At 37.1% G+C, this 72,089-nt stretch overlaps 1 protein-coding gene across 6 annotated transcripts; it reads right to left on the reverse strand.

The window, feature by feature from the left end:
- Window positions 1-4,168: 4,168 nt before the first annotated feature.
- Window positions 4,169-58,432, reverse strand: SLC15A5 (solute carrier family 15 member 5). 6 transcript variants are annotated; one of them, XM_026037117.1, is made up of 10 exons: window positions 58,330-58,432; window positions 56,360-56,868; window positions 54,471-54,693; window positions 48,166-48,335; window positions 44,532-44,752; window positions 41,971-42,157; window positions 37,048-37,236; window positions 32,766-32,897; window positions 25,618-25,726; window positions 24,337-24,735 (listed from the first exon to the last, which is right to left on the reverse strand). In XM_026037117.1, exons 2-10 carry the CDS (start codon window positions 56,727-56,729, stop codon window positions 24,591-24,593), a joined length of 1,746 nt encoding a protein of 581 aa, XP_025892902.1. In that variant the 5' UTR covers window positions 56,730-56,868; window positions 58,330-58,432; the 3' UTR covers window positions 24,337-24,590. The 6 variants fall into 6 exon arrangements, with proteins under 6 accessions (XP_025892904.1, XP_025892902.1, XP_025892900.1 ...); XM_026037115.1 differs by having other exon boundaries at window positions 56,360-56,983; XM_026037116.1 differs by lacking the exon at window positions 58,330-58,432 and adding an exon at window positions 58,245-58,264 and having other exon boundaries at window positions 56,360-56,983.
- Between the last annotated feature and the right edge of the window lie 13,657 nt (window positions 58,433-72,089).

The following is a 72,089-nucleotide window of genomic DNA, read 5'->3' on the forward strand; positions in this document are numbered from 1 at the left end:
AATGTTCGCTTGCCAGGAAAGCATTTGCTCTGGTATGGCTAATCTGTCTCTGTTAGGCCAACCCACGCTACTAGACATTTTTTGTTGGCAGCAGGAACACCTAATGCTGCGTTTATCAGCACTGCTCCCCATACGGCCCTTGGCCGTCAGAGATATGATGCTCCTATGGCCAATCTCTCACCCTTATCCTCCCTCTGCTGCAACCTTCTGAGAGGATATGGGCCTGACTGACCCTCCAATACGGAGAGAAAGACTTGGAGAAGCTTGAGAAGTTCTCCCAAGCAAAGGACAGCCCTTGAAAGGGAGAGGCTGCTCCACACAGACATCACTCGTGCCATGCACGAGGCATCTGAGCAGCAGGCTGAAGTGGCCACCAGGCTGGCTGCAGGGTCATGCCGGTTCCCTGCACTGCCGGAATACAAGAGCGAGTGCGCTCTGCCTCCCTACTCTGCCCTCCCTGCAGAGACCGGCTGCTGCTCCTCGGACACATGGGGCTGATCTACGGGCCGAAACCCTCTGCTCCACCAAGGAGACCACCAGCACCATGATCACTTCCGTCTGCTGGGCCAGGCAGCTCCCTGCTACTTCAGGGTGGTGGGGCTCAATCCCACACTGCTGTGATCACAGCAGTTCCTTGCTCTCCTGCACCTCCTCCCTGCAGAGAGCACTGTCACCACCTCGGTCTCCACTGGTGCTCATCCTTCAAGCCTGCTACTCCCCCAGCAGCAGCAGCTTGGTCCTCACAGAGCTGCTGCAGGTCCTAGGAGCTCTCCGACATTAAGGACATTCTTACACCACCAAGGCCAGGGCAGTCGCGGAGCAGCGTGGACGCTGACAGCACGTGCAGAAACCTGAGGATGCTGCGTGCAGGTGTCTGGCAGCACTCGGTGCTCCCAAAGGTGTGAGCGTATTTGGAACCAGAGGAATGAATAACGCTTAGAAACCAATTAGCAGGAGCGTCTTGCTTTCTCTAATCTGGTTTTGACACTTATCTGAAGTCTTTCTCCATCCTTACTTGGTGTTATGCAAGTGACAGCCCTCTCACAGTACCTTCCTCTCTCTCCTCTCCCCTGTCCTCTGGGCAAATCCCACCCCCGTATTTACAAAGAGCAAACTAGAGGACTTCCTTGTAGCTGCTCAGGTGCAATTGGACATAGTTTCACCTTTTTATTCACCTTTACATTTAGAGAAAAAGAGGAGCCTGAATAAAGGAAATCCTGCAGTCTTAGGATGCGGTATTCCTATGGATTGGTTGAAACTGAAAAATTCAAGGTTTCAACACAAGTGTTTTTCACTTGTGGAATTATCTTTCCAACTAAAACAATTAAGTATCTGCTGCTCCGACCTAAATCCTGTTACCCAGTACTACAAGTAATGAAGTTAAGAAGGCTCAGAGGTCCTGTGGTTGGTGCTTTCCATTTTCAGATAGCACTATTCAGAAACTTAGGAACACTTTTAAGCTAATTAAAAAAAAAAAAAAAAGAAAAACAAAATGTAATTTCAGATTTAACAGTACCTGATAAGTAAAGACATATCTCTGAGAGAGAGGCGTTGAACCTTTGGATGCTATCTAGCTTAACTTAACACAAGACCTATTCCCAGACACAAGAAATTATTCATTATACTATATGACACAAAGAGGTTTTTCTGTTTTTGACAAAGCAGTGAATTGCGGCAACTGAAAGCCATCATGCAAGAACATTCCAGTTTTGATATTTATCTGGATGAAAAGTCTAAATTGCAGCAAGCAAACAAGGAACTGAAACTACATTTCTAAATAAGTATCCAATGTGCATAAACGTAAGACCATACTGGATGCACTTTTGAGCTTTCCTGAAAACATTTCCTAAATTGCTGGCAGATGTCTTGGCATGGAGTGGAAAAAATATCTGAAATCTAAAATTTGCACAGAAGAATAAACCTCATCTCACCCAGGATAGAAACATAATAAATTCAGGGCTTTGACCTTTCCATGTTTGGTTTATTTTGTACCACTGGACACCCATCACATCCTCATTCATCAGTTACCTTGGGCAAGATAAACATCCTGGCCCCTGCAGGGCAGCCCAGTGTTCATCAGATAGCACAGGAATTGGGATTTGTAAGCAGGCTGTATTCATCCTGCTTCAGTTAACCAGTAACTAAGAAAATGGTAGTTTTTTTGTAACAGCTCCCTCAAAGGCAAATACTGCTGAGGTCTAGGTACATTCTCCCTGAACCAACACGCTGTACACAGACAGATCCTAACAGCCTTGAAGTGAAACCTGGGGAGCTGTGAGGAAACAGGCAGACAGTTCAGCAGGCAAAAATCTCCCTTCCTAGTTGCACTCTCCTCTGCATGTATGCTTGTGTTGGGAAAGAATTATTTTCTAGATTAAACAAAGTAGAAATCATAGAAATATATCCTTTTATAATAAATAATATCCTGTACATTTGCACATAGAAGAATTCTAACCAGTTATTGTGATTTATATTTGTGCCTTCATCAATCAAAGCAGCTTTCATTGACAGGCAAATGTGCCAAGGAGCCAGGGATGACATCACATCAAAAAGTCTCAAAGTCTTTAATAATAAAGGCTGGAAAAACATTACATAAATCTTTAAATGTCCTTAAATATAATATCCTGTACTTTAGCTGCTGTGGCCTCGTTGTGAGCAGCTCTTTAGGGAGCTTTTTGCTTTTCCCTACTCTATTCTTCATATGTATGCTGATACCTTTTAAGATACTACTTAAAAGGCCCTTACACACTAAGTGTATATTATAAAAAGGCAATGGTGACCCAGTGGCTATTTTGATATCTAAATGAGTAGTCTCAGATGAGCATCTTGTTAACACTCACTATAAAATATATTATCTTTGCTTGGTGAATATAAAACGAACGGAGATTTGTGGTGTTCACAGTTACTGCTTACTCGGTAATGCTATGTGTCTTGTCACAAACAGAAAACCTCCACTTTTTACACATATTTCCAGCTTAGCAAAGGATTAAAGAGCAGATATCCATTTTCAGCTACACAAAAGTTAAAAAATGAGAAGGACAACACTAATAGTATTTCACAAGAGAACAGGGCAAAAGTCCCAGAGAAGATTTTATTCATTAGCCTTTGATGGCCTTGGCTTTCTCCTCAGTTGGCTCTGAGAAAAAGATTCATATTGTGGTCCAGCAAACCCATATGCTTTACCAGGAAGAACTATTACTTTCCTTGTAGCTATGCAGACGCAAAGAGACAGTAAAAACCTTAAAGTGCAGCAAAAGTTGCAAGAAATGATTTCCCAGGCCGTGTCAGGACATAGCAGTTGGATGGCACAACACACAGGAAAGTAAGTGACTGGAGAATGGGAAAAAAAAGAAATTTGCATCAAGGAACTAGTTGCAAAATGCTGCTAGGATGCAATGTGCTGCTGTACTGCTGTATACCCTCCTACCTTAGTGCTAGAGAGAGAATGAAGGTGATTATGCAAAGCAACAAGCGATAAAATATCCACTTCTTTCAGCAATAATTAGTGAAATCTCCGCAGTCACAAATGACAGGAGCATCGGGACAGAGCTGGTGAGCAGAACTTCAGGCATGAGAGCTGGCTCCTCAGATGTAAAACGTGGCAATGAAAATCAAGCGCCTGACTCGCAGACAACACCAGCCTCCTGCGTGTGTGTTTACTGGACTGTGTTTGCTTACAGCAGCTCACTGGTGCTACTGAGGGTGGAAACAGTATCCACAGGCAGCTCCTTTTGGAGCTGCTTAAATGTCTACAATCCCCACTTATTTTATTGATTCTTTCTCAGCGATTGAGGGCAACTATACTGCTACTCACTGACCCCCAGGGATATTCATGAGACAATAGCCACTGAATTATCTTCATTATAGCAAACAAAGCAAGGGCTGAAACGATGCAAAGTCCTTGGGAATTTGACAGTGGTTCCAGAAAAAAAAAAAAAAAAAAAAAAAAGTGAGGATGAATTTAGTTTTGCTTTCAGTATATTGTTATTCCACAACATCCAAGCTTGCTGGAACCGGACTGCTGAGGCCCCCCACAGATGCACAGGCGGGCAGAAGACAGGAGATGGTAAGAGATGATCAGAGGGTAATCGTAGAAACAGCTTCTTAAAGGATCTTTTCATTTCACCAGGTGATGGACCCACTATGCTAATTGAAACAATATCTGCATCTACTCCTTCGATTTCAAACCGCTGAAGCTCCCTTTTGACACAGGCATGATAAAAATAAAAGTCTTCTTCAAAAGAGTGATAGTGACCTTATTCAGGCATGTTCATTTCCATGGAAGGTAAATATGGCAGACAAAGTAGTGATGTTAGCAGTTGTTCCTGTGAAGTAAGACAGGAGGGAGAGGGAGAAAAAAAAAATCATCACACAATTTGTCTTTCCACCAGGCTGATTTCCTTTAGCAGCCTGAATAAGCAATTGGCTACTAGCCAGCTGGGGTGGATTTGTCCCATGTTTGCAAGATCAGTCAGTGAGCAAAGCTGTTTTCAGTTAATAAATATTTGATTTACAAGGTACAGTAAGTAATAAAAAAGGAAGGGAGTTTAGCTGCTGGGAGATTTGTTTAGCGCTTTAGTGGGGATAACTAACAACCAGCTTGGGTTGTTTTTCTCCTTCGCATGGCCAGTGGGCAACCAACTTTATCAGTCTTGCTGCATTACACCTTGTAGTGAGCAGAACTAACACACTGAGCAAAACAGAAGTGGACTGGGACATACACTGTGCCTTGACAGAAACACAGCTGAAGGGAACACTCTTAGATTCTCCTTTCTTCTTCTCTGTGAGTAACCTGTGATAAATATTGCATTTCTCGGTATCATTGGGAAAATCAAAACTGTTTGATCCTTTCCATATGATAGAGGTAGCTCTATATGGGGGGGGGGGAAGGATGTAAAGTAGCAGATACAGAACAGCCAGCAGCATTTTATCAAAGGAGCAAAGATCCCAGAAGACACCAATCTGCTAAATACGTGGTCCCAGGTATTTTGGTTAGAGCTGGAAAACAAAAATTGGGCATGCAAAAAAGTAAAATAAAGGCATGCTGAAAAAAATAGGAAGAAGAAAGCAGCTATAATGTAAAAAGTAGCAATTTTTACATGTTTAATTTATTCCTGGAGTGCTAAGCCCTTAGGTGGGGAATGGCAGCAATGTGGGCAAGCCAGAGGCCAGTATCAGCAGACAGAGGTGCTGTCCTGCAAGGAGCCAAGGGCAGAGTAGTATGGGCCAGAGGAGCAGACACCCCTGCTCTCAGGCCTTGGTGGGCACCAGGCATCCCGTCCAACCGTGACAGGATCACCAAGTCTTTCAGATCTTTGGTTCCCCCCTTTCTGTAAAAAGAAAGGCAAACCTATCCACTGTTCAGACGCATCACAGCTGCCTAATTCCATTTCTATGAAGCAGTTTGGAGTTCTCTCATGTAGCAGGCACGATGAAAGCGCAGAATATTATTGTTAATGTTGTGGCTGTTCATCGCAGATCAAAGCCTCCAACAGAAGAGTAATAGCCTGTTTCTAGAGGCTCTGAACAGCAGTCAGGATGTTCATACAACTTCACCAAAAATACCTTGCATACACAGAGCTATTCATTTCTAGGATGTGTTGTCAGTAGTTGCTTCCCAGTAACTACAAGTAGGACAGAACTAGAACAAAGTGTTTTCTTTGTCAAGTATGAATTAATGTATCTGAGCTCTAACTTTTCAATCTACACAGCTTTAGATTATCTTATGCTGCTTTACATTTTTCTCAAAAGAAAAGCCCAAGAATTTGATTAGTGAGAGGGACAAACTACAGGTTTTACAAAGCAGGCTGTGATCCCCTACCCACTCTCCAGCACATGGAGAGGATTCATATCACAAGACCTGGAGAGTGCGGCAGGCAACAACCCTAGATACAACCCAACTGCACCTTGCCTGCAATCTCTGTGCATTTACAGAGCAGCTGAAGACACACATGGCAGAACTGCAGCCTCTTACAAGCTGCCCTACAGGCCTGCTCTGAAGGACCATATCAAGGTTCATTCTTTGCTTGGTCTCCCATGGGAATTAGCAGCCAGGTGTGGGAGGAGCCACTTTTACAACTCTGAGGGTTTAATAGGCCCTTCTGCAGTCACCAAGGAGCCTCATTTCACAAGGAAGCCACTTGCAATGGCACTCGCTTTTCAGCTCCAATACTGATGCTGTACCAAAGGTTGAAGAAAAATAAACTCGGGGGAAAGGGAAACACGGTGGGATACACTTTGGATTCCTTTAAAAATTTTTAGAGAAAAAGGCACAGCATTCCATAGCCTCAGAGTTTAGGATGTTTACCTGAGTAACTAGAGTTCAAGTCCATGTATTGCCCAAATCAAAGTGGATGTGCCACCATCAGGCTACATTTTTCCACTTGTCATGGACTGACTAGATTGGTGACTTGGGCACTTGTATAGGGATGGAGGAATGGATCCATGCTCATAGTTCTACATGCACAGAAATTCTGCCTTTTAATTCTATTCCAGACTTAGAGAAAAACTCTATGCCAGAAGTTTCATCAAAGCGTATGCTTCTTCACTAGAACTTTAATGAACCAATGTTTCCTGAACAGAAAGTTTTTGCCAAAAAAGCTGTACAGCTCTACTATTCCGTTACATCCTCAATCTGCAAAAAAAATAAATTTTATCTTCTTTATATGAAGGACATTAAGATCTATTGTGAACAATTCACAAAGAGTTATTAAAAAGTGATGCTTTCACAAACTGATCTGACAGCTGCCACACTAGCATTGGACAAGAGGTTTGAAATGGGACAGATAGAGCAGTAATTTTGGCAAGAATGGTCCTGCTCCATATTAAGACACCCATTCATTCCCACAGACTGGAGTCCAATGGTGTTACTAAGTGCCCGGACAAAAGTGGGAGGACAACATTTCAGATTGACTTCAATTTTAGTAGCAATTGACATACTTGTTAAAATAAAATGCAAGAATTGGGCAAAAAATGTGTATTGTAATAACAGCAACATTACAAAACTGCTCAGCTCTGTCCTTCAGAAACAGGCTTTGTCTCTGTTTGTTTTTCTGTCGAGGAGGTAAATGTCCCAGAGGATCTCCCTTTGGGAACCTCTGTCTCAGCATGAAATGAGTAACACGATTTATGTAGACGCTGCCAGTTTCTTTCCCTTCTCAGACAGCAAATGGCTTTATCTAGTCAGGTAATGTCACAATAAAGTAGTACAGTAGAAATTTCATCACTGAATGGTCTAAAAGAGACAGATCACCCAATCTATATTTCCACGGGCTTTTTAAAGTGTACTCTGCTCAAAAGACAGCAAGCAGTAACAAGGAAGAAAAAATTGAGGCTACAGACATCACAGATCTCAAGCAAAAGGTTTCACTAGGGACCGATAATGGTTTTACCAAAATTGGATAAACAGAGAGGAACAATGGGACATGTTTAACAAATTTAAGTGAATGGATCCTATTATACTGGCTTTTGGAGGGCTTTTCAAAACAACTCTTGATCTATCACCTGTTTAACTAGGAAGCAACTGGGGGAAGGGGATAGTCTCTAGCATAGCTCACAACCCACTTTAACACCCTTTGAGAGGATGCTCTCACCTTCACATCACATCCGGCATCCTCTTCCCAACTGACCCCCATTCCCTGGCTTAGTTTGGGACTGTGTCTAGCTCTGAATGTATGGATTTCTTAATAAATAATTTTTTAAGAAAATACTAAGCCTTAAAATCAGTCAACATATTAATTATGTAATGCTACTGTCACCTTAGCGTCCAGAATTATCAGCCATGATTTCAATGTAGCAAGTTTTTCAGTCTACAAAAAGCACAGATTGCTCTGTTAAAACACAGAGAAACAACAACAAAAAACATCGCAGATTACTCAATTTTAGCCACTTTTGCTATAACAAGGTAAGACCATTTAATGTCTCAAAAAAAAAAAGAGCCATACCTCCTTGCAAATCGTATTGATAGCATTATACCATATCGTCAGTGCCAGACAGGGATGTGAACACAGACATTGGTGACAGGGATTAGTAAACAGAGAGAAAGGTGTGTCACCACCTCCAGAGATTTTTAGTGATATTCAAAAGGAGAGTGTTTACAAGCTCTCTTCCCACAAAAGTAAAAGCAGTTCTAAAACAAAACTATGCAATTCACTACTGTCTCAACTGATTTAGCATCTGTTGTTGCTGATGGTATCTCTGCTTCTCAACACTCATGAATAAATTCCTTCATCTTAAAACTTATAAACATAAAAGTTTGTGAAAGAACCTATATGATACCTTTTATTTTTTTTAAGGAGATTGAATAAAATATTTATGTCCCTCTGTGTCCCAAATACCAATTACTTCCTTCACAAAAAAGTAACCAATGTGATTAAAATTTTACCTTACTACAAAATAATATATGATTAACTCATACATTATCAATTGTTCTTGGCAGATATATGCTCTATCCATCTATTCCTTTTAAGCCATACTTGTCATCAACAGATCCTTTCAGTTACCAGTGAATCTCTTTTTCCTAGATCATAGTCTAAATCACTTGGGCTTCAGAATTAAATTGTAGAGGAATTTAGACATACAGAGATTCTGATGATTTTCAGCATAACTTGCAAAATCCCACTTTAACAAAGTTTTTAAGTCTAAGCAAGTACTCAAATGACTATTTCTTTCTTTATCATGACAGTATTCCCCTCAAAAAAATGATACAGTAAAAAACACTTTATTGTAGTGAAATTTTCAGATTTCTCTCTGGAATACAAAACCTGAAATCCAATAGAAATCTTCATTTTTAGCATTATGTTTTGTGTGCGAGATATGAAGAACTTAAAATTTTAATTAGAATTAAGCAATAATTTCCCAAAGTTTATAAAAAGACATTCTACTGAATAGCCTTACAATAATATGACCATGAAAACCAGTGACATTAATAAAATGGATGATAAATCCCCCCAGTATCTTAAAAATAAAATAAATCCATCCATAAAATCAATGCTCGAAGTATTGATTCGAAAACAGGAACAGCAACACAGAGCTTTTTTATTTTTATTAAACTACACTCTTCAAAGCCTTTTAAGAGTCTCCTGAATCTATCTAAACTGCACCTTTCATGGGGTGTTAATATTCAGTCCACAGAAATTGAGAAAGACTGAGTGAAAAAATACATTAAATATATACTGAAATTTTATTTATATGTGATCCTATATCCAGCTATGCAAAAACTGATATTCTACACTAGAAAATAAATTTTGATGCTTTTCATTATTAAAAGAAAAATCATTATACCACACCCAACCATCAGTTGACCACAAATAAAATGACATAAAGATGCCTTATGTAGAGTTTCCTCAAATGTGCATATAGTCATACTTGGAAAACTAACATTGATACCTGTGAGGACATGGGTTCTAGCACTTTAGCAACAGACATTGTAAGTCCTACATGTATTGTGCTCAGAAAAGTTCCTAGTTAGCAAAAGGAAAGATTCTCTTCAGATACTAAGTGCCATCACAATATGAATAAGTAGGAAAGTTTCAATCTTTCTTCAATCTTTCGGATTTATTGTGTGTCATTAGTAAGGAATCAGATCAATTTAATAGGAAACACACAGTTCTTATTCAGAGGGAACCTGAAAGCAGGAGAAAGGAAGTTGTGGATCAGAAGTGGCCCAAGACAGAAGAGTAAAGCTCCTTCTTACATATTTTTGCAAGACTGATCACATGCTTCTTGTATTGACTTTTGTGAGACCTCAAGGTTGTCCCCAATTCTTTATTTCTAGTGCTTTACAGCCTTTGCTAATATAGATAGAAGGATTTTCTCACCTGGATGGGACTTTGGCAAGTAATATCATCATTAGACTCAAGGATTTCCAGCAGGAATACAGGAAAATACATAGTAGAAAACTATATCTGAATTTGTATTTTTTAAAAGTTATTTTCATTCTCATTGCAAAAATTAATATGCAGAAATGAGTATGGAGATATGTAGAAAAATTCATCTGCACTATTAAGAACTCTGGTGGCTGAAACCCAAAAAACAAAGCCAATTTTATAATCAAAAGCAATTAAATTGATTGCTAAAAGATAAATACTGCATCTTTTTTCAATGGGGTTACTGTTCTTGAATAAGCAAACTGGTTGTTTTTTTCTGTTCATGAATTTAAAAGTATGTACCATATATCTCAAACATTCAGAGGAAAGCAAACACTTGTTAACAAGGTCTTTTTAAAAGACTCACACATTTAAATAGCTCATATACTAGTAACTAGAGAAGAAATAGTAGAGTGATTTCTTAAGTAAGAATATTGATGATTACTATCTGTTACAGATAGGAAAAATTACCTCTGCAATTCTAAATGACCTAAAGTTTTTCTTCAAACTATCATCTTCAGGAATGAATATCTTCCTCTGAAATCTGTAGGTTGATTTAAGACTTGAACAAAAGTTACTGTGGAAAAAAAATAATTATTTCTCTGCATATAGTTAATGGAAACAGTTTGTTTCTCAAGTACAACAAGAAAAAATATGCAATAGAAGCTGATTTATTTGCTTTGTATCTGTTGTGTGAACTATATAGATTAAGATTGATCCTTTCCTCTTAGGGGAAGAAAAAAAAAATGAAATAAGAAAAAATATCACCCTCCTGGTCTAGGAATTCCCATCAAAAGTAAGTAGGTATTTTAGTTTATAGACAAGCCTTGAAAATGCATGATTTTGGAGAAAAAATGCGTAGTATAGTTAAATCTGCAACAAAGAGCAGTTTTGGAATTAAAGTCAGCTGACAGTCTGGGGCTGCAATTTTAATTTGTTGATCCCTGGACTTAAGTATTTTGCAGCAGCAGTGTCTTGAATGACTGCATGCCACACTTGACTATGGTTTGGTCATCAAGAACTAAATGTAGATCTTAGCTTTCAAAAACCATATACATTTAAAAGACAATGTAGGAAATGTAATAACAGTCATAAATTCCTTCATGACACATTTAGTGCTAGAGTTTTATGGCTGAAAAACCATACTGGTCACTCCACACACTTAGTCATGCAAGCTGGGCACAATTGAAATCCTCGCTAAACACTTTGCCAAGTCAGGCAGCAAAATGAAACCAGGTAATATCCTGAGCAGGAGTACACTCAGTCACGATTTTCAGTTTAGAAGTAATTGAGATTATGTAGCAACAGTTGAGATGAAACTCAAACCACATGAAATGATGTTATCAAAATGCATCAACTGACTAATGGTTTGAATTGGTAGGAATATGTGATACTCCTCTCCATTTCTCAGTATTTTTAAAATTTATTGTTGTTTCAAAAGGCACCAACAATTCTAGGGGGTCAGAGAAGCTTCATCTGTTGTACTTGAACAGCACATGCAGAAATGAACCTCAAACATAATCAGGATCTGTGAACATAGAGAAAAAGTGAGTTTTCTTAGCAAGCTGCCCGTTTCTTCAAATCAGTTTTGTGCTGGATAGGCCAAGGTTTGACTAAAAATAACACAAAATTATAAAAAATATGTTTATAGTAGGAAAATCTTCTCCCTTGCATTCTTTCTTTTTTTTTTTTTTTAATTTCTCTCAAGACATCAAACTATGTCTTTAGAAGGATATTAAATACATATTTTGGAAAGCCGTAAATATGGAATGGAACAGTTATGTGAAAAGTAGTAAAGGCTACAGTGGTTACTAGTAGAAAGGTGCTATGTGCAGAATTACACCAGAATTACAACCATTTCCAAATTTTGTCCATGAATCCCTGGCTTGTAGTTTGTTGCAAAATGGCCTCCGAGTACTCAAAACGATTTCACCCAGATTTTCAGAGTGTGCTTTTGCCCCATACAGATCACTCCTCTTCAAGGGCAACCAAAAGGACAACTTCAACACACAGTCCCAGCCAGTAACTTCTCTGCTTCTTTAGACAACTTACTGCAGAAATCTGGGGGGACATAGGTACCACGAGCACATCCCCTATACCATTCAGTCCTTCCTCGAGATCTCCCATGGAAGATAAAATTGCTTTGATTGTATTTATTATAACCAGCTACACCCCTTTATAACATGCAGCCCCCTTGCTACGTTTCTATTTCAGCAGAGACTAGGTTAAGTTCCTGGAAAAATTCTTAAGACATTTACACTGCTGGATAATTAAAAAAAAATGTTTAATATCCCTACTTGATATGACTCAGCAGTCAAATATTTTCATTCAGAGACAGTTGGCATTAAAATTCAAATAGACTCAGGTATCATTAGCTATTTATGAGGGAAAGATTCTACAATTAAATATTCTTGATTTGTTAACAATTCAAGTTACAATGGGGCTTTTATTTCCTTTTAATTGTAAGCAAACAATATTATTAGTACTTGAGGCAGACAAAATAGCAGTGTTATCATGATTCATCTACCTTTATTACAAAAAAGCGGGGAAGAAAGAAACACACAAAAAGCCCCCCAACCTCAGTCTCTTCCTCCACCCCTCAAAATATCCTTTCTAATCCGATAAAAGCATCTGTCTTTGATTTCAAGTGGAGTACCTGCTGTGCAGGATGCAATGCCAATCCAATTTGCGTGCAACAAAACCAAATGGGTTGAAATGAACTCTGCATTTTAAAGATGTTTTTGTTTAATCATTACTGTCACTCCTCTTTAATGAATGCATTAATCAAGCAAAACTTCAAGCAAAAACGGAAAGGCTCATCTCAAGAAATGAAAAAAACAAACAAAAAAAACCCTCCTATCTTCACAATATCCGCTACTGTCAAACACTGTTACACTTTCCTTTGGCAGAACTTCAAATGCATATTACTGTAGGTTGTTTGGAAATGCTAAGTGTAAGCAGCAGCTCCCCTAAAGAAAGAAGGGGAGGAGGAAACAGGTGAGCTGGTTTGTAGTCTTAGTTCTTCCACTGAACTGGTTTATAACCTGGTACACAGAGCCCTGAATTTTCACAAGCAGCCCCTCAGATACCCTAGAACTTTATTTTAATTTGAAGGAACAAGGGAAACAGTCCACATCACTTTGCTAGCTATGTGTAAAACCTGCATACATAAAAATTATTCAGTGTTTAGAAACTGGCTTATTTCAGAGATGGATAAGAATCAGCAAGAACAATCAGGTGATTTCTATAGGGGAAAAAAAAAGCACATACATGGCTGACTTAAAGTGAACATTGTTTTTAGAAATTGTAGGTATGTATGTGCTCGTTATTTACATAAGTTCAGTTACTTCCATTATTTATCTTACTGTGTTTATCCAGCTTTTTGAACCAAGCATTGAAGATGAATTTGCATGGGAGAAAGAAAAAAGAAGGGGAGAACACCACAATTTTTTCAATCTTGCTTTTCCATCTTCTTCAGCCTGCAGGCAGAATTTAGGATTTGATGAGGCTTAACCATCATGATACACTGGCACAAGACAAATAGATACAAATACACTGCAGATATTTCAGTACAGCTCATTCACATGACAAACGTATTTTATATAAATGCTTTTCCTTTATGAGCTTTTTCCGTATTTATCACCTTTCATCCATTTTATGTTTAAACTCGCTATTTAAATAATCTTATTTCAGTTGTGCATTATATCTCTTCCACTTATTTAAGATATTAGTACTGTTCCCTGCCACCAAGATGCAACATACATACAAGCCTGTTGAGAGATGCACTAGAACTTCCCTTCTAAAATGTTCCTTACAGAATTAGATGCCTTCCAGAAAAAATTATCCAGAACCACTCTTAAAGGGTCATAAATTTGAAAATAAGCTTTATATATTTTAAAGACATTCTTTTTTTAATTTTTAAAATAAAATTTATGATTAGACCAGAAGTCTATGCACAAATTCCTTCTATTGATCCTATTAAACTTATCTCAATGTGGACACAAAAAAAACTCAGAGGAACAATCAGATTTTTCATCAATTAATTTGCAGTTTCTCAATGAAAAGTACCACATTCCTCCTTTTCAAATACAGTAAATGGAATATAGCAATATTACTGAAAATGATCACATACTAATCTTTTGTTTTTCCAAAAGACAGGGGGGAAAGGCAGATTTTCCTGGGTTCTCTTGATCCCAACGTGGTCAGATTTCTTTTTCGTATTTCTGAACAACAACAAAAAGAAGCAAAGTTGGCAATACTAATGCAGAGAAGCTAGACATTTTACTGTGCTGTTGCTACTAACTAGAATATTGATCAGTGGCATTTCTGGAATTGCAGTAAGTGGGTAGACTCATCCTCACAACCATACAGCCACCAACATAGCCACTAACCAGAACTGTGCAGGTAACTTCTTCCATCCTAGGAAGCAAGTGTCTAAAATTCCTTGATGTTCTTAGTCTATATTATGACAACTACCTAACAGCTGAAAAACTATTTATCTAATCCATTGAGAGTTATTCCAGAAGACCCCACTCAGTCAGTAAACTGAAAGTTTAGATCCCATAGTGAGCAGTGCCTGGGTCTGATTAACACCAGAATCAGAGAAAAGGCAATGAGACAACTCCTCTCAGTCTCACTAAGGACTCCAGATGAACAAATGTATGTCTTGCACAATATAATTTGAAAGCGTTGTATAAAAAGTTTCAATTATGATTATTATACAGCGTTTCCCTCAAAATGTTCCTTATTACTCTTAACAGTGGCATATAGTTATGGAATTATGCATTTAAAATGATGGCCAATAATTTCCTCACTCTTTCTTCCACGTTCTCCTTTTGAAATGTAACTAAAAAAAAATCCCATTTTCTTCTGAAAAAGACCTAGTTTCCTGATTTCAGCTGTTGATAGGTATGAAACAACATGACATTGGGGAGGAGGCGGGGAAGAAAAGGAAACGAGAGAGAAGTCATCCCAATCTTCTGCCAGGCACTTTACGACATAATGAGCTATGATGAAAAACAAGTCAAACGCTGAGAAAACAAGAGAGCTTGGAAATGTGATCTTACTGACGGCATTTGGAGTAATTAATTATAACCCATGTGACCACTGGATGTCCCCACTGTTCCTCAAATGCAGCAGAGGCATCTAACTAGCAGTTGCATAAACAGCACATTTGACAGAGATCAGTGAGCGTGCAAGGACGGGGTAGTGATGATTCCCACAGAAATATGTAATCAAAGCCTCACTGAACGCAAGCACGCTCACCTGTATGCATGGAAACAAATTGGAGAGTAGTTCACAAATATTGAAAAAAAAGCACTCTTTGAAAACAGTTTCTATCAAGTTCCTAGTTTCTAGTCAATGTTTAATAATGCAACAGTGAGCAAGGTGACAGCTCCTCTCAGGGAGCCCGGGAAGCAGAAGTGCTTTTGATGAGATGTGCAGGAAGCAAGAGTTGGGGAGCAGAACACAATGGAGCACATGGAAAAACTCTCGTGCCATATAAGATGAGGGGAAAGGGGAGAAAGAATAAGGATGGCAACGAAGGACTGCTGAGTGTCAATCAAAAGGATGCAAAAGAGCTGTACTAACAACTGAAATGCCATGGAGTGCTCTTCAAAGCAGAGGTTTGAAGGCATACGTGAGGTGAAAGCTGGGTGAGACAAAGAAGAAAACAAGAGAGGAGGGGGAAGGACTACTTCACATATCCTTTTTCGAGGTTGGGTGAGCTGAGAGGTTTAAGTTCATGAGAAGGTATAGGAAATTGAGGTGTTAGCATCAACTCATCTTTATTTATTGTTTTGCCATGTGATAAGAGGTCAGTTGCAATTCCTCCTCAGAAAATACAGCAAGTGCCTTTTGCTTTACTGAAACGAGAAGAAACAAGACCATATTATTTGTCATGGAAAGAATTTCCTACTAATGGAGTCAAAATCAAATTTCAAGTCAACTAGGAGGTTTTTTTTTTTTTTTTTTTTTTTTTTTTTTTTTTTTTTCCAGACTTAGGAAAACTCAAGCTTTCATTGCCCATGACATATTTAACACTTAAACTGAGAGGCTTCACCTTGGAAAGCTCTGGATACCCTCTACACCCTCTCATCCCTTATTAGCACAGCTCAGTACCATTAATTGTTAAACTACCAACCCACAGGAAAGGCAATAGTTGCACCCGCAAAATAACAGGATTAAGTGTTTTGTCCCTCCTTCCTCTTCAACCTCTTTGGCCTTCCTCCTATTCTGGAAGCCTGATCAATGAAAGTCTAAGCCACAGCTGACTTCGTCAACCACAAAACAGGACATAACAACCTGCAAGAGGGCAAGTACTAGCAGAGATATAGTGAACGTAAACAGAATACAAATATCTAAACTGAACATTCAACCATAACATGCTAAACTGCCAATTAGTAACAATTAGTTATAGAAGTTATTCAGATACCTTGAACCGAGGATAACTCCCAAAGCCTAAATGCCTGGAAGCACTTACCAGAAAGATATTATGCTCTATATTCTTCCCTTACATACTTGAAGGAGGATCACTGATCTGACCACAGCATGGCTATTCTTTCGTTCAGATTTCACATGATCACAAAATAGAGCTGCACTGAAAAGACAGATTTTAAGGGGAAAAGCCCTGGGGGGAGAAAAATGCATGAATATATTTGAATAATAAATTAATTTGAGAATTCCATGGCTTTAATTTAATTTAATTAGGTACTCCGAATGATCTTTTCAAGCTTGTTCTACTTTGTTTGAAGCAATGTGTATATGTACATATATGTACACACACACATATACATACAAGCGCATCAGAAATCCTAGATAGCTTTTAGTTCCTCCCCTAGATTTCTTCTGTTCTTTTAAAATCAACAACTGACCCTAGTGCATATGTTTGTATGAAGAATACAACAGCTAAAGTGATTTGCTATTTAATTGTAATAAAAATAATAAAAATCAATACCTGTTACACTGACTTCTCATAGCTAGTGTTATTTTTTTTTAGACATGTTATCAGACAGAGAGAATTCAGTGTGTGTACTTCAGTGTTCCAAAAATAAGAGTTACTATCATGACTCCTCATTCAAAGATCTGAGATTGCTTAAAAATGTCAGGGATGCTTTATGACAGCTGTTCAAATTCTGAACAGTTTCTTTACAGCTTTTGGCTCTCAAGGAGGGTAAGCAAAATTTCTAATCCCAAGACTTGATTACTTTCCCAGTTTTAAATGGAGACTATGTACTCTCAGACTGTTTGTTAGAAAGACATTTCTCTGGTTCCTCTTGTGCTTGCAAGATGTTACCTTTCTGCTTAACTCCAAACTTAAGTCAAGGAAGACTGCTCTGAAAAAAGAACTCTCCAAAAAACAATTGAAGTCCATTAGGTCAGAGATTTTGAGTCCTAAAGTTCAAGCTGTCTTCAAGCCTCTTTGTCCAAGAGCCCAGAGAACCAAGAATTTAGCTATTATCTTTAAGGTTGTGAAATTAAACAGATCCTTCATACTCTACCTGACTGCTCCCAATTTAATCTTATTTTAGTCTAAAAATTTAATTTTTAAAACCCACCCAAAACTACATATTTTCTCAACCAAGACACAACTAAACCCTGTTAGTGTTTACAGAAAATTACCAGAAGCACATTGCAAAATATATGAGAGAATAAGGGAGGGGAAAAAAAAAAAAAAAAAAAGGTAGTTGTTAAAAGGCAACTGATTACAAAAGTATTCAGGTGTCCACAGAAGTAAAAATGTCTTGGATTCTTAGATCAAGTTAATTCATATCTTATTTCATATCTTATTTCTATGGCACTTGTTTCACATTTACAGTGAGCTTGACATACAATTTGGTCTAGAGTTGCTAGTTAGCTCTGATCAAGGCAGTTTTAGCTAGACTTATGTGATAAAAAAAAAAGTCCTGAAATCACTCTGTAATCCAGCCTGAAACATTTGCAATGCTTTGATAGAGTCCTTTAAGGATGATAAACTAGAACAAGACTACAGCGTTAATCCTGTATTGCACTAAAGAGTCTCACAAATTCAGTTTTAATTTTTATAAACAGATTGCTTCTTGGGTTGTTATTATTAGTGTGAGCTGGACAGCTTGAATTAGAGAGTAATTTATTCCCTGTGCATTTCTAATTACAGAAAAGAGGTTCACTCATTGACACACTTGTCCGTCTTGTTCTTTCCTGTCTTTCAGGCATGGCTGATTGCAGTTAAATAGACAGACCAGCACAAACTGCATAAGAAACACAACTCTGTCAAAAAAGGACTGAAGTGTTACCATTAATTATTCTGGACCATGTGCTCATTTACAACAGATCTAACATGAGAAATATTCTCAGAGGTGTCAAACAGCCTCAGTTTCATAGGTGCATGGGGGTAGCACTGACTAAATGTTTGAGTGACTGGTAGGATGTGACCTGCCAGAGACCCTAGAAGCTTGGGGATTTCATGTGCAATTTCTGTTTCAGCATTCAATAGATAATTTAAATTGGGCCACTCTGAGCATTTCTGAAGCATCTACATGCCTGAGCCTGTGTTGGAACCACGTGAGGATCTCAAAAAAACAGAAAAAAAAAAAAAAAAAAAAAAANGAATGAGAGAGAGAGAGAGAGAGAGAGAGAGAGAGAGAGAGAGAGAGAGAGAGAGAAGTGCACCTGCCCAACTATTTGAGAGTGACTGTTTCTTGCAAACACTTAATGGAAATGAAAATGTTGTTTTCTAAAGAACATCAAAAGGTAGGTGTATCCATCGCTGAAAACACAGGAATATGTCTTGAAAATGCTATTGGGAATGAAGAAAAAGAGCCAAAACAAAACCACCATGATTTAGATATAGTTAACTAACTCTACAGCATCATTTGTTGTTTCAAATAACAGGGCACAAAATAGTTAATTTAAACCATTAACCAAAGAATAAATTTTGCAAAGGCAAGGATCAGTTGACAGATAATTTAGATTGGAGCTGACAAAAGCACTGAAATTGCTGAATAGGTTATACCCAAGAAAAATTTCATCAGGCACAATAAGACTCTGTGTTCAACTTTAAGATATGAGAAATAGATTCTTTAGAATTTCCATAACTTCCATTTTTATTCTTTTTAACATCTGTATATTGTAACAGAGGAGACCTTAATAAGATCTGCTCTCACATAGATCATAAGCATGAATCTCCTATTTCACATGAGGAGAGGAATAGAAAACACTTCTACAATTAAATAACATCATTTAAAAATAGGTATTATTGCCCCATCTTCCCTATATAACAGTTTTGCTACATCCTGTTGTGGAAACCACCATCTTATTTTTGTTACGCCTACATTACATGCACACTTAGATCTCTGCAATGAAATTCCTCCTTAAATACATTCCCTTGGTCCTTTCTCACAGAACACAACCACAGACCTCTTGTCATTTAAGGTTTTATGTAATATTCCCACCATTACATTTCAGTTTACAAACAGTCTAAGTCTAAAGAGCATTGGCACTAAATCGCAAATCTTGACAAACAATGACAGGCTTAAGGGGTTATCATCTGCCAGGAAGATATTGAAAATAAAAAAGAGTTTTAAATCTCTCACATTTCTACAGTTGTCACAGGACATATTTTATATTTAAAAAGCAACAATTCAAGACAGTAGGAAGTCTCCATGAATCTGTATAAAGAATTTCAGCATTGGAGGCAATGCCGAATTGCTTACAGTACCATTCCCTTCCAGTCTTTACTATTCAAAATTTGCTTTGAATTGAAGATTTTGTTTAGTATCAAAGATTTCCTCTTCCTACTAGCTAGATAAACTGATGATATCTTTGTATTTTTGACTCATCAACCATCCGAACAGCAAAGCTTTTTACTGATACTTGACTACTATCCCCAACCCCATCAAGATTTTTGCTTCTGAAGTTCAGATGACATAACAACAATGAAAACATTCAGGATTTTGTTTCAAAAAGATGCTTTTTACCAGGATACAAAGCCAATATAATCAAAAGTCGACTGCTTTGGGGCTTTATTTGTCTGTTTAAGTGTTTCAGGTTTTGAAATATTTCCTCTCCTGATTTGATCAAAGAAAAAAAAAAGAAAAAGAAAGAAAAAAAATATATTTTTTTCATGAAACAGACGTGTGTCAAGACATGCACACATTCACCTTCAAACTCTATCCAGTCAGGATACTGTGCTGAAAAGAGTACAAGAGACTTTCTTCTAAACCTTGACTTAGTTTTTCTACATTAAGTTACTCCAGATGTTTTAAAGAGAACATATAAACATTAGGTCATCACATCATACAGGAAAAGAGCCTAACCGTATGGCTAATATCTAAAATATTTTCTAGAGATGAGCCTTTAAAACACTTTAAAGTGTTTTAGAAAATTAGAATTAACATATTTTGACTCTATACAAAATCTTGGGTCTTTGAAGGGAGGAGAGTACACTCCTATTAATCTCTCGGTTAAGTAACTATCTTTTTGTTTTAAGCTAAAAAGTATGCAAAAGATACAGTCATATGTTATCTAATGAAGCTTTCTGTTATTTTCTGAGGGCATGCATACTCCAAAAAAACATGCATATTGTATCTACAGTTTGACAGCCATCATGTGCATTATCCAGTATTCTGCAGGGATGAAGTGTCTTCAGAACATAGAAAAATATATAAGATGAATTCTTTTTAGACTGACAGCAAATGCGCATAGGAACTGATTAACCAAGTTTAAAAAGTCAACTGGCACCAGTGTTAGCAGCCTGCATAAGGTTCAAATGTCAACCTCCTCTGACTCAAAGAAACTTTTATTCAGATGGAGAGAGACTGAATCTAAAAAAAAAACAAAAAAAATAGAAATAAAATATTACTTCTATCACAAGATTTCCTAGAGAAGAAGTTCTTTTCTTCTATTATTCTATTAAAAACATAGGCATGGTGTGTAGGATTTTTTTTTTTTTTTTTTTTAAGAAAGATTAAATAAAAACATTCTTTCAAATCTTCCTGTGGAGGATTATATTTGCCCTTGCTAAGTAAGTATATGTTTGAGCAAGTAGACACCAAGCTGAAATGTGAAAGCTTTAGTTCTGTTCCTCACTTCTGCTCTAGTTCTCTACAAAGACTTTCTTCTATGTAATCTTTCCAACTCAGATCCTGCAGAAGACGACCGAAACTGAAGAGCTGAACGTGACTGATTTTAATATGAAATGGGTCACCTACCTCATTCTCCTTCAATAGAGCAAAGCAAGTGATTCTGGAAAATACAGAAAAACTGTCAACATAGCAGCAATAGTTGAAACAGTAGTTTAATGGGAGCAATAACAACTCTGACAAAAAGAAGGAAAAAGAAAGGCAAGACAGAATCAGAGAGTTCTTTTTAATGCTATAAAATTATTGTTAAGTATTTTAATCTGACACATTCACAGTCCTTTATTTAAAAAGGAGTTTTGATAGCTTTTCTTCATTTCACAGGCATGGAAATGGACTCAGATCAAATAACTTGCACAAGGACACTCATGAAACCTCTGTAATGCCTGATCTGGGTTCTATCTTCTGACTACTACTAGTGAGTCTTAACAACTCCCTCTTTCCTCTGCAAAGCTGCAGGCTTCAGCAAACAAAGCATTCCTTATAGCTAATTGGTATTACATGGAAACTCAACTGCTCTTATTTACAAAACTACAGATTTATGTCAAGCAAAGCCAATTATGCTTAATGTTTAAACTATTGCAGGTGCTCAATGACATTGTTGCTAGGCAGTAGAAGTGAAATTGCTCTTTTAATGCATCTTGTTCCAACTGGGAGCATGTGTTTTATCATCAGTGCAAACTTAACAGATGGAGATCTTAATCCTTACCAACGAGCTCTTTTCACCCACACCCCCCTCAAAATGCTGTCCTGTGCATTTAAACATAACGGAAGTGCTCAGTGAGTTGTATGGGACAGAACTTGTTTTTTTTTTTTTTTCCTCTACGTGCTTACAAAAATGCAGTATAAAACACATGTCTAACTCTAAAAAACAAACAAACAAATCAAACCACATAACACCAGCAGTAACTAGTAATACATCTGGCTATTCAAAATTAATAACAACCTCCTCACAATGCAGCACCTACCAAAATAGCTTGGACGAGAGTTGGTCAGCTGGTAGAGCTGGTAGACAACTGATAGACAGCGTACGACTGAACGAGGATGTCATCTATTCCTGACAAGGGAACCTCACTTAGGAAGTGATTTTTTTCCCACACACTATGTCAAAAACATAACTCATTACGATAAGAGTGAAAACATGCATTACACCTTGTGCAACACCACACAAATAGATGATTTGAAACACAGGCAATCTGAATATTCTGTTATCTCTTATTATGCAAATTGTCACAGGTAAACAAAATGCTGAAGACGAGAACTTCAACTATCTTATTATTTTACAGCTGCTTGTGGCTTTATATCATATGCACATGCACATTTTTATTCTGTCCTTCCTTTAATATATTACCCCATATTCTTGAAAAACCATCAGGTCAAAGACTGAATCTCCAGAATACTTCATATCCAGCAGACAATGAAACTGATAGGATTTAGAAAACTTAGGCAAGACTGAAGGAATCTAGCAGTCACCCTTTCCTTCTGCCATCCACCCAAAAGCTGTTCTCGTCATAAGAGTGTGATTGTTAAGGACCTGAGAAAGAGTTTCCCGACAGCAACCAATACACCAAATAAGTCCCTTGCAATAACAGCAGGTTCATCTTTTATCTTAAAAGCAAGATATATTTTTTGTTCTCTTGTCCTCAATTCACGTAACTTTTGTTTTAGTAAAATGTCTGCCACCCAGTTACACTCATTAGCTCATGCTTCAATTTTCGTTCTTACATGCCTCGTGCCCATGAGAGCATAGGGAAAGAGGGTGCCTCCTACCAGAAGGGCAGGAGCTTAGGTTAGGCAACCAGGCAGCCTTCCTCCTACACATCACTTCCCACAGAGCAAACAATGGATTAGAAGCTCATCTCTACCATCAAGTTGCACACATTCCCACACCTGTAAGAAAGCACATCTCAGACATGGATGATCATTTCAGACAGGCTTGTAGTGTGGCTTTGTATGAAAGCAAATGCTTCTTCCATTTCCACCAATGCTCTTTTTTTTTTTTTTTCCCTTAAAAAAGATATTAAATGTGTTCCACACAAATAATTACTCCTTCCACAATATCTGTTGCCATATGGGGGTCTCTCAGCCACCTTGTAGTTCTTCCCCTGACCCTCATCTACCTCATCTTTGCTAGTTATTTCCCATGGGATGCACGTAAAATGCTTTTCTGAAATCAGGGCACATATCTCTACCACATTTTGTTTAGAAAATGCGTTCTCATTAAACATAAGCACTAAGGTAGTCTGGCAAATCTACCTTTGATATATTTGAGGTATTTTATTCCATTTTCCTTTTATCGCACAACTTCAAATATTCTCTTTTAAAATCGTACAGAAACCTTAAATACAGCAAGATCAAACTAACAGCTCTGAGCTGTCCTGATGGTCTTCCTTAGATATAGTTACTACATTTTGTTTCCCCCACCTCAGTTCTATAGCTACACCATTAAACAAAGAGGATAGTTCCTTTGCTGCCTTTTTCATATATTCAGCGCATAAGCTACTGTATCAATTTGGTGCATTAAAATCCTTAAATGTAGTTCCCCCTTTGGTAAAGCATTCCTCATATCAAGAAGCTTTCTCACTTGACTTCCATTTTCAATATAGTCACTTTTACACTAAAGGGTTCCTTTAGTTTTTGAATTCAATGTGCACCCTCATAAGGGCCTTTTTTTTCCCCCCCTTATTCTCTTTTTAGTAATAAGACTTTAAAAAAAAATATATCATTAATTACTAGGTTAACATTATTCACAAAACTCAAGTCAGCTAATTCTGGCAATGTAGTACGATTTAGATTTTTAGATGCAAAACTATTCTCTAATAAATTTGCTCCTTATTTCCAGTTATAACCAACATTTTCCCCCACTGTTTTCCCTCCACCCCCTTCATTTTAGCTACAATTAGTAAACTAAGTCTCCAGTTCTCCTACTAGCACTTCTCCATACAGCATATCTTTCAGTGATGATAAATCCCATGGAGCTTCTAGCAAAAGAAAGACTTGATACCTCAGCACAGATTATTTCAAGACAGGCTCTATGCATTTGTTCCCACTACATGATTTCTAGTATATGTTTTGGTAGATCTCAAAGCAATTTGCAAGGAATGTTAGTCTGGCTGTGCGTATTTCACTAAAACAGAAATTACAGTGACCTGTTGAAGTTTGGATAGCAGATAAGTAACAGAGCCAGGAATATGTTGAAAATGTTTCCCACATTTGCAAGTTTCAACCATCCAATATTGCCTGGTAAATTATTTTTAAATGATGCTGTCATGAAATAATTTGCTAAACAAATGTATATAAGAGTTTATTCATTTTGAATCATTATTAAGTACAAATATACGTGGATATCTTCCTATACAGATTAAAAACTTTTTTTTTTAAATGGATCATGCTAAGCAGTGAGCTATCATGGTCTCCAATGTGCATTATGATACATAGCACAGAATCCTACAAGAGCAAATCCTGTGACGCTTACATTGTTCACTTAGAAATAACATTATTATTATAGTAATTCAAAAATATGTTGACGTTTACCATGACATTTATTGTTAAGAAGCTGGTATATTAAATTCTGATTGCATTTCATAAAAAGAGTGAAATTTTATCATGTCGTCTCCATAGGAGACAAAATGGGAGAACAGTCTAGGACACTGTCATAAAACTTGATAGCTTTTTGATGCTGCAAAGGTTTTGCTTCAGGAAGACTTCCTCTGAACTCTTTGGTGTACTCCTGACTCAGATCATTGTATCTGAAAGGAGGATGGAAAGAGTAATAGTTTGAAACAAACAAGCAAAAAACCAACCAAACAAAAAGCAATAATCTTTTCTGGGATTGATTTTGTCCATTGCCTTATTAGGTATCTTGAAAGCTATAGTGTCTTTCCAAGTCCTGATTTTCTAGCAACCAAAAAAAAAAAAAAGAAAAAAGAAAAAAAGGAAAAAAAAGATAAGGACTCTCCTAGAAACTTTCAGGATTTAAGAATGAGAAGTATCAAATTGGATGTAGGTATAAGTAGCAGTTTTCATAGATTTGAGGCAGTATTAACAAATTTAAAAAAGCAGGAATTAATGTATAGGATGATGCACAAAGTACTCAGTGTTTTGGAACCACGATTTTCTCAGAGTAATTGAAATAAGGTTTTTCTAATTCAGAGAGAGGAAAAAAAAACAGCCTTCAGAACTCTTAGTTATGATGTTGGCCAACAGCGTTCAATTTTCTTCTTGCAACTCCTTCATCCACTCTCCTGTGACTGAGATTTACGCTCTTGGAGACGATAGCAATTGAGTTAATTCCATGCAGTGGAATTCATTCCATGGCTAAAATCTTGGTGCTATAGTCTTAATTCCTTATCAGCAAATTTATGGACTTCTGCAAATTCAGTGTTTTATATTAATAAATTTCCTTAAATATTTAAGGCTAGTTACACTTTTTTTTTTTTCTTTGCTTGTTTTTAAATCTTCCTACTGTGCAATATCTCTTTTCAAGGCAGAATAAAAATATTGAAGTTTGGAACTTGAATGATAATGTCAATCTATCACTGCCGATTCTTCATTATATACTAGCATATAAGCTGTGCAAGAATTTCTTTCCATATATGCAAATGAAACAAAATTTCATTTCTCCCATGTACCTGTGTGCAATGGTCCAGAATCCCAGGGTGTTTGCCATCATTAAGGAAGCCAAGAAGAAGAAGAATCTCTCTAATTTACCTTCATGCAACAAGTGTGGAAACCAGTTGCCTGGTAGAGCAAATATTTAAATCAGAATTAGTTTATCTTGGAGGTTCACATGAAAGACATGGAGATAAATTTTTGCAAGACAACAACAGCAGGTGCTGTGAACATCCACAGCTATTCATATGGACTTCTTTATTATCCTGTGCACATAAGCAGATGAATGTCAAAAGCGTAAATTTTAGGAAGACCTAGAATTAATGTCACCCACAGAAATCCTTTTTCACTCCTCCTCATGCTTGTATTAGTCAAAAAAAAAAAAAAAAACATCACAGTCCCTTGAATGATACTCAATTACCAAGATGCTACCTTGATTATTTTACCTTTGTTAACCATGAGTCTGCAACAAATTATTACTGCATTCCTTTTCAAGAATCACAGACATTTTGCTACCAAGGCTTTTGCCAAGATAGCATCCAAGACATTTTGGCAGCTGAAACTCCACTAAGTGGAGGACATTGCCACCCATTTATAATCAGAATCTTTCATGTGTATATTCCTATGTGCTTCACGTTGCTACTACGCTGCTTGTGGTGTTGACCATTGCAAACCTTCTATAAATGATATAAAAATAGATGATAAATAACTATGGAAATCAAGATTCTTAACAGAAAAGCAAGTCCCCAGTATCTCTGCATCTGAAGATTCAGTACTTTAAGTACCATAAACTACTACAGCAAATAAATAAAACCAAGAGGAAAAAGAAATTAATCTAGAGTATACTGTGATGTTTTGAGGGAGAGACAAGCTCCTATATTATTTGAGAACACAGGCTGTGTATTGACTTGAAGACAGAAAGACAGTCTACGCAGCAAAGCAGTGAAGTGTAAGTATGCAGCATGAAAAGGATGGTGCTGAGAATCCAGTACCCACACTAAAATGGTACTGAAAGGAGTTTGCATCAGATTAGTTCCCATTAACGGCTGGAACACATCCATCACAGACTTTTTTTTTTGTTTGGTCGAATCGAATGTACTTTTTGTGCACAATGATTACAATTTGACACAAACCAATATACAAATATTCAGAGATGTTCAGGAGGTTCAATTCCAAAGCACACTTCTGGTGTGAACTAAGATATTACTGTAGATGAACCCCAAAGCACTTCTCTTTGCTCTCTCAGACTTCAGCATCAAATCCTCCCCCTTCCGAATACAGTAACTACTCACCATTTGGATGGGCTGAAAAGGGTAAGAAAAATAGCCTTTTTTGGCAAGCCTATATGGTACAAACCGCAGCACAAAGGCTGTATAGTCTTAACCGATCATTAATTGACCACAAGTGCCATCCATTGCTATTCTTAGATTTTTAACATTTTCCTAATTAGATCTAGAGAGAAAAAACAATTTCACAGCTCGGGAGGGCCTCCAGTCAAAGGATTACCCTCAAGATATTTATATTTTTATTTTTCCCTCCACATCTCAGAGTTGTAAATACATTTCTGCTCAAAGTGTTACCTTTAGCTCTCATGGGATTAACAGGGAACAACTGCCATCAGCGCAGTAGTTTTCCTGAACTCCTCCACAGTTTGTTCCATGCCGTGTTACCTTTCTGCCTGTCACTGAATGGCACCACTTCACCTCTGCATGTGCCATTCCTTTGGCAGCATTATCTCAAAGCGGGTCTTAAAACGTATCATTTAACGTTGTCAGTTGACTGAGCTCCTAGGTACTATAACTTCATTTTAGTAGCTTATAAACTTTTACTGTCATAATTCACAATCAGGTAGTTTTTCATTTTACATCCCCCAGTGGCCAATAGAACACAAGGAGAGAGAAGGAGTTTATCTGATGAAAGCAAAAGCAAGCATGGGGCTCTCTGCTACAGCTTGTCAAAGCAGAGTTCACACTGTCTGTCGGATTATTTACATCGGCTGGTCTAACTATATGAGCAGCAGGAGTTTCATAATGGAACTCCGTTTACAATGGGATCTGAACAGAAAATATGTACTTTAAATAGGATAGAGCTGTAAAAAAAAGAAAAAAAAACACTAAGAGCTTCTAAGAGAAGAGAGTAAAACAGACCTTTGAAACTGGCTTACTGTGAAGCCAGACACCGTACTCAAGCATTGAAAACGGGAATTGTTGATTTTATCAAGGTGAAATGCCAACCTGGGAATCCAGAGAGTAGCCTCTACTCCCTACTTATATCATCAGCCTCTTCCATGATCTAGGTCAAAGATCATTGTTCTGCTTCCTCTTTCTCTCTCTCTTTTTTATTTTTTTTTAAATGGTCAGTATTTAAACATTAAAATCAAGACAATCACATGAGGTCTATTAAAAATTTGGTGTTACAGTAAGCAATACAGCAAATGCATAGGCAGCAGCAAAGATATATTTGAGACAGAATTAGAGTGAACACTGTAAGATTCCAGTTTTATATCTAGATAGTTGCCCTAGTGAAAGCAAAAGGCAGAAATAGAACTTTTTTCATCCTTCTATAAGGGATAACGATGTGAGGTGGGTGCTCCCTTCTCTACAGACACAAGGGTGATGGCAGTGCTGAAGATATCCAGATCCTTCTCCTATTGACAAAAATACATTGCCATGAATGGGTATAGCAAAGATTAATTCAAGCATTTCCTAGTTTTGAAAAGCAAACAAATAAACAAAAACCCCAAACTCAGTTCTTGCTTTGTTGTTGTTGTTGTTGTTTTGTTTTAAAGGAATTTTCTATGGAAGTGGGAACAGCATGAACTATGTTTTCTTCTATTTCCATTTTTGACACAGGGAATTCTCTACTGGATTGAGGTTTACAGGACAGCAGCCACTAGTGACTGCAACCAAATTTCAACCACAGGTTTCAGGCAGTGAAACTCTCTTTGGACACTTTAATCCCTTATCCCACTAAAAGGCAAACTGACTGCAGACTCCAGCATCTTCAGGTTTGGTTTATATTTTCAGGTTTTAACTCTCACTCATGAATACACAAGGAAGTTATCAGGTCATTTTGGTTTTGATGGAATAAGATGCCCTGGGCACTACTGTTTTGATGAGTTCAGAACTTTCTCATCCTTTAATCAGCATGCAATATGCTAACAATTCAGTTTTCCCCAAAAGACACTGCCTTTGGGTTCTGTCAATCCTTTCCTTTTCTATGGAGATTGCCAACGGAAGTGCCAATTACAAGGTTGGTTTGTCACACAGATAATTGCTCACTGGGAATTAATTTTCTAAAACAAGCTCCTGATTTCCATTTTTACTCCAACAATGGAAATACTGCATGAATCACCACAGGGAATCGGAAGTTTCCTTTAGCTGTGTACATTTTAAAGAACTTTTAGAAAGCCTTTTTGGTTAGAGGTGAATTGGCTGTGCTTTTCATGGCAAATTTAGAACTGATCGGGAGACAAAGACCAGGAACGTTACAGGTCTTCCTCCAGCTTGCTGCCACACATTGCCAAAACAAGGCATTGAGTGAACTTCTGCTGGCATTCTGCAGCCCTATCAAAGATGCTCAGGAAGTATCAGAAGGAGAAGTATTATAAAGTGTCCGGAAAAACCACCTGAGCCTACAAACACAGGCAGAAGGACAGGTGAAGCAATGATGCACGCATAGATACAGGCACTTTCCCTGTAGGATGATTAACAATGACAAAATATATTGACATTGTCCATTATCAGAGGTGTGGAAAGGACTGTAAACCTATGTTTGTACATACAGCAGTGCACAGAAGGTATCTATTACTGCAATGACATTCTTCAGGTTCTCAAGAGATTCAAAATGAAGCCCAAAGTTGCACAGGTAAGTATTCAGTTTGTTTACTGTTTCCTAGATAATACCATAATATTTTACTTTGAAAAAAATAGATGTGTACAGGAAGAACATTCACGCAAATAAGCTTACTTGTATAACCTCACATTTTATAGCTAACGTGCAACTACAGGCCATAATTAGAAAAAAAATACAATTCAGGCCTTAGAAAAGGATTGCATCTCTTTCAGTCTCTTCAAGTTAAGGAATATAAAAGTATTAAATCATCTCCAAATTAAAAGTCTCTATCCGCCTTTAATCCTTATTAGCTACCTAGGCACTGGTGGACACTACCATCTGGACTGCAAGAAATACCCTTTAGCTTTATCATCTTTGGTGTTTAAAAATCACACAAGGCTCTAAATTGGAGGGAAGAGAAAAAAAATTAAAAAAAATCCACCACCATCACCACACACACCACCAGCTCCCAGAAAAATAAGCACGGAAACCTCATCCGGGACAATTTTCATCCTCTAATTTTCTTCCCTCCCTTCTTATATATTTACATTAATATTTTTAGAGAAACATATTCTGAAATGATTGACATAGGAGGACAGGTTTTGCCTTGCGTCTTCTTCAGTTAAAATGTTAGGAGAGGTAAAAACTAAAAGAAAGCAGTTTCCCAGCTTGTACTGAAAATATCACTGTCACCCATCATCTGTTTGCACTCATCAGATTTCAAAAAAGTCTTATTTTATCATATTCACACCATCCTCCATAGATGCGTTAGGAGTGATTAATGCAGCTTAGACTGTGACTGATATCTGATTAACTTTGCCAATATTTTTTTTTTTTTTAAAAAAGCTAGTGACAAGAAACAGGATATAAAGTGGTTTAAATAATTTTATCAACACCCTCAGTGCTTCAGTACTTCACAACACACATTGGAGGGTGTACTTTACTGCATCCTGAATTATTTCAGGATAACTATGGTTACATTACATAGAGATGGCAGAATCAGAAATAGTCTTAGCTTAAGTTCTGGACAAACAAAAATCACAGAAGAAGTCAAAAGCACCACAGCCAGACAGTCACACACTGAGTCTTATTATATTTCCCCAAACCATTGCTTTAGTATTCTTATTTCGGCAAAACCAAAGGTGCTTTGATCATCAGAGCTAATTAAAGAGAATCTGACTTTTAAGGGAGAGGCTAAAAACAAAACAAACAAAAAAGCAAAAAAGAGAAGTTTCTCCCACAAACAGTTAAAGCTGATTTGCTTTCCCCCCAGTTCCATAAATTGTTTGAATATCAAGTGCTTTACAAGCTCCTTAAATAAAGTTGAAAAAGAAACAAACAGGAGTGATGACAGCTTAATTTGAGTCATTACCTAAGAGGTGTCACCATTCTATTCTCTGAAGCACTGTCATTTTCAGAAAGTTCCATAGGTAACCACGAGGTTTTATCAGTTAAAAAAGTATTATGCTGCTAAATTTTTCCCCTCACAACACAAAAATATCATAAGAAGCATAGCTGAAAATTTGGAAAAAATACAGTATTTTGTACAACCTAGAGAAAGAACAAGGGAACACAGTAGTAACTATACACTTAGCAACACAGAATAAGAGAATTTTGCATAAAATGTTTCCTTTCAAATGAAGCAATACTAAAAGAAACAACACATTCTACAAAAAGCCCTTATTTATAAGCTATGCACTCTGTCAATTGCAGTAACTTGTAATAATTGATCTATTTCCAGCAGCAAAAACTGGAAAAGAAAAACGCAGTAGAAAAAAAAAAGTATGAGACCAAATAATGCTGTTTATATGGAAATCCAGAAAGTAATATCTAAGGGTTCTACCTAGAGAAATATTTTGTTTATTTGGTTTTGTGTTTTTTGTGCACTACATTTTCACTAGCGCTTTTCAAGCTTCGCATAGAAGGTCTTCCTCATAAAATCCTTACTCAGGCCAATCAAAAAATTCAGCCTGTCACTTTCAAATTTGCCATCCTTCCAGAGCAGGAGTCACTGCTACAGTGTGGCCAGCAACGTGCACTGGACTGACAGTTCTGCTGATGTAAGGAAAGATAAATTAAATCTTTTTTTCCAAACTACATAGAAAACTTTGCCATATAGTCCCTTGCAAAAAAAAAAAAAAAAAATACTTCAACAGAAAAACTTTTAAGCAAAATGGGAGAGAACAGGGCAAGATTTGTTTAGATTTTGGGAGTCTGGATTTAAATTTCTTGTCATACTTTCCATACTTTTCATATATTTTCACTTTCTCTGTTTTTCTTTATAAAAGCAGCATGCAGAAGAACTGATAAGCTGTGAACATTTCTAAATTCCTGCAGCAATTGTAATTGCAGCTGTCTTGCATTACAGCCAGCAGCTCTGCTCTATAAGACTGGTCTCTCTGAAAAACAGTAACGATAAAGTTTATGAATGTCAAGCATATTTAGGAGGATGGCCTCAGCTATGTTTTATGTATGTAAACATCAAGATTCTTCTCCTTTGCTTAAAGGACTCCAGTGCTTTTTTTTTTTTTTAATTTACTTAAACATACCCTTTACATATTGGACAAATAATCATTATCAGAGAAAATAAATAAATAAAAATGTTAAAAAGAGGAAAATCAGACCAACCTCCCTTCAAAGTTACCTTGCTAGTAACTGGAAATTGGTCTCAGGGAACTTGCTGACTTGAAAAATGTTTTTTCATATTGAGTCTGTTGAGGAGCACGTTATATAAGTTAACAAGTTCCCTGAGAACTGCAGTATTTTTCTGGAAAGAGTAAAGATACAGTACAGCTACGCTGTCTCAGAATCTGAGCATAGGATTTTCCTCGGCAAAGAGGAAAAAAAGACAAAGAGAAGGAGAAAGAAGGAGGTCTAGAAGAACAAACCTCTTTGACAGCTTTGAAACTCTCAATCCAACCTCCTCTCCCTTTAGACAACAAAGAATACATTTTCCTTCTATTTCATTCTTTAATACGCTAATCTTGCTCTCACACCCAGAGAATTTCATATAAATGTGCACAAGGCATGCACATTAGATATTTCAGTGGGCAAAAGGTACTTCTTGTCTTTCAGAAAAGTACAGAGATTGGAGGTGAGGCATTGGGCTTTCTTACAACAGGCCTTTTTCCAATTACTCCAACTATCAAAAATAAGAGAACTCATTAAAACTGGATGAATGCAGTTGTAAGTCTATCTCCTATCTTATTTCTATCTTCACTGTGAAAGCAAATCAATAAAACTTTGGCATTCCCTCTTATTCTGCTGCATTCTTCTCCAAAACAATAATCAATAGAAACCTGCTCAGGAACACAGCTCATGGGCACCCTCTTACCTCGACTTCCTGTATGGACAGTCTGGACAATGAAAGCTCCTATAAAGCAGCCAGCTCCATTGAAGAGAGTTAAAAAATGCATAGAAATCCCTCGAATTCTTTCTGGCACAAGCCGGAATGACAGCAAGGAACCTTAGGAAAGAAACAGGTATAGTCCGATTATTATTACTTCTTTTAAAGTTAGGGTTGACAGAAGACATTATAGAGAAGAGCCCCATGTTTTAAATATATAATCTACTTGCTGCAGAAGGATAATTATACTTGTTAGCATGCACCTTGTTAACAACAAATCCTCTAAACTATTTAAATTAAACTCAATAAAAATAAAGCCTACATTAAACCAGTAAAAGTCCATAAGTCTGTAATATCCAGGCAGTTGTTTTCACCTTTTAAAACCTCAGGCATGACAAGACAAGAAAGAGGTAGTAGATATAAGGTGTGAACAAAGCGGATACGATGCTTAACAACTGCAGGACAGTCGGACCTCTTATGACAAATTCTGTGCATCAAGGTCACTGATGACTGCTTCTGAAATTCAGAACACTGTCTTAATCTGTTTCCATCTGAACAATCTTCCTCAAAAGTAACCTTCAAAAATCACTACCTAATACACTTAATACTGAAGACTGTTTGTCATCCACTTCCTTGCCAGAAGACTAAACCAGAAAAAGCAAGAACACAGGAAAAAACAGAAATGAAGCTATGCTTATAGCACTAATAAGTATAATTCTACTAGTTGTAATGTTACTAACCTACATACTGTTTTTTTTTTTTTTGTACTTTAGTTTCTCAAGTTATCAAAATCTGCCTTTCCTAATCTTGTATCTTTAGCTCTCCTCCACATGAGTTCTCCAAGCTGCAGCATCCCCCAGTCTACAGAGTTTGAATGATCTCCATGCTGAGAAACTTTTCAGTAGAGAATCCCAGTGGAATACCGACTGCATGAAGTCAATATTGACTGTATACAAGTCAAAGTCTGCAACAATCATCTCCCACTCTTTAACTTGGAGGTCCAAGTGAGGACTTTGGAATCGTAATAAAGAAATAAGAAAAAAAAGTCATAGTCAGTGATTTGTCCCTCATTCACTGTAGGAACTGAGAGCCAGGCAGTGATAGAAAGGAAAATAACTCATTGTACACGTAACAGCATAGCCTGAAGAACTGCAAAGTCTGAAGCGTTGTACAGATCGTGCCCTACCCCCACTGAATCACTAGGGACTCTAAGAAAAAAATGTGTTTGTGGTTATTTCCACCACTCTCCTCCCCTAAAAACAGGGATGCAAAGCATGCACGTTGACCAAATGCAGCCTAGGTAATTGCATCCTACTTACCTAAATTACCTCTGCTGTTTCAACTGCATACTCCGTCACTTATCCCAAATTGCTGACGTGATCTATTAAACACCTGCTGAATTTCACCCTGGAGACTACTGCATTTCACTGGTGGGTGAACTGATCCCCAATATATCCTTTAGCTAACAGAGCTGTTTGTTACAAGGCTTCTCATTTCTAAGTGCTCCGAGACATTTTGATATGCCGAGAACATCCTTGCAATGCCTTAACAGACACTGCAAATCTGCTAACCCTTTCTAGGGCAAAGCAGTGACACTGTATCAGGTCACTTGTTCACCAGCAGTGAAACAAACCTGCTGGGGTTGGTGGGCTGGCTTCCCTTCACCCACACATTCATGCATTGCAGGCGCATATGTCTGCTAATATTATCCCACTGAAAAAAAATCTGTAAGCACTAGGCTTTTAAGGAGTAATTTCCTACTTTAAAGCAAGCTGGAGTTCAAGCTGTCAAAGACCTGTGCATTCTAATATTGATGTTAGTTCTATAGTCTCCATTGCAACATTGTGGGTAGAGAAGTTATTTTATATATATATATTTTTTAAACAATGCTTTGTTCAGTGCCCGAGGAATGTTAAATGCTGCTGTTAATTATTTTGAGAGGTTTCTACCACCTGAAGCAGGTGATTTTATAAAAACTCTAGTAAAGATGCAATGAAATATACTGTATAAATACACCTATAAGTATCAGGGCTTAAATGTAGATAAAGAGTTTGATAGGCCAAATGCAGCTCTTCTAACCAAGCAGTGCAGAAATGAGATTGTCCCTCTTCCACCTAACATGTTAAGATTTCTGTCTTAAACTCACATTGTGTATTTTCTGGTCAAGTAAAATAGTATGATAGTTTAACTTCACCTTCTACATAACACAGACAGTAGAACGTCAACAAGTTGAAACAACTGTTTAGCTATCTAAATGTTTAGGTTTAAATATGTAAGTCATAGATGATAAAGTTCCATTGAACCCTTTTTGATCAGCAATTCAGTTCATTTCTGAAGTGGAAACCTAGAGTTGTGTTCAGCAGTGTAAAAACAGATGTCTAGTATTGCTCAAAATGCTTTAGGGCATCTATATTGACCAACAGAATGCAGGACCTATGGGAAAACCACCCTCTTCTAGAGCAGCAGTCAGAAGCCAAGTAGGTACCTTGCAGAGCCTTGAGTGACCTCGCTGCCTTCCACAGAGGGGCATATGACTTAGATAATCCAACGCAAAAGGTGTCAGACACCAAATGTGGGAGAACAGAGACCCAGATCTCCATCAAATATTGCAGAAACGGGTGCTTTTTTATAGCTACTTTTAGTTCTTTACATGCAAATAATACTTAGGCTTATCCCTACCTCCCTGGGTTCCTAGATGCCTGTTAGTACAGCTCTCAAGACATTTAGAAGAGCGTCTTCTCCATTATTTGACACATTAAAATAATGACTTTCTCAGGTATTCTAATTATAATGCTTCCTCAAGCAAACAAACACAAAGCTGAGCTTTGTTTCTTTTCTAAAGGCTAATTTCATCTTCCAGTCAGCAAACTTCCATCACGTCTCAGAGTGCTAAATTACAGAGCCTCATTCTATCAGATATATTCTTCTCATGCAGAAGTTTAAGAAGACTATAAGAAAGCCACTTCTTAATCTTTTTCTTTTTTTGTTGCTGTTTTTTGTTAAGGTAAACAGATATGGTCACAGCTTTCTGTTACCCTTGGCCAGTAACCTAGAAACCACATAACCTGCCTAGAAACCTGGCTCAGTTAAGTACTTGAGAGCTATTGTATGAAGAGGCATTATGAAGTGCTAAGTATTTAAAACTAGGGAAAATTACCTTTTTCGTGACAGACCATGACCAACAGCTCTTAGTAGTCTTAGACTGTAAGTATGAAAGTCGAGACACTGAAGTTATTTCCAGCTCTTAAATAAATACCTGAACAATCCTGGAGTTGTACTGAAACAACAGACATCCAACCTATGAAATGAAGTGCCAGTAGAGATCAGCTAGTCAGTTACTTTACCCCTTTCTTTAAATGAATATTGATTTGATTATTTTTCTAATACTAATATTTTTTAAGGTCTAACAGGTAAAAATGCAGGTAAACACATTGGGTACACCCCATCAGAAAGTCTCCTGCCAGTACAGAAGGGAAAAGGTAATTTATAGGAGGGACAGAAGGTTCAGAATCACATTCAAGAATGTGCCTACATAGCTTACGGATGGCAGATATGAGGTGCTGGTGCTCTGAGAAATAGGGCTTTTTTGTCCAGCTCCATGACATAAGCAAAGGCATAAATGTTCTGTTGCTCACTGACTCCTGATTAAGGCACAACCTGCTTGCAATATTCTTTAAATTAACATGTCAGTTGGATTGTTAACTGTATGTGTATATTTTAAGTCATTAATAAACATGCTGTAATTCTATTCAGCTGGACTCAACATAAAGAGGATTAAGCTAAAATGCCTCATCATGCTTTGGTTATGGCCTATAGAAGTGTGCAATGCCTGCAACTGTCACATTTGTGTTTTGTCTCAAGAAAAAAATCATCATAGACTTGTAGAAAAGATCAGGTTAGAAGGGGCCTCAGATGGCAGTGGACCTTGGGTCCATCAGGTCCAGCCTCCTGCAGGAAGCAAGTTCAGCATTAACTGTTGCCAGCCATGCATCTGTGCCCAGAACTTCACTGGTCTGATTATCTCTTCTGCTGAATGGTGGATTACCAGGGCATACAACCAGGCTGTTTCATGTTCTACATAATTTTGGACATCACTGTCACCATATATTACAGCCAGTAAGACCTGCTCCTTTAGAGCAGGTGAAGCATAGATCTGCTCATTAATCGGTAAAGAGCCGAAGATAAGACATCAGATATGTATTATTGGAAAGTTGATACTGTTCCCTGACCGTTAGGATGCTTTCACTTTAGTCTGTTAAATTTTACTTACAGCAGGGAGTTACCAAGGCTTCAGCCACTCCAAGTAAAATGTACTGAGGAGCTAAGTGGAAACAAGGCATGGAGGAGACCAGGAGAACCTCCTTGGAAAGAGTCTGTTCCACCTGAGGAAAACGCTTCCTGTGCATTTCAGAGAAGCCGGCAACCATCACGGAAAGTGCAGCACATAACTGACCTGCAACTGGAGAGAGGGCAGAGACAGTGTTCATCAAGGTTGTAGTTGATGTAAAATTACAATAAATTTAGAAGAAAAAGCAGAATTTCAGTACATGTGAAAAATGCATCATATCAAAATGCATCATTTCTACACATATAAAAATGGATAAAAGGTACTTTCTACCCCGTAAACTTAACCCTATATAATACAATGGCAAACAGAGACCAGCTCAGCACAAGAAAAATTTAGGGATAAAGAATCTATGAGAAAGAAGTTTTTTAGAAGAAAGTTGTAAATAAGAACTTCTGGAGAAGAATGGGGAAACATGAGGAGGAAGACAAAAGATGATAGCTCTTGGAGGAGATCAGGTAGTAGTGACTGCTGAGGCCAGTAGCAAACACTCCTATACAAAGTCAATATGATTCTGGATTACACACATGCTTTATGCTCTCCTTGCTTGTTTTCTGTGCAAGGAAAAACATGCGACCCAGCAACAACCACTGTACATGCATTTAACATTTCTTATGAATCAGATGACATCAGTAACTTTATCATTAAGGCTGCACTGAGCAAAAGCTGAATATTTAATCTAGTCATGATTAGGCTGCAACAGTAAAGCAATGATCAGTCTTTACCTACTGAATTGAGGAATGAGGATTTTTCTGGACTGGATTTTTTCGAGAGGAGAAAAAAAACAAGTTTAAATAGTTTAAATTCCTCAGTCTCAGACAGCGTGCCAGACTGGTGTACAGTTACTGCTCAGTGCAAGTCCTACCCTAGTGCAAGTAAATAATAATAGAAAAACAGTTCTTTGGATTCCTAGAAATTAGACAACAACCATTCACCAGGTGAAGAAGCCAAGGTAGCCGACATCTGTATTTTTAAAGCTTCAGACATGAGAAAGAGAGTTCACTACTTAACATAAAACCTTAGTAGATGAATCCTTCCTCTGTTTTTCCTTTCCCCTCTACTATAGAATAATCTTGACCTACTTTTGAAAGTTCACTTGCTAGATGGTAGCATTTGCTAGTTTGTTTAACACTTTAGGATTAAATGAGTAGCATTACTAGAAGAGATAATCTTCTACTTAAATAATTTTTGTGATATTGAAATAGGATTCTTGTTAAAAGACAGACCTTAATTTTCTTCTCACTTCCTTATGAGGGAGAAATGGCATAAAAGCCATGCTGTAGACTTTAGAAATTTGCAGGTACGCTTTTGTGTGCTTCATATAAGCCACTGGATGATTACAATTGGGTTTGACTAGGTTGTGATTCCTCAGCATTTCTAAACTATGCCGTATAATGCACAGGGACAACAACACGTATGTAAGTACAGATGTGGTTTGTTTTTACACCTTTGGCTAAAATACTTGGACTGTGCATGGTTTTCTCCTTGTCTTAAGCAGCCTTATCTTACTTCATGACTAATAGATGATTTACTTATTAGATGCGACACAGTCAAAGGGTTTCAACATACACACACACATACACACTCCTATACACCAACCTGTCACAACAGAACTGAATTTATGCAGATACCATAGACAACAGCTGGAAAATATGACCTATCTTTGTGCTATCAGGACATCTTCCCCTATCAGAAACCTAGAGCACTCCTTGTTTCTGGCTACTTGCCCAGCAGAAAATTTGTTTTATGCTCCATTTTACACCCCTTACTGCCTGATTCAGCTGTAGGCAATAAATAGGAACATACACATATAATGTACCCATTATACTCTAATTAAAAGAATTTCTTTTTAGCTTTACTTGGACTGATTTTCTTGTGTTCCCACTAAGGTCTTTCCAGAAATGTTTTGCTCTGACCATTAAAAACCTTCTACTTTCTTTGTATTAAGGTATTCAGAGTATACCCATTACTACGCATCAGCATCACTGTTGGGTTAGAGAAGTTCTTAGCTTTCTGCTATGTAACCTTGAAGGTATTCATAAGCAACAAGTACAACCTTTCTGAGCCTCTACTTTGTTGTCCTAAGTAAACCAAATTTTCCCTCACAAGATAAGTTTTCTTGTGTGCATCCAATGACATCTGAGCCCTTCTGATCATGAATGGAAACGTGGGCACAGCTTGTTAGAGTTTACCAGTTCCTCAAGAAATTATGTTTATATTCATTATTGTGGCTGAAAATACCTTATTTAATATATGCTGTTTGATCATATTTTTCCTTGATAGTCAAAGTAATTACTAATGTGTCATACAAATAGTTTTCTTTCCTTTCGTCTCATTTCCAGCAGATGAAGCCCATAGTTCCCGTAACAGAAATTATGTAAGACTTCCCACTTTGTACTCTTAACATTTCATCTATTTCTTTTTGCTTTCTTTTTTCTTCCCCATTTTTCTTAACCCATCCACCTTCAGTCAGCCATTTCTATTTGCTACTCAGAGAACATTTGCATCCTCACTTACCTCACACTCCTAAATTAATCACTCTTTTCATTTATAACTTCAGTAAAAATAATCTCTTCCCATAACTAGCTCTCCATGCTGTCACACAAGCACAAATGATGGTTGAAGGGAAGAGATGAAAGGTACAGCTGTAGGGAGAGCAAAGCTGAAACAGCCCAGGCTTCAGTGGTATCAAACTGTCAGACAAACATCACACCTTGTATACAAATAAGTCAACAATTATTGAAGTACCAATATAGATGACAGATTTCATGGAAATCTTTACTACAGAGTGATCATACTTACTATAGTTCAGCATGGTCTATATGGCTCATCTTTGAAAACTGATATTCTTTACACACTGAAAATTACCAGAGAATTATTGAAACTTCTTCCTATTACAAGACTTGCATTAAAATATAGCTAGAGGGCTGGCTTAATACCAACAACCTATTTATACCTTCATTTTTGTTCCTGAATATAATTGTGAACCTAATTAACTGTTGGCAAAAATATTGGTACTTACAGGTCTACCATATTTGCAGGTGCAGTTATACACTTGTATATCTAAAGCCATCATCTGTACTCACTGGTATTTTTGTGCCTTAGGTGATTTATTATCCCTCACAGGAGGCTATTTTCATAAATGAACCTATTAAGAATAAACCACTGCATATATTCTACTGCTGTTCAACAGGATAGAACATTAATACCAACTTGAAATTTCCATGGTTTTAAGGCAAATTATCTGAATGTGTTTTTTTGTGTTTTAATGCAGATGTTATTTTAAAAACTAGGGTAATTGCAACCTGCTGAGTTATATGCATCTGGTTTGTATAAAACTTAATAACCCTCTTAATTAGGCTAATTTACTCAGATTAATACCTCTGTGCGTATCAGTACTTACTGTGCTGCTTGCCATGGGGCACTGAGTTAATAGCAGCACACAGAGAAAACAGTCGTTTATAAATATTTTTGTAATGCAGGCTGAATGATGCAACATATATGAAGAGTAGTTTACCGTTCTAATGGGAATAGTGCAAGGAAGTAGTTTTATAGTAATATAGACTGGAAGCTGCTTTTCTGGTGCTATTACATACGTCTGGAATCAGAAGGTGGCTGCAGAGGAACCCTGTAGATCACATAGGAGGTCTGGAAGGTTGTTGGGGAGAGTGTCAGGACCATAGGGTAGGTGATGCCAATGTACGGCCTCTAATTTCATGAGGTCAATATCTGTTAAACCCTTCATTGCTTCTAGTCTATGAATATGCCAAATAACTTGTCTCAAACCGCAAGTCTGAAATCACATGCTTACTGCCAAAGCGTTCAAGCTCATGGCAAGGAGGTACAAACTAATCTTCTCTAGGAGGAATAAATAATAGTCCAGTTTTAGAGATGCCTCTTGGTTTTATTTTGTGTAAAGTGCCTGAGCACATGTTCACTTGGAATGTTAGTAATCAAGATACTTGTCCAGGTGTTTTTTAATTTTATATTTTAATATTTTATATTAACTCAATTTAAAAATCTAATACTAGAGAAGAAACTTGCATCTCTCCAAGTAGCCTGCTGCTGCTCAGCCTGCTCACTGAGATAGATGGTCCTATGGTACACGTTTGTGCTTTACATGTAAACAACTATGTTCTCTTTTGCTTGTCCTCAGTTCTAGAAACACCTACTGCAGAGTACATCTATTTCACATGGGCAGGAGCTATAGTCTGAAATAAACTCTATTAGGGACCATACACTAATCCTTTTAAAAGCCACATCTCTAACCTAGATTTAATTACAGCATACAAATAAGAGTATGGTCTCTATCTTGAACTTAAGCATTTATGTCCAAAGTCACTATTTATAGCAACAGAACCTTTATCAGTAATCAGAGGACCACTAACTAGAGGGCTCTCCTGTCCTAAAAAAAAAGAGATTTCTGAATTAAACCAATTTTGAAAAAGTTACAAGTTAAGCAAACACATAGAAGATAACCAAGTCAGCAAATATCCCTAGTCAAAGTGGTTAGCACTGTTTCTTCTCTCACCAATTCCTCAGCATTCCTTCTAGTTATTTGTCCTGAGCATTTGTCTCAGTGTCTTTTATTGGACAGAAGCCACTCAATTTCTGTCCTCAATAAATGCCCTAGACAAATGCTGTGCATTTTTTCTTGGCATCTAATCTATTATTTCAGGACTGTCTTTCCTTTGAATTGTATCCAGCTCTGCAAATCATCCCAAAAGAAGCTCATCTTACTCTCTATAATTTAGAATAATTAAATAAATGATGGGTGACCCTATATAAGTTCCTCTTTCAAAACCAGAATACATATAAAACTATGAGAACACATGTTGTTTTACTTACCAATGTAAATTGTCAGAGAATGCCTACTTCCCTTGGAACTAAAGAGGCATGAGTTAATGCATTCCAAAATAGGAACAAGAATTAATAATGGTACTATGCTTATCACGTTCATTGCTGCAATTGGCAAGACAAATCCACTGAAGTTCAAGTTGGAATTCATGGTTTGGAGATAATATCCTGAAGGAATCTGCATTGTGGGAAAAAAAAAAAAATCTATTAGTATGCCAATTATATGTAATAGAAGAATTTTACCATATTTGGAAACTTCTCCAATTTTTCTCCTACTTTTCTATTGAAGAAGCCATGGTAAAGCAAATACCTGCTTCCCTAAAGGAAATGGCCATTTGATATAAATTCTTTTGGGTGATGACATTCTCTTGGTCCAAGATCTAACATTTTCCTTTTAATTTATTTGCTTCTCCAGTTTGTGTTAATTTAGTTGACCCCCTTAGTTAGGATTATGCATAAACACAGTAAATATTTCTGCCTAATAACATAATCATTTCTTTAAGTGTTTTGCAGATAGTGTTTAATAAAGCAGAATTACCTTTCCATTTTAGAAAAGCAAGATGCAGTGTTATTTTGCATTTCCAATTGGGTGCTCTAGACAGGAGCTACTTTTTTAAAGATGCTGTTGTGAATATGTGCTTTAAAACAAAAATGGAATGAGTATTTGGCACAGACAAAACAAGTTTAGACACAGCTAGAACCAGCTAAATGGGACTGAGAGTCTCAACAGTATATAAAGGGCCTTGTACTTCTGGAGATAGAAAGCAAAGGATAACCAGTAATCAGAACATGAGCAGCCCATGATTGGCAGTCATCAAGGTATGAAATTAAAACAGATTTCTAAGACTACATCTACCAAAAAGAAATAACACATACTACATTTATTTAATTAAAAAAAGACAAATAAAGTAGCCCTCATCACAGTAGCTTTCACTGAGACACATTGAGAAATTCTTGATGAATTAAGCATTGCAATTTTATGTGAAACAGGAAGTTTTAATACATTCCATTTTACAGACCAACAAGAAGAAAAAGAAGTAACTTGAGAAATTCACGAAAAGCAGCCATAACAGTTGGATATGAACTGATTTCTTAAGTCATATTTCTGTACATGATTTTATCTTTAAATTCTCTGGATTCCTGTACCACTCCACATATTTCTTCAATGAGAGTGGCACTGTTAAACTGAGGGAGAATCTTACTGCTTTTTAGTTGTCCAAAATAAATGACAAAATAAAAAAATGAAGTGCATTTAGAAACTCAACTCAAAGTTATGCCTTGGAGGCTGTAATTAAGACTGTTCATCAAAATCTATTCATCAAAAATCTCCTAAAAACTCTAATTTTGAGATGTTTTCACCTATATTTCACCTCCAAATGAGGATATAAATTATGATTTTATTTGTTAATTGCATATATATGCACAACCCTCTGTCGATATAATGTTTATATATATACACACACACACATATATATAACTTAGTTTTTTTTAAAAAAGTATTAGACATATTAAAGCTCCTGCTGAGGTCATCCCTTTCAGAAGCACAAATATTTCTCTCTCTTATGGATATAAACCTGAATATTACAATTCTGATTAATGGCACCTGGTTCATTTTTCGTTTCCATCTGATAATTAATGCTTACCATCAGCTACTTTTTTGGAGGGGTATGAAGGGGTGGGGAGGTCAGGAAGGAAGAAGGGATGAGGGGAAATGAGCCAGAGAGATGGAAATGTAGAAGAATGTCAAGAGGGAGTGATAATAAAGAAGTATGCTTAAGTTACCTATTCGTAATAATTTCATTAAGTAGACTTTGCACTCAGTTTAAGAACCAATAAATAAAAATGAATTTCCAAGCTAGCTAATAATTTTCTGTTATGGCAGTTGCCAAACGGTGAGCTACCTCAAACTCCTGCTCAATGAGGATCATCCAGTCAGATATGAATTTGAAGAAATCATGTCAGCTTAAGTAGGTTTTTGACACATTTACATTTATATAATATATACGAACTCAGAAGCAGAGAGAACTGCAAAGTCTGACGGAGGGGCTGTGAAAGGACTGCTTTTCTCCACAAATGGAAAACCACCCATTTCCAGTGAGGGTACACAAGCCACATAGCCCAGGCAAATCAATAGAAGGAACACACAATAAAACAGCAAAGAAAGATTTTCTACCTCTCCCCACAAGTGACTGACCATTTAAGAAAGTGGGAAATTATTATTATTTGTTCAAAAGAACACTGAGCTTGAGTTCCCAACAAGTATGACATATCAGCTTGAGCAGCCCAGGGCTCCCCGGCACTAGATGTTTCAACCAGTAGAGATTACAAGAAATGAGTATCAAACTGTCATATAAGCTCCTTCATGAGTGTTGACCAAGTCAATTTTACTTATTTGTTGAGATGAGATCACAAGGTATATTCTCAGACAATTAAAACTATTCAGCCATGTTGCTCTTGCTGATAAAACAGCTATTAAAAAGCATGCCTACAATCATAGCAGTAAACACATCACAATCATTTTCGTATTTTTCACTTAAAAACTGATTACTCACCTGCATGATACATGTTCTGTATAGAATTTGGAAAGCAAACAGTGGAAAGAGCCTGGCAAGTGATTTTGTGCTTTCCACCTGAGCCTCGCTGTACCGACCACCGTAGTTTTCCTTGGCATGATCTAACCAGTTTGTCACACCTCCACTAAGGCAGCGATATCGGACACAGCATGTTTTCAGTGCACTAGTAATTACCCCAAAAGTCGTCAGCAGGGAACTCTCTGCAAACAGAGACATTAGACATTGGTGTGTGTGTGTGTGTGTATACATACATATATATATATATTTTAACTTGCTACCAAAATTTAAATTAAATCAAAGCCAAAACAAACCACAAATTTTGAGAGAAAGCCACAACCTTCCATGATGACTTTATTTATTTTTCCCTCCCCCAAAAGGGCATAACAGTTTAGATTTACTCAAAACTATTTTTTCCGGGTGGCCAAGTGATGCCCAGCTTAGTTACACAAGCAATCCAGCTAATCTTCACAGAAAGTAGTACCTTCTGCTGCCAGTTATTTAACATACTCTGCTCAATCACAACAGCAAATTCTCAGAGAAAGTATTATTTTTTACTTTTGCTTTTTGATCACTGAATGAGGATAGTGTTTAATTCAGGACAGTCACGTGCCTGTTGAAGTCCAGGAAAGAGTGTTGAGGTGAGAAGGAAAGCAAACTCAGAAGAAGGCTCTTAAATTGGAGAAATTTAATGACTCAACCTAGAAGTCAGAAATATTACCTTGGGACTCATTTCTCACAGCACACCATTTGGAAGTTTTAAATCCAGTTTTTGGTATAAGCAAACTTGCCTACTGCCTATTGGGTTTTGGAATTGCTACCTTGGTTCTCACCATCAGACGAAATAAAAAGATAAAATGAAGATAGAAAAGGCTTAGGTGCTCATTCATAAAAATATGAGTTATTTTCCAAATGGTAGAAAACTCAAGTCAGTATTAACTCAACTGCCCAGCTCAAAGGGGGAGCAAATAATCACGTTTTAAATCAGAGAAGTGGTAATATCTCTCTCTTCCCCCCACCTCCTTTTTTTTATCATTTTTTCCCTGCAAGAGAAGCTGGACTTTCGCAAGGAAAGAATTAACAGCAGTTATGTGGTTTTATTACTACTCTGCAGTTGTTTTGAAAACTATCAGTTTTGAAATCAGTTCTTTAAGAGTTGCTCAGAATGCAACAAGATTAAACCACAAAAGACCTAAAGGTGTCGTGGATGTGTTCCGATTTATCTGACCTATGGCTTGGATATAGCCATGGCCATATTCTGTCCTTTGGAATGCAAGATGTAGGACAGACTATTTTGCTTGTTCCTAATTAAAAGAATAATAATAAACTTGACAGTTCAGTACCTTTACAAATGGATCAACTGATGCCCTCTTTCATATAATCTTCATCTATTGCCTGTAAAAATGTCATTTTATCCTAAGCAATACAGGCAGATACATCATTTATTTGTGTATCTCAGCATGGAATTCCAAGGAGATCATAAGTTATAGCACACCAGAATGAAAAGCTGCCTGAAATTAGTCTTAGAAATATCTTGGGCAATACATAGACCTAATTCATATCAAGATGATTTTGTTGATATATGATTAGAATAAATATCTAACGCTTTTTTTTTTTTTTTAAAGCAAGCTAATAAAACCCACATGGCTCCATCATTATGGACTCTTCAAATTGCAAATCTGATCAGTTAGCAAGAGACATATTTAAAAAAACATAAATATTTATATTGGGACACATTATATAGAACATCATCATATACTTTGTACTTTTATTTTTAATACTTTCTTCAAAACATTTGTCCATATAGATCGATACCTACAACTTTCGGAAAGCAATTTCTCCTTTCCTTTATACTGCAGTCCTTGGCTCTAGTGTTCTGCTATTTGACCTTGATCTAATCATGAATACCTACGCTATTTAATTATAATAAAGAAGTCTACATTGCACCCTAGATGGTAGATACGCATTTTTTCTCATCTTTGGTCACCTGCCAGTCCTCAAAATTATAGCAGTGGGAAGATGCAAATGAAGTCCATCCTTGATAGCTAAGCATAATTGAATACCTGATCCACATTTGAAGAGTTAAAGTAAAAAAGGTATCATATATAAAAATAATCTCTTTAACCTATAGGTTTGAATTACAGTTTTGAAGAATTTCCAATTTAGTCATCTCATTGAAAGTTACAAAGTGCATTATCATTTATTTTGACTAAGAAGATGAAAAACTTTGCAGAGCCTAGAGACCTGCATTCTGTGAAAACTTGGAAAACATATGTTGAAAAGAATATTAAACAGCACTCCAAGAAAACAGTGATACAAAAAGATGTTTTGCTAATTTTGTGGAATGATCACTATTCATATAAATTTGATTATTATATCTCTCTCAGTTTAATTAAACTAGTTAGATGATAAACTACTACCCATTTAGCCCATATGAAGCCATACAGCTCAGTGATAAATATGGGGGAAAGTTTTTGATTTCTTAAAAATCTGTAGTAAGCTTCCCAGAGCCAGACAATGGTGCTTCTCCACATAAACAGTTAGTCAGCCTGGTCCCCGTCTTGGGGACCTTAATCAGACATTAATATAACTTCTTGGTAATGCATGGAGGCATTTTATTTCTTTGGTTCCATTTGTTTTTGCTTGATCACTATGATATTCCCTAGGCATCTGGCTCCGGCATTCACCTCCTTACTGCTAATACATTTTTCCTTGAGTTATATTTTCAACAAAAAAATCATAATAATTAAAAAATTGCCTTCAACTTCTGGAGACTACTGGAAAAAAAAATTGTAAAGTTTAGGCACTTAGAGCCGTATGTAGATCAGCTAGGTTCAACCTACATTTCTGTGCTTGCTCAACTGAGAGAGATAATTGCCATCAAAAGGTTTTGAAGGGCTAAAGAAGGTACCAACTGATAAGATTCCAGAAGTGTAGGAACTTCTGTTTTAAAATATCTCCACAGTCCATGCAGCCAAATGCTATTCAGAATTTCTGCTTATTTTCAGCTATGTACAAATGCTTGATGTTGTATTGGCAAGTGCTCCAAACTAAACATATGCTGCAGACATTCTGCAAGATAAAGGATATTACAGAACATCTTTTTGCTAGCTTATCTATACTGGCAATTAGGTTTAATTCCCATCTTTCTTACTAAACACATTGGTTGGTAAGCTCAGGCCAAGCTCTGGAGCACATAAAGGGGAAAATACAAACGTGCTTGGTGACTTAGCATAAGTCCAAACTTTACTTCAATTGAAGTAAACACATTGCATTACATCAGGTTGAACCCAATATGCTATAATAAACACCCCCAGCAAACATGCTTATGGTACATCTTCCTACATAGGCAAATGCTTTGACTGAGGAACATGACAGAGAATATTTGGAAGCTTTTTTTTTTTTTTTTTTAAAGTCTATTTAGAACATACAGTTCTGGATCCACAGACTGTTTTGTGCAGACACCCTGTACAGCTAAACCTTCAACCAACTATCCCAACACAGAGGTTGTGTTGTGAAGAAAGAAAAAAAAAAAATCCACAAACTTCTTTAAAGGTGCAAGTTGATATATTTCATGAAAATAAAGACATTTCCCAGAAAAGTTATTGCTTCTTACCTGTTTTAGGTTTGTAAATCATTTCACCACGCACCATGTGAATTGTGATCATAGCCATTAGTACAGATACAAATGGGATAAGAAAACCAAGGTTCCGGGCCACCGATTGCTGGATATAAGAAATGCTAACAAAGACAACTGCTGAGTTTAAGTTAACCAGCCAGTAAAACCTAATACAAATAGACAAGAGAGAGAACGGTGGAGAAGTTGAAAAATATGAATTCCTTACAAGAGATATAATTTAAAACATTAAGAATTTAAAAGCATGGTCAGCAGCAGTATCATGCACACATTGACACAGCAATTAACATCAAATTTCTCTTGAATGTCTGAGCTCCAAGAGGTTTATGATTAAACTAGTGCTACTAAGGCAGTAGAGCTGAACAAATCATCAATATAGTATCAGAATATATTGCGAATTGGAACAATTAAAACTCCAATATATATAATATACACATTTAATATGTGAAAGCATAAGTTTTGCATGTTGCAATCAAATCATATACATTAAGCTTAACAGAAAGTCTAACTGCCACCATCCCTTTTTCAAAGGTTGTTAGAATTACATTTACTGGAAGAGATGATATTTCTAGTAGCTGCATGGCCTATTGGCCTAGAGCAAATTTCTGTTGGCTATGAATATGTCTTGATAAGGGGATTCACAAACATAACGTGCACTTACACCACTTATAGCAATAGAGGTGTTTCACAAATAAGTGCTGAGTCCTTCCTACGCACAGAAGACATTAAAGCAAAATTCACATTCTCTCAGAAACAGCTGATGTATCACTAGTGGTAGACCTAGCACAGTGTGAAACCCTTGATAATAGCACATTAGATATGCATAGAGGAATTATAAAGATAATAAGAAGCAAATCAAAAACATCAAAATAATACATGTTCCCAGTAGGATGAAAAAAAAAAGCAAGTCATGTGTTATGTTATCTTAGCAAATCAGTTTCTACATGGAGACAGTATAATCTTAATTGTGCATGTCTTTTTTTTATTAGAATATGACTCCTTGCACATTAGTATTTATTAATTAGTACCTCTAAGATCCACTTTTTTCCTAGAAGTTAGTTAACAGCATAGCTTATCATGACAAAGTGAAAAAAAAGTGTTGCTTATTCTTCTACTGCAGTCTTCATCCTTCTACCAATTATGTTCAGTTTTACTGTATTATTCATAATTATAAGCACCGTAGCTATAATCTAGCTAACGCATTCTATATTCTCAAGTGTTCCCCTCACACTGTTCTTCAGACCATTTGCTTTCCTCTTCAGGAAAGCTATAACTGGTATTTTAACTTTTACATAGTACAAAACAGAGACTCTTATTCAGAAATCTTTGCTTCAGCTTTCAATTTCACTTCCAAAGGCTGCCTGCTTAGCCTTTGAAGTTTTATGTTAAAACTTTTAAATTGATTAAACTTAAGTTTCAAGCTGTTTTTAAAGTCAACAATTGCATTTGAATGAACAAGAACTATCACTCATTGAAGAATACTATCTCAAGATATTATAGCTTAGATGTGTAAGATATGAGATATTGTAAGATACTGTAACTACAATAGGTGTAAACATCTTCTAAAAAGCTAATTTTAATGGTTAAATACACATTGATAAATATGCATATACCTCAACCCACACTGCTTGAGGAAGCAAGAAAAACTTCTTGCCTTGATAGGCATCATTCTTCTCATGCATAGTACTGAACTTGAGTCTCTATTTTTCCCCAATTAGTACAAAAACTCACTTCAACATCTAGAAATTTCTTAACATGTTTTAGAAGGCCATTTACTCTTTTATATTTCAACTCTTTCTAGATTATTATCTCAATCACAAATGAGCTGTAAGAAAAAGAACTAGATATCAGCCTTCCACCACAATCCCCTGTATCAACAATCACAGGGAAATATTTTGAGCTGCCAACCTTAAGAGGGGAACTGCAAGCTTCTCTTGACCCCAAGAACCCTTTACCATCTCTATTGCATCCATTTAAAGTGACTGCTAGCTGGCCTGTTGCAATTGCCAGGAAAGTGGTGATCACAGGACAAGTCACAGTTTTGAAATCATTTCCTTACTGTTTCTGATTGTGCTGCCATTGCTTTTTACATCGTGCCTAGCTAGAGCCAAGATACTAAAGTCTTATGATGCCTTGCCTTAAGAAAGCGTGGGGGGAAGACCATTGAAGAGGCTGACCAGCTAAACAGCCCTGCTAGGAGAACATGGGGGGAGAGGGGAGAAGGTGTTACACATCTGGCTCAGTTATATGTTGAAAAATTGAGTGATTAGTAATTGTTTCAAGTTAGAAGTTTCAGATCCTGTTTTCTAAATTTCCTACAAAATGTACCTGAGCTTCCTAACAGACTTGAAACTCCTTAGGACTATGACTCTGGTTTACCACAAGTAGGAGCCTCCAAAGAACACTCTTGAGCACAGGAGAGTGCTTTGGATTTTCAGTAGCTAGAGTTCATAAAATATCTCTACCGTTGTAGAGATGGTACAGCTTCTGGTACAGCAAATCTGTACCATTTTAACACTGTGATATAAAGTTCCTGTCCTCTTGCAGAAACATGTTCCAGCAATCCCTAAGGACTAAAAAAGATAAACTAATCTCCGTGCACACATCAGAGTTCTGGGAGCAGCTCATATCATACTGGATGTACTGCATCAGAACCTGCACAAACAGGAACACATCTTGCTGGCTCTGACACTGCACAGATAATTTAATATTGAAATATTTGGAGTAAAGCATCTAAAATATTCCAGTAAGGCACAGCTGAATGTTTTGAATATATCAAACAAAGTATCACGTTCAATATCACAGCTCCTTCCTGGTATTTGGGCACTAGCTGTGCTGCTTCAGTGAAGGCAAGTGAGGAGTGGAAGATTTTGAAGGACACAAAACTTGGTCACTATTCAGCCTCTCTTCACATTTCAACTTCTAATCTGCAAAGTATAATCATCTCTTATAGTGTGATTCATCACAGATAGGTAATAAAACCAACTGACCAATTTAGTTAATCACTAAAACCTAGACAAGATCTATAAGGCTATATCAAGCTAGACTCAAGTGTGTAGCGTATGAATGCAGTGTACTAAGAGCTCAACCTCAACAACATGAGATAACTAAGACCATTATCTATTATCAAAAGGAATGTTTTGTTTATGCAACATTAATAACTTACTGTGTGTAACAACCTGTCAATTATTTCCTCTGGTGTGAAATCAAACTAAATATTTTAACCTAATTCCTATCCTAAAGGGCATTTGTTCAAATAATGCTCAACGAAGCAACAAACCAAGATGTCCCACTTTCTAAGTAAATGTCTTGGACAAAAAAAAAGCTTATTAAGAGCTGTATTTCAGCAGTCTAAAAATTATTTTAATAGTTGAAATAATAGAAATTAAAAAGCCCATTTCAGATAGACAATGAGCCATTATAGTGTTCAGGCAATTTACCTGGGGCAAAAAAAATCCTGTGTAGCTTTGTATAATCGGGGTGATTAGACTAGAGAACTGAAGGCTGTACTTCAGTTTGGCTGGCTGGCCATACTGGGCAGGTGGTGTAGACCACAACTAAGGAAAAGCCTTTCATCTTTAACCTGAGAAATCTAGCTCCTGGTTTTGTTAAAACGGCATCCTCTCTCAAAAACTTCCTTTTTTTGTTTGTTGATTATTGTTCTTTTTGTTTGTTTGTTTTGAAAATCTGAAGAGCTTTCAGGTGTTACATCTATTTTAGCAGTTAGAACAGTGCAAGAGATCTGTAGAACAATATGGCTTGCAATGAAGACTTACTGTTCACATTATACATACTTAGGATTTTACTTCACGGTAGCTCTAATCTGGTACTATAGGCTGCTATATTCATGACTTTACATCAAAATGAACTCACTGGATCTGCGTTTCAAACAAAAACTTTGAAAATATTCTGAAGTTGACCTTTTGTTACTTGTTTTTCCATTAATTTTGAAGAGTAAGTAGATTTTTTTTTAAATTACTCTAACTCTGACAATTCAAGTTCTAATTTGAACCATGCTCAAATTCAGATACTCTGGGTAGATGAGAACTGATCAGTGTCTACACTATATATATATATATATATATACACACACACATATAAATATACATACAATGTTCAGCTCTACTTCTTTGCAAAGATAAGGTATTAAAGAAAATGAAAAGAGACAGAAAAGCATTTAAAGGTGTAAGAAATGTAAGAGAAAAAAGAAATAAGTACTATTATCCCATATTCTTTGCATTTTTACACCAGAAAGTAATATACAAGTTAACACTGCTTGGTCAGGACTCCACCCTTTAGCAAAGATATATCTTGAAGGTATTGAGCACCATGAAGTGCTCTCGTCCTCCACTCCCTAGGACAGAATTTACTTCTCAAGCTGTAAAACCACAGTGTCTGTAGGCTTAGCCTCCAGAAAGCACATCCTTTGGGAAACTTAGCACAGTCCAATTCATTTCTTTACTTTGCTTGGAAATATTGTTTATCTTAAGGGTCACAGTCATGCTAGGTATTGGAATGTGGCCTTAGATGTACAAAGAAGGCTACTTCATGGTTTGAATTAGACATCAGATAGGTACAAGTTAATACCTGGCAAATTTTTCAACATCACCCGTCCTTAATCCAGCGAGTCTTATTATTTAACTAGAACTTGGCTAAGGATGCAGACTATTATATACTAAGAATATTTCACTATCTATTTTAATATATTATTTTGAAATTAATTCCTGTGACAAAAAACCTACCAGGAGAAAATGATTATGTTTTCACAGGTTGTAACAAGATTAATAATACTAAAAATGAAAACCTACTTTAAAGTCTTAAGATTGCAATCAGAAAGTTCCACCTCTGCATGCCACTGCAGAAATATATATATATTTTTAATTGCACATGTGCCTTTTTGGTACTTCCAAAGCGGTAAGAACTGACCCATCTGAATTCCCCTAAGGAACTATTTTATTCATATTATGTCTCCTTTGTAATCAACACTGAGAAATGTCACTTTGATTAAACACAATTCTGAGTGGCTAAGACCACAGTACAATAAATTCTCCAGAGCTATCTTTCAGAACAACTGATTGCTCTCCAGTCTTAATCCCCCAGAGTCTTATTTAATCAAAATGATGTTGCTAATTAAGGATTAAAACTCAGAATAGAATAAAAAGGAAGGATTTTTTCTTCTCTCTTACGGTCAGGTCAAGGATACAGAATCTGCTTCAAGGAACTAAACAGTTCCATCCACCTTTTGTAAAGCTGACTTATTCACTGAAGTTTGTATTCAATTCAAAACTCTTTGATAGTAACATAATTGGAGGTAAAAAATAATAGCTAAGAAAACCATCCCCAAAGGAACATAGATCTGATTCACTAAGATCTTCACTGATTTTTCAGCACTGCTTTTTCAGTATGCAAATATGCTCAATTTTGATTTTAATAACTATTACTTGGATGTGTCTGTGTAAGGAGGGTAGGGAAGTTTAGAGTCTGTCCCATCTGGCCTTGAAGCAGCAATCTGGAGATTTCCACTGATACTTCTGCAGTCCTCAGGATTATGAGGACTTTAATCAGAAATGTAGAAGTGAAGGCAAATATACAACCAAAAGCACCCCTTGAAACACTGAAGGAGAAGTGAAAATTATTTGAAACTTAGATGATTTCCCCTCCATGCAAATGTTTTCCACAAACATTTTCCAGGAGAATATGTAAATATGTAAACTGAAACACAAATGCCAAGTGGTTTATCTGAGGCACCAGGAGAAACTGAAAGAACTGAAAAAAATCCTAAAGATCCTTGCCTTTAAGACTAGCAGTTAGAGACCACAAGTAAACCCTAGCTCTAACAAACTGGCAGGCTCTTCAGCCTGTTATTTCTAAAACTCTACTCTGATGTTAACTCTAATATACTATTGATTTTTTTTTTCCACCTTTAAGCAGCAAAAGCAAAATATCCTCAAGGCATATCTTTGCTAAAGGTAATAAACCAATTGGAATATGTTGTTCTAACGGCAACTAGATTATTTGTTCTACAAGCATTTGTGTAGATCAGTTGATGATAATTCTGATTGAAGATTTCTGCTAGAGGCAACCACAGTTTACCACCTATTCAGCACAATAACAAAGAGAAAAAACAGGAAAAACTTTTATAGAAAGCAGTTCTTAAGCTTTTAAAGGTCTGAATCCTACAGTTAAAATGAGAAATCTGAAATATGCCTTGTAAATTAACAAGGATGTTCAAGACAAAGTTCTATGATCCCCAGTAAATACTTAGCTGATACTAAGTTACTAACCAGTTGAAGAAAGAAAGAAGTTCCTTTAATCCACAGTCCTCCAGGTTGTACGCGCTCAGTGGACAAACTATAGCTCTTATGCCTCCAATTCCCAAGCTAGCTGTTAATAGTGCAAAGTAAAACACTATTTTCTGCTCCTTTTTGGTCAGTGTGTGAAGAATATGCCTCCTGTCAATGTAAATATCTTCAAAGGGAAATGCCACAACAGGTAGTAGGACTGTGCCTGAAATGGAGAAGAAAATTGCCATTTGAAATGGGTTAGAATGAGATCCCTGAATAATTTAAATCCAAACTCTGATATTAATATATTTGGAGGGAAAAAAATAGCCAGAAAAGCCTTCTTTTTTTTTAAAAAAAACATAAATATTTATTTTATAGCAGCTGTTGAAATGGCTGACAAAGGAATCAAAGATCCATGACATGGATGAGTGCAAAGAGCTAGAAACTTTTTGAATCTTGCTATAGGTAGACCAGCAAATGCCCCTCAGTAAGTGAAAGTTGGTTTCAAAATCCCTGTAAAATTCAGGTCCTTCAGTCAACTGAAGGGCTCACTCCTTTCACTGCCCCTTCTCTGTCTAGAGGGCAATAGCTCACCGTGTACCCAGGGGCACTAAGGCTGTGGGGTGCCTAAGACCCTAATAGGTCAAGAATGCTTAGTGAACTTTCCCTCAAAGAAAGTCCTTTTGCATTGTATTCACGGAAGAGGTAATGCAATAAAAAAGCAGTGTTCAGCCATGATTCTGACAAAGTTATCTAAATTCCTCTTTGGCAATTGTTTTGTGAGACTGTCAGTAGTTATCAAGGCAAGGTCTAGCCATTTGATCTGATAAAATGAGCAGGTATTCGATGACTGGCTAAAATCAATATCCAAACACATAAAATTCAGTCCGTGTCACCTGGGTCCAACTGCAAAATCTGCACTGAAAGGCCAAATTGCAGAAAGAGATCCCTAAGTAGAAGTCCATGAACACTCTCTAGAACACAGGAGTTACCCTTTTCCAGCATATTTTGCAGTCAAGAATGTTTGGAAAGCTAAAGATTTCATGCATTACTATTTTTCCTTACATTTTTACACATGCAAATAACATTTTGTGTGGCAACTGCAGAAAGCAGACTTGCTTATGCTCAGCTCAAATCCTGCTGCAAATAATAATAAAAAAAAAATAGTTCTGTTGGCTCAGTTTAAAAATCAATCCCCACCTGTGAAATTCACTAATTATTGCACCACAGCCATATGTAGCCTGAGAAGTGCTTACACATAGCAGATCTTCAGAATAACAGGTGGTGAAAGTGTCAAAATGTGCTAACAGGAAGCAGGCTCTGAGAATTAGGACATAGCTTCTGTACTTAAGGCAAAAAAAATGTTTATAACAATATATACTTAGTTACATTTTTCCCACTTGACCAAGTATGAATACCTTTACATATAATATACCTTTACTCTTATATAATAAATAATAAACTCTTACTAGCAACAGCTGGGAAACAGTTTCCGAATTATGTCACAAAAAATGGCTCAGAATCTCACATTTCCCCCAAACGCTAATAACTTCAGATGTTTGTTAAAGGGACCCACTTAAAGAAAAAGCTGAACATCTGTCTTCTGTATCACTGAGCCACTTAGTGGGAGTCTATTTTGGGCGCTTAATATTTGGAAGTTGTAGCATGCAAAAGTAAATTAGTTTTCATCAAGGCACTTTACAAAACTACATAGGCAAACACATATTAATACATTTTGCGGAAGAGAAACTAAAGCAATAACTAGTAGAGAAGTTGCCCACAAAGCTAGGAACACGGTCATATTTCCAGCAAACGTTTAGTAACACATTTCCACAACAGAACTATTAGAACATAACGGTGCATGAAACAGCCATGAGGACATCACCTACCTAGGAAGTGCAGAAACAGGCAGATGCACACGAGCTTGATCCTGCCCACGAGACACTCTGCGAGCCAGCCGACCAGCACCGGGGTCAACATGGAGGTGCCTACAAAGCACATGTTGACGATCGCCGCCTGGTAGTTGCAGTAGCCGAGTTTGACCGTACAGAACAGGATCATGTTGCAGACGATGCCAAAGAAGGTGAACCTCTCACAGAGCTCCACCAGCAGCAGACAAATTGCTGCTTGGAGGTTCTTTTCGGAGCGAGACCCGTTTCCAGTGTCGTTGCCTCTCCTGGATAACAACGGTCTCTGCTGCTTGTCGCCAGCATGGCTCAGAAGTCGCTTCTCTTGCACAGCTCTTCTGTCTACTGGCATGACTTTTTGGAGTAAGATGGGGCAGAGCAGCTTAAGTTACAGGTAGACTTCTGTTATCCCACAGTGCAATTAGCAACCTCGCTTTGAATTCCACACTTCTCTACTACAATTTCTCAGGGCACCTGCCACTTCTGTGCTACTGCACAGAGGATCAAAGAGTATCAAAAAAAATCAAAGGAATACATCAACATTTCAACTTCTGACTTTAGCAACATTCAGCAACTCAATCTGTTTTTTGTTGTTGTTGTTTTTGCCTTAAAAAAAAAAAAAAAAAAAGAAGTCCATTTGAGGATGAGCAAGATTTCCCTCTAAAATTAAATTACCTGTTAAATTATGTGCAGCCAATACAATATGTACAACTCTATCTGTATGTTAAGATAAAACTTTAAATAGATAGGAAGGCTAAGCATTTTCCAGCAGAATTTAAGTAATAAATCAAGAAAATAATTTGGAGAAATCTGATACTTTAATTAAGCAACAAGTGGAAAAACTGTAAACAGAGATAACTAGAAAGATTTTTTTTTAAGGTTAATAATTCCTAATTGTTATTACATTTCTTGATATTTTTGGTTGAAGTTTAGATAAGAAAGCTAATTATACATTTAAGTTAAAGAAGCAAATTTTATAAGAAAGTAACAGATTTCCCAGATGAACTTCTCTGCTTTGCAGTGCTCACTGCAATTAATAATGGCTCTCCAAATTACTGCCAATTAAGAAAATATTTTGCATCTATTTTGTAGCAATGTACACAGATACATGTTACAAAGTAGCATCAAAACAGGACTCCTTTTTAAAAAAACTCTCAGTGCCTTTGATACTTGTTCTTATCCATCCATATATTAATCAAATTTTCTCTCTTCAAATCTATTTGCTATATGAGAACTACTATATCCTCAACGAAATGCACAGGAGTATATATCCAATATGGATAAACACAGATTTCAGGATTGCTTTCCAAATACATAAATATTGCTAGCAAGTTTGGTGTTACTTCCCTCACTTGTTTCTGAAGCAATATTACTGAACCCCAAACCTAGATGATCTGAATAACACTAAGATTGTCACCTAAAATAATCCCTAAATAATTGCCTAAATGAGATTGTACATGTGAAGTAGATAAGAACCTAAAGCCAGCACTCAGGCATAAAAAAACTTCTATTTTTCAGAGAGATCCAGCAAGGGATGAAAGTTGCAGCAGCTTACAACATACCAAGGCCTCTTTTTTCTTCTTATCTAGGATGGGCTAAAATGGACTTCATTTGGAACAACTGACTAGGAAAACCCACACTGAAAATCACTTCTAACTCATTTTCTGTATCAAAGCTAAACGAAGCCAACCACATGTCAAGTTAGAAAAGAAGAAAATACTTTGACTAAAAAAAAAAAAGCACATGCACCTTCTGTTGCATGAAGCCACACTTATGTAAACATTCATGAACACATTTACCTTCCTTCTTTCAAAATAAATAAGAAAATCTGTATCTTAGAATCAAAAAGAAAAATCAGGATACCTACATTCTTACTCCTATCAACATTTCAACATGAAACAGTCTCTGTTTTCCTACAAATTATTTTTCTTAAAAGGTGCACAAAGATTTACCTGTTCTCATGGATCCTAGCAAGTGAAAATGAATCACACCACAGAATGTGGCAGAAAAAGTAGGGTTACTAACTGAGTAACCTGAGTTACTAACTGAGAAAGCTGTATCTGAATCCTCATGTGGTTTCAATTACCCTAATTTTAGGCAGCAAGTGAGTGAAAAAAGCAGTAATTGCCTAAGCCTTACAAATGCTACAGAGAAGCAGGAGGTGGGTGATTTTCATTGTTGTTTCTTTTAAATTGCTGTTGCATGTGACTCCTATAGGTGTGGTGGTTTAGATGATTACAGACTGTAATCAGTAAATGAGTTAACATACCAATGTTAAGAACATATACAACTTAATATAACAATGTGGCCTTTGTTGATTTTTTTAAACCACTTCTACTGCAATTTTATGTTTTATATCTAATTCCTTGGCATAGTTTTAGTTGAATTCCAGTTGAATCAACCTGTGTTCCTTCAGCTTAATCTTTTCTTTTTTTTTTTAAAAAAAAAAAAGGTTGATAGGACTGCATAATCCCTGATGAAAAACTCTATTATTTTTATTAATATTCTCGTTTTTTCATATATGTTGAAGTAGCTGGAAACTGTACCAAATAACTACTAAAAGGGTTTTGATTAGGCCTTTCTACTGGCAGTACCTCTGCCTTCCAGTAAAAAAAATAAATAAATAAAAAAGACTTCAATTTTCAAACAAACCTTCTTCATATAGAACAACACACAAAATGGAAAAGTGAGATGTTCCAGAGAGGTTTATAAAAACACTTGCTCTCTGACATGTCAGTGTCAGTTCATTAGAGCACTGGTCATTAATAAAAGGGTTGTTATTATCTGATAGCTCATCCACCAAGGCAGCAGATTACTTCTACTCATATTGGAACCTATAAATTAGCATAGGCAAATGAATTAAGTTGGACAGGCTGGCACTGAATTACTATTTTATTCTCTCTTACTCAAATGACAGCAGTATTTTTATTATGGAGAAGTTTATTGAAAATGAAGAGTTAGAACTTCAGTGTCTAATGCAACAGCTCCTCTGGTTAGAAGGTAAAGTCTCTAGACTTCTATTTATATGCTAGAAGGGCCATGCTCTCTATCTAATGTTTTAGCAAGTTTAATAGAGTTCTTATCTTATTCTTTTTAAGAACATGTGAAATGTGTTGCCCTTTGTCAAACCTGCAGCTGTGGTTCTTGCTAAATACCTGTGCAGTGAAAATGTAGTTGACAGATTGATGACGCAACACAACAATTTTGACATTGTAAATAAGAAGATTATGTGGGTCAAATCTCAAGTCAGTGCTCGAGTTTCCATTAACTTCCCTGGGTTGAGAAGCTGGATCAGTGACCCCAGGAACTGCAATGTCTTAATCCAAAAGCAGGGCCGAAGTCCTGGGTACCGCTCTGAGTGGACTGAAAGTAGGGGCAGTTATGCCTAGGTAATGCACCGTAACATGATGGCATGATCACAGGGGTACGGTGGTAGGTTGCAAGCAACCAGGGGAAATACAGCTCAAAGAAATACAGCTCAAAGCTGGATGTGAGATGGGGAAAGGTAGGAAAGTGTTGTAGAGATGGGTTTGGAGAAGTGTTCCAGGCACCAAAGGGTCTTGCAACAGTTCTCTGTGACTAGTTAGAAGAGTTAAAACTTTTGTGACATAAAAAAAGGGATGTGGTAAATGCAAGGATATGCTTTTGCAATCACAGCTTTCTGCAGGCACTGCTTAGGCCTTCTTTGGTCTGGGGCAGGACATGTAGACTCAGAGCCAGGGTGAGTCCCTGTGCTATGAGATGAGATAAGATATCCCCATGTCTTTCTCTCTCTCTCTCTCTCTTCTCCCCTCTGTCTCCTCCTGCACTAGCATTAACAAGATGGGAAAATCAAGACAGGCAAATTGCAAGTCTTTTCGCCACAAATAATTGTGGGAAGCAATATTCTTGCACAGCTCAAAGATGACCTGCTGCTTGTGACTGTGCTTTAAGGAACTTCAAAATGGCTGTGACCGCAGAGTTTAACCACAGATAGGTAAAGAAGGGTACATATTTGCTGATTTGCTAAAGAATGATAGTTCCATCCTTTCTCACGGGCAAAAAATGAAAATTTTTTATTTAAAGTTACTATGACAATTCCTGTGGAAAGGATATAACATAGGTTAGGTCAATTAGCAAAATTAACATCTTTAAAGTCTTACCATTGACAATCATTTCAGAGATTTCTGCCCTGCCTATCACTGCAGTCTCTCAGTACTCTGGCTGCTTTGCAGACAGTCTTGAATAAGAACTTTGATGAACTGGAATAAATTCTAGAACATGATGGTATTTCTTTTGGTTCGTGCCATTTGAAATGTGTATCTGATGTTTCTGAAATAACTTTGCAGCATTAGCAAATATGCTGAGTAATATATGTTCTACTGCAAGCCAGAAGAACAAATACACACAAAACCTAAGTACTGTGTTAATAATGTAAAAGGTCAATTAAGAAACGGAAATGCAATCATCAGGTGGTTGAGAAAGCTTATTTGTGAAATCTGTTAGACAAGAAAATCTACTCAAAGAAAATTGTTTTCTAGTCTATAAATACTTTTTGAATGTTAGAAAATTATACTCAGAAGGCTGGAAAAAAGCATCTACAAAATAACCTGTTATTAAAATTATTGACTGTATGAGAAATTGTCTGGAAAATTTGGAAAATGTGGTGCTACATCATGTTTTAATAACTTTATTCTTGCAAAACTTTCAAAAATTTACCCAGATGTAACTTAGAACCTTAACCCAGTTCTGCCTTGCAGCAGGATAGATGCAATACTTACTGTCTTGTACCACGGAAACTTCTGTTTGTGCAAGTGTAAGGCCAGGGTGAGAATATTAATTTGTGGATAAACTATATTTTAAGAAATATACTTGTCTATTTTTTTCCTTTTGTAGTCATATTTCAAAAGGAGGTGGGAAAGCTTTTCATTCTTCAAAAACAAAACACACGAAGAAATAGCAATAGAATAGAAACTAACAAATTGTACTCTGAAGAATACATATTTTTATCAACAGACAAACTTATTTGCTGAGGTGCCAAAATGGAGAAGAATGCATGACATTAAGCACCTAAGCAAGTATAATAAATTATAAGAGAAGGACATGAGTGAGTTCAGGGATGGGCAGGGATTATAAGGGGTTAACCCACCTATGATATGAGAAGAGGTGGAAGAGCTGGGTTTGCTTAGTCTTGAGAAGAGAAGGCTCAGGGAGATCTTATTAATGTGTATAAATACCTGAAGGTATGTAAAGAAGACTGGCTGTTCTCAGTGATGCCCTGGGAAAAGGCAATAGAGAACAAGCACAAACAGAAACACACACACACAAACACACACACACACACACAAAAGGCTATTCAAATATAAGAAGAAAACTCTTTCACCTTGAAGATCTTCAAACACTTGAACAAGTTGCCCCAAGTGTTTGCTGCGTATCTTAGAGATACTCAAATCCTAAATGGACATGGCCCTGAGAAACTTGTTCTGTGTCAGACCTTGCTTTCAGCTGGGAGGTTGGATCTCAGAGGTGCCTTCCAACCTTAATTATTCTGTTATTCTAAGCAGGAATATGCTGTATATGTTTTGCTTTATGCTAAAGCAAAATCTAAACAAGAAGGCAATAAAGAAAATATTTTTTTGTCCTGTTTTCAGAGATGTGTCTATGAATAGTTGGGGAGAATGGTCTGCTAATTAGCTGTTATACTTTATTTTCTATGGAGATAATTTTAAAATTGCTGACCCCCAAGCCTTTGGTACAAACGAAAATTATTTTGGCATGATTACTCTGTTCCTTCGAAGTGCACATTTTATTTTGGGCATTTTCTTCGAACATATATAATTATCTCTGCTAAGCAGTTTTTCATGTATTCGAAGGCTCTCGTCTTATTGCACCTATTTGATGGTGTTATAATTCGGAGTAATTGAATTGCAATTATTTTTCATGATGCACGATACAGTTTTATATCATATTCTTGGCAGATATTCTTTATGATGTCATTTGATCTAATAGAAAAATTAAAAGTAGTTCTATCATATAGAAAGATAGCTTTTTCTTGTCATGTTATAGTTTGTAGATGACACTCAGGGTATTTTCTTTTGATGTATAGATTTTTAGGTAGAGATTGAAATGAGATTCTAAAGCAGGGCTCACAGTTGAGACACTATTACCTGTATATCCAAGATGATTTCTACTATCCTCCCGTAGTGACAGTTCATTTATATTCAAGACCATTTAGTGTTTTTTTTTTTTTTTTTAAATACATACAAAGTATTGTGTGCTGAGGGAGATTCTGCTCTGATTTTTCCCTTGATCCAACCTAACAGATTTTAGAGAAGTCATGAAAGGATGGTAGCATCTTTTTCAGAAGCAAACAGGGGACTGACAGTAGATGTCTCTCCTCACTGAAAAGCTTTCCAACCACCGCAGTCATCGCAGTAAAATCTTTCCATGAAAGATAGTCCACAACAGATAGGAGGGAGAAAGCACTATGTGCAATGATCATATGAAATGATGAGCTCATCCATCAACATGAAATTTTCACAAACAGATTGTATAAAAGTGGATAGCAGAAAGTTCCACATAGCCATCTTAAAACCTTTTGGATATCCCTTTTTGTTCATACACATTCCACCCTTGCAAGCTGGTACTGGAAAGAAGGTCATATAACTTACTTATTCAACTGCAACCTTAATTTCCAGAAGCTGAAGACTGTGTGAATTACTACAGACCCTATTGAAAATATCTGGTGTAGCTTGCTTGGAGGAGAAACCTGCAGAGTTGAAAATGCCTCTCATTGTATTGCCCAACACTTCCATAATAAAATTGTTTTGTAGAAACAAAATTTTCATTTTTTTTAAAGACATTATTCAATTATTTTCAAAATTCTAAAGCAGAATGTGACATTTTGAGCAGGCAATTTCAACTCAACCAGCTAACAAAGCCCTTCTGTCTCTTTTTTCTCCACACTTTCTCAGTGGTCTTCAGTTCTAGAGTAACTTGCTGTCACTTTGCAGTAATAGCTTGTTCAAATGATTTATGAAAATTTTAAAAACACCAAGTTTAATACCTTACCAAAAAACATGAAGTTTAATACCTTGTGCCATTGGACAATATCCTTACTGGAATGCAGCTTCTCCCTGCTGTATAAACACTTTTGAAAAGGTAAGATTCCTGGATAAGAACTTCTTAGTGAACAGTCATATTCTCATTCTGTTTTTCCCAGTTCAAACTCCTGTGATTTCTTTTCTATAGAGCAATTTTTTTTTTTTAATTCTCTTTTTAGCTCTATTGTAAACTCAGACTAGGTGATGGATCTCATTTTGCTCCTACAAACATCTTGTCTCGGGTAACTCAGAGTGTATAGAAACTTTTGCAGAATCACAGAATGGCTGAGGTTAGAAGGGAACTCTAGAGATCATCTAGTAAAACCACCCTGCTCAAACAGGGACACCCCGAGCACAGGGCACAGGGCGGCATCCAGGAGGGTTTGGAAGATCTCCAGAGAAGGAGACTCCACAATCTCCCTGGGCAGCCTGTTCCAGTGGTCTGTCACCCTCGCTGTCAAGAAGCTCTTCCTCACGTGGAGATGATACTCCCTGTGTTGCACTTTGCACCCATTGCCGCTTGTCCTGTCATTGGCCACCAATGAAAAGAGCTTGGCCCCTTCCTCCCTACATTCTTCTATCACAAACTTAGACATGTTAATCCTATCCCCTCTCAGCCTTCTCGTCTCCGGGCTAAACAGGCCCAACTCAGTCTCTCCTCATATGAGAGATATTCCAGTCCCTTAATCATTTTCGTCCCTCTCCACTGAAGCCTCTCTAGAAGCTCCATGTCCCTTTTATACTGGTGAGCCCAGAGCTGCCCCCAATACTCCAGGTGCGACCTCACCAGAGCTGAGGAGAGGGGCAGGATCCCTTGACCTGCTGACATTCCTCCTGATGCAGCCAGGATCCCATTGGCCTTCTTGGCCACGAGGGCACTGCTGGCTGGATCATGGTTAATTTGGTGTCCACCAGGACTCCCAGGTCCCTCTCTGCGGAGCTGCTCTCCAGCAGGTCAATCCCTAATCTGTACTGATGCCTGGAGTTATTCCTCCTCAGATGCAGGGCTCTGCATTTGTCCTTGTTCAACCTCAGGAGGTTCCTGTCTACCCAACTCTCCAGCCTGTTTAGGTCCCTCTGGATGGCAGCACAGCCCTCCGGAGTGTCGGCCACTCCACCCAGCTTGATTTTGTCTACAAATTTAGCTATTGTCACTGTCTGTAATTTGCCTAAAATTAGTGAAATAGAAATTCTACTCCTCATCTGGTAGACTTGTTTCAAATTTATCTCTAAATCTTATATTTACATTGTTTAATTTAGTTTTATAGATATTTTAGATATCTAAGATCTACAGATAAGGCAAAGGTAAGCAGGTTGAAATTTTCGACGAAGCAAGATCCAAACTCTGATGTCTTTTGCTAAGATATATCAAGAGGTGGATATGAACAGAAATCATGAATATGAACATTTCTGGGCAAGCTAGGATCCTGATGTGATCTGTCAAGTGTAGGTACTTTAAGTTTTCCCTCAGGTTTGACATTTAGTGTAGAAATCACATTCTTATTCTAAACTAAGAATATTTCTGTGTATATTTCCTTGTATCTGAGGCATAGAACCATGCCAGGGCCTCATTTTCACCTGCCTTTAACTTTTAGGATGGCTTCTGGCTGATGCTGTTGGCACACACAGCAGGCTATAGCTAGTACAAAATGCTACTGCTCAGATCTAGCAGAAACAAGGGTTAATCTGTAGCTGTAGTTGCACCTTTAAACATGAAATGAAAAGGTAAAAGATCTATTAGGCTATATTAGGCTTCAGAAACTCAGGTCTAGCCATAACACAATATTCAGACAGTGCTGTGTGCCATAAGTCTTGCCAGTCCCCTGGTGCTAAAGCTTGATAACGAGGCCATGCCGAGGCCTAGAAGACCTCACCATATCCGCAAGTAGTGTTTTTGCAACTTCCATATTTCAGTCCAGTAGTATATATGTATCTTAATAAAAGAAGAATCCTTGATCCAAATGTTAGTATCAAAGCAAAAATGTCTTGAGATGTTAGAGATGCTCAGCACTTCAAATTTTTACATAAATCAGCAAAAAAAGAAAAAAAAATCCATGGAAAGACACAGGAGGTAGACAGCTAGCTTTTGCCACCAGCATTTTCAGATTTCAACACAAGCCAAGTCTATTCGTTTCTAAGTTTCACTGACTCTGTAGTATGTGCTGTCACTGAATCCATCTACTTTCTTCCCACAGATCGCCAAAGATATATGTCCACTGTATATAGGCAAAAATAGAGGAAATCCCTGGATTTAATTATATTTTCTGACATTCATTATTTAGCTGTAGTAAAACAGAGCATTAAAAGCATTGTACAGATGTTTAATAAGACACCTTGGATTGTCTTTTAGTATGACAAGGCAGAATGTATGCTTCTGATCAGTGGATACAAGACAAATTAATTGTTGTTCTATGTTCTTGGCTCAGCATTTCAAACAAAGCATGCTTTTTCATTTAAGTTCAGTTCCTTGTTTAAAAAAAAGAAAGCCAATAAATAGAAAAAGGAGAAGGATACCAAACATCAAGTTAGCAATGAGAGGGAAACTAATCTGTAGCAATCAAAAAAAACTCCTAGATTTTTATGAGCCTGACTGAGAAATCGTTATTAATAAGGCCCGTAGATATTTTCAACAGAGATTACTCAGCTCAGACAGGACAGGTGCTCTTAAAAAACAATAGTCATTATGACACTCAGAATACGTTCAATGGCCTGTAGTGATGACCTGAGAGAGTAGGAAAATATATTTTGTTAAATTGTAAGAACAGGTGGCTTTTATATTTAACTTCTCTGGATGGATTACCATTGAATATAGCAGCTGAAAAAGAAAAAAACTGATAATTAATTTCAGCCTCAATATAGTGGATTAACTTTTTCAACTTCAGCTACTGCTCAACCTGAATGATTTTGACTAAAGCAGTTTAAAGATGCTTCACATAATCCTTTCCACTGGTGGCACTGGTGGATGCTGTGATGTCTGTCCCAAAGTAGTGATGTCTACAATTGCAAAGGTTTATGAACAGAATATCTGCCAAAACCTAAAATGCTGATAAACAGTTCATGTGACTCTATAGCAGGCTATACTCCTGTGCTTCTGCTGATGATCTATATGCATTTTTTTTCTGAAGCCTGATGACAGTTAAAAGATCTCACTGAATTTCTCAAAATATAGTTCTTTCTCAGCTAAAATCCAGTCATCTGGACATGTGAATTTATGTTTGGAAATATTGTTTTCATTTCCTGCTTTAAAAAGATATTACAACCATCAGTACTTGTTATACCTGCTATTCAGTGTTCCTCATTGAATGCTTTTCATTGCAGACTAAGAACTACCTGCAATATCTATCTGTGCAATCCTTAACGCATGGAAACCATCTGGTAGACTGTAAATCGGAGAAGTTCTTATTCACTTTCTTTATATTTGAAACATCTTTAGGATTATGGCTTGTGGATTTTTAATTATTAGAATTTAAATTTCACTCTTAATTGTAGATGTGTGAATTTCAGGATAAAAATGCAATTGCTTATATGCAGCTACATAGTACTTAAAGTAACACCCCCATCCTATTTGAGACATGCAATATACCGCTTTGAAATTTTCCTTTTTTTTTTAGAGAGGTGGGCTTGAATGTGTAATTCCAAAACAATATCAGACTGAATGAATACCTTTATCATAGATAGCAATTCAAAGCTTTTAGTACAAATGCATCACAAATGCTTACACTTAGAAATTTTCTACGTAAGATTGTGTTTACAGACTCTGCTACAACAGGTAAAAGAACAAGACCATCTTTGATGATTTAGCAGACAAAAGGGTAATACTGAAAAAGAGATGAGAATCTGTGGAATGCAAGACTATTGAAATATAATTGATACAGTTACAGGAAGAAAGAGTAAAGTGAATAGAAAGGCAAAGAAGGAATAATAATGAAATAAATTTGGTATTAGGTGTTTGAATTTTGCAATTAGATATCATGAGCATTTGTTCATCAGTTAAACTTTGTCACAGTCACACTACAGGTTGACCTAAAACTGCATTTGAGGTTCTCAAATTTTCTCCCTATTTCTTTCTCCTTGACAGACTTTTTGAAGCTCTTAGGTATGAAATTTCTTAACTGAGATATACATCAAGGAATTATATTTGCAGCAGAACAGATGAAGGTGGAGAGATGCAAACCAGGCTTTGGTTATCATGCCAGGATCTGTCAGGAAGAGAAAAACGAAGATAGCTTCAGCCAGTTCCTCTGGCTAAATAAGAAAAGTGGAGGAGACACTAAAGTGCAGTATGATGCACAAAGGAACACCATAGGCCATGCTATTTGACAGTGTTACAGAAATTAGTTTGAACACATGCAAGAAAAGGAACCCATTCCATTGTAACTTTGCAAAAACTGCCATAGCAAAGATCATACTTAGCTTTACTATCATGGTATCTCTCCGCCTACAATGCACAGCTCCTTTCTCCCTGCTGCCAAACAAGCCACCACAATACACTTGAGAAAACATTAAGCCTTTAAGGCAAGTGCTTTAAAAAGAGGAAGTGCTAAGCTTTAAATGACTTGTGCAAAATTTGACTTTTTTTCTCCAGAATTGTGAATAGTGTTTTATTAAAAAATAAATTTTGTTAATAATGTCAATGGACTAAATATATTCTGGGAATAACTGGTGTGAGATGAGACTTCCTATATTTTATGCAGACTGTGGAAGTGTGGAATGGCTGAAGTGACTAGTAACCCCAAATGAAAAGTTAAAAAGACCATGCATCAATCATTTCCCTGTATTCTTCTGCTTCCTTCCTCTTGCTATAATTTCTACCCATCCTCTCCATTCCTCTGCCCTGCTGCTATTTTTACTTATCTGCAATTTAACCTGTCTTTTGTTTACTTTCCTCTATCCTTGCACATTTATATTATTTCCTCTGCAAAGAGCAGCAGGAGCTTTCCATATCATTATTCCTCTTTGGACCATGCCCAGGCTTCTTCTTATTTTCTCTACCATTTTTCTTCATTCTCTCTTTCTGCTTTCATCAACCCAATATTGATGCCTTTTCTTTAATAAGAAAAATGTTCTTTAATAAGAAAAGGCATCAAAAGATCTTTTTTTTCTAGGATGAGAGGTAAAAAAATGGAATATAAGCTAGTGAGAGTTCTGTACAAATAGGCTTCCTCTTTATTTTTATTTTTTTATTGAACAATTATACCACATACGTTCTAATTAACTAATATCTGGCTGAACCATGCTTTTCAAGCAAAGCTCTATCCGAAATATGTCTGTACTCTGGTCCACCACTCCTCTGTTAGCCTGCTGGCTGGAATGCCTTCAGGTCTGGAATGACAGAAGCTCCAGAGCTGACATCTCTTCAGTCAAGCTACCAGGGCTGGTACACTCCAGAACTGGATTGCTATTTCCATCTGGGAGAACTTAGAGATGTTTGTCTTGTTCCAAGCTGTCACAAACTAAACTATGAAATATGGAGCACCTGCCTGAAGTTGAACATGAAGTTCAATTATTTTTTTTAACTCTCCCCATACTGCATGGGACAGATGGGAAACATTTTTTTTTTCTCCTGTTTGATTCAATATCCAGAATCCTGTCAACTACTGAAGGCCAGAAGCACTAAAACCAGCAAAAAGTTATACAGTCACTCCTCTCCTTAGAAGCAGGAGAGGATGGAGCAAATGTAATCATCTGAAAATGCAGGGGCTACAAATCTAGTAAGTCCTTACTACCACATGTAGTGGAGATTTTTGAGGAATATATACTTAATAAATAGTCACCTGTTTAGCATATTTGACAAACATGCCAAAAATCAGAAAGGCACCTTGGATTCCAGTGTCATTCCATAATTTCAAGTCCATATTTCAGAGAATGATATACAAGACTTAGAAAGCCTATCTATATACCTGAGATTATCATACCTCACTACATCAACATAAATTCAGAATTTTGATTGGATTTTTCATTTAATTTCATTGTTATTAATAAAGCACTCTAGTTTCTTCCAAGAGAAATAATTCAGGCTTCTTGCTCAAAGAGTGGTAGTGAGATCTTTAATATGATTGCAGGTTGGGTAATGTTCAGAGAGCTGATGGAGGAAAAGGTAGCATAGTTATTTAGCCTCATGGTGGAGAGATTGCATTTGTAAAATAATCTCCAATACAGATTGCAGCTCATGTTTGTTCATATACTTTAGAGGAATATTTTGTAATAATCCAGCAAAGTTTACACTCTTGTGGTGAGTTGACACCAGGTCAGCAAGCAAGAGCACCGTAGTGAAAACTGTTGGATTGCACTTGTATATGCTGTGCAAGTAGCTGCTGCTTCCAGTTTTGTAATTAAATCATTACATGATGCATTTTATTCACAATGAAAAAAACTGACAGCCACACAAGCGTGCTTTCATAGTCAAGTCATGAGATTATGACTAAATTTAAAGTTTTACAATTTTTCCTCTTGTAGTAATTTCACTTCTGGATTTTGCAGGTTATTCTCAATAGGTTTCACAGAGTTCACCATCTGCAGCAAAAGACTGAGAATATAGGATAAATCAACTAGAAGTAGGTGGGGGTGTAATTCTTTGGGACTGCGTAAGGAAAAGAATAATAGGTGTTAGAACATGTGTATGGAAGTAGCCATTAATCTCTTTGCCACAGCATATAGCAGTGTGTTTAAAACACATCCTATCAGAGCACCAACTGCTTTTCAACAACTTACTTGTGAATTTTCAAGTGTGAATGTGTGTTCAGAGGCTCAACCTGATAGTCTTAAGAGCCTTAATTTTCACAGGATGTCTGTACTAGTCACTTCTGAAAACATCGTTTCCTGCTAATTAAGTCTGGCATGTTCCTGTCAGACAGGCAGGGAATGTTATTTCCCACACTTTTGATGGGTCAACTGTGATACAGAGAATTTGTGGAGCTTGTCCAAGGTCCCCTTGCAAATCAACAGCAGTGCCAAATATATAAATGAAGAATATTAAATAACAAGAGAAGAGAAACAAAGATTCTAAATGAGTATTCTGCTTTGTATGAAGATGAAATCAAAGTCATCCCAAATTTACCATGGTAGAGGAAAAAATGAAGCCTTTTCAAAACAGGCAACAGCTTGACAATCAGACTGTGTGCTTGATGTGCTGGACGTGCAGTTTGCAGCCTTCCTGTATCTGGTGAAGAGTGTTATGTTGATGTTTCCCATCAGGAGAACAAACTCTATCTCGAACCCACAAAACTTTTCCAGGTGGAGTTTTTCTTTCAATTCAGAGAATTACAAAATAGAATCACAAAAAGATTGAGGTTGGAAGGGAACTCTAGAGATCATCTAGACCAACTCCCCTGCTACTGCAAGGACACCCAGAGCATGGGGCACAGGGCGGTATCCAGGTGTGTCTTGAAGATCTCCAGAAAAGGAGACTCCACAACCTCCCTGGGCAGCCTGTTCCAGGGCTCCGTCCCCCTCACAGGAAAAAAAAAATTCGTCCTCACCTGGTGATGGAACTGCCTGTGTTTCAACTTGTACTCATTACCCCTTGTCCTGTCACTGGCCACCACTGAAAAGAGCTTGGCTCTGTCTTCATGACATTCTCTCCCCTCAGGTATTTGTACATGTTGATAAGATTCCCTCTCAATCTTCTCTAGGCTAAACAGGCTCAGCTCACTTAGTCTATCCTCATAAGATAGATGTTCACTCTCTTAATCATCTTCATCGCTCTATGATGTACCCTGTCTAGAAGTTCCTCATCTGTTTGTACTGCACCCAATACTCCAGGTGCGGCCTCACCAGAGCTGAGGAGAGGGGCAGGATCCCCTCCCTTGACCTGCTGGCAACACTCCTCCTGATGCAGGCAGGATCCCATTGGCCTTCTTGGCCACGAGGGCACACTGCTGACTCATGGTTAACTTGGACTCCCAGGTCCCTCTCTGCAGAGCTGCTCTCCAGCAGGTCAGTTCCTATTCTGTCTTGGTGCCTGGGGTTATTCCTCCCCAAGTGCAGGGCCCTGCACTTGTCCTTATTGAACCTCTTGAGGTCCCTCTCTACCTAACTCTCCAGCCTGTCCAAGTCCCTCTCAATGGCAGCAAGAGCCCTCTGGAGTGTCGGCCACTCCACCCAGCTTGGTACCATTTGCAAACTTGCTCAGGTTGCCCTCTGTGCCCCGTTCAAGTCACTGATGATTAAGTTAATTTAGTGAATCTGTATTTTCCAAGATTGTATACTAAATAAGTCTTAGGAGGCTGTAATCCTTACTGTAAACCCTTGTTAAGCCTTTTCAGTACCTATTTGAAACTCAAAAATAAATACTCAAAAGCACTGCAAGCTACATAGCAAGTTTTACAAAGGCATGAACTTCTCTTCAGATTTAAGGACTGACTTTTCAACATGGTAACCCTGTAACTGCTGAAAGGTAGAAGATATAAATCATCTTATCCTGTGTATCTTAATATATGTATAAGAGCTGATTCTTGAGAAATCATTTTTCTCACAGTCTTCCTGATTTGTGCCTTATCTGCATTTAAGGCCTTTGCCAGCATAACATTTTGGCTAGGGGCACAACTTTTCCCTTTTAGCTATTATAGCAACATGAATAAAAACTTTAGTGCACAGGCAGTATAAATCCATGAGAGTTACGTTCCCCCAGC

This window comes from Nothoprocta perdicaria, unplaced genomic scaffold (genome assembly GCF_003342845.1).
Source record: "Nothoprocta perdicaria isolate Ctin4 unplaced genomic scaffold, notPer1 scaffold_190, whole genome shotgun sequence".
NCBI classification, from domain to species: Eukaryota; Metazoa; Chordata; class Aves; order Tinamiformes; family Tinamidae; genus Nothoprocta; species Nothoprocta perdicaria.

Bases quoted from the DNA above. Each gene is read 5' to 3' on its own strand.
- SLC15A5 (XM_026037117.1), bottom strand. From the start codon at position 56,729: ATGCCAGTAGACAGAAGAGCTGTGCAAGAGAAGCGACTTCTGAGCCAT. The intron at 32,898-37,047 runs GTAAGTAAAATT...TTCTTTCCTAAG, and splicing joins AGCCTTGGTAACTCCCTGCT to GTTCCTTGCTGTCATTCCGG. The intron at 25,727-32,765 runs GTAAGAGGGTGC...TTGCTCTACCAG, and splicing joins TGTCCATACAGGAAGTCGAG to GCAACTGGTTTCCACACTTG.